This window comes from Lynx rufus, unplaced genomic scaffold (assembly GCF_022079265.1).
Source record: "Lynx rufus isolate CCGP_SWC_20201006 ecotype Redwood Valley unplaced genomic scaffold, mLynRuf1.p SCAF_2, whole genome shotgun sequence".
Taxonomy (NCBI): Eukaryota; Metazoa; Chordata; class Mammalia; order Carnivora; family Felidae; genus Lynx; species Lynx rufus.
Window position 1 is genome coordinate 32,116,747 of NW_025814834.1, and position 60,948 is coordinate 32,177,694.

The window sequence follows — 60,948 nt, forward strand, 5'->3', positions numbered from 1 at the left end:
TATTTAGTGTAAGAAAGTGGTCCGGTTTCATTCATTTTGCCTGTAGCTCTCCAGTTTTCCCAGTACCATTTGTTGGAGAGACTTTTTCCCAAAGGATGGTTCTTTCCTGCTTTGTCAAAAATTAGTTGACCATGTATGTGTGGGTCCATTTCTGGGTTTTCTGTTCTGTTCCATTGATCTATGTGGCTGTTTGGGGGCCAGTACCATACTGTCTTGATCACTACAGCTTTCTAATATTGCTTGAAGTCCAGAATTGTGATGTCTCCAGTTTTGTTTTTCTTTTTCAGGTTTGCTTTGGATATTCATGGTCTTTTGTGGTTCCATACAAATTTTAGGATTGTTTGTTCTAGCTCTGTGAAAAATACTGGTGGTATTTTAATGTGGATTGCATTAAATTTGTTGATTGCTTTGGATAGTATAGACATTTTAACACTATTGGTTCCTCCAATCCATGAGCATGGAATGCTTTTCCATTTCTTTTTGTCCTCTTTCTTAAGTGTTCTATAGTTTTCAGAGTACAGATCCTTTACCTCTTTGGTTAGGTTTATTCCAAGGTATTTAATTGGTTTTGGTGCAATTGCAAATGAGATCAATTCCTTGATTTCTTTTTCTGCTGCTTCATTATCGGTGCACAGAAATGCAACCAATTTCTGTATGTTGATTTTATATCCTGCAACTTTGCTGAATTCATGTATTAATTCTAGCAATTTTTTTTTGTATAGTCTTTCAGGTTTTCTATATAGAGTTATCATATCATCTGCAAATAGTGAAAGCTTGACTTCTTCATTGCCAATTTGGATGCCTGTTATTTCTTTTTGTTGTCTGATTGCTGAGGCTAAGACTTCCAGTACTATGTTAAATAGTAATTGTGAGAGTAGATATCCTTGTCTTGTTCCTGACCATAGGAGAAAGGCTCTCAGTTTTTCTCCATTGAGGATGACATTAGCTGTGGGTCTTTTTTATATGGCCTCTATGATGCTGAGGTATATTCCTTCTATCCCTACTTTGGAATTTTATTAAGAAAGGATGTTATACTTGTCAAATGCTTTTTCTACATCTATTGAAAGGAGCATGTGGTTCTTATCCTTTCTTCTATTAATGTGATGTATCACATTGATTGATTTGCTGAATTAAATCCTAGGAAAGAGTATTAATGAAACCCTCAGGATTCTAGTCCCAACTATAGTCTTCTGTCTTGATCCTCTGATCACATTTGTATCAATGGGCTATGTTCATCCATATCCCATTCTTGTACCAAATCTAATAGCAACACGTTTACAACATATTACCAATTTCTTTGCCTTCTAGAACTTCTATTTTAACATATACTTCCTAATTCAACCACTTGCTTCATTAACTATGACTCTATTGGTGTAGCTCATTATGCTCCTATACATTTTTACATACATCCATGCAAATGTTGAAAATACAGTAAAGCTCTGACAGGGAAATATACTCTGGAATATTATCTGCAAATGGTCGCCTACAAAAGATCTCTATAAAAATGTTTTCTGTATCTATAAATATTATATTTTTAGAGATCTCCTTACTTGAGTCAAGAGAAAAGTATGGCTTCTGGGCACATTGTTTCCCTGGGCACATTTCTCCCCTCCATTCTTTATAAGTCTTTTTTTTTTCCTTTTCAAGATTATTTCTTGATTCATACTGTGAAAAGATCTCCTACACTTGAATTCAATAACTGACCTTAAAGTGAGGTTTCCCATGAAGATCTTGTAATCTAACTGTATTGTGCTTCATATGGCTGTACAAACACATTCACACATGCACACACATGGAGGCACATGCATATGTATTAGAGATGAAACCCTTGATTTTGAGAACAGTATTGTGAAATTTTGAATTTCACATGCCATTAAGAATTCTTGTTAAAAACTTTTGGATGTGACTATTTAGAAATCCTTCTGGGAGTTAAAATTTTATTGCCCTTGTTTGATCCGCGATCCAGTTACCAAATACGGGGATAAAATATTCTGCACTTCAGTAGTGGTGTTTTTTGTGTCCTTTCCTCCCAATGATTAAAGTGTTTAGTTAAAAAAAATTTTTAACTGAAAAATCCAAATCATGATAAACATGGAGTCATTATGGAATCCATGTCAATAAACAAAATAAACTATTTTTTCCAGCGTCCATTGGAGATATTGAAGATGGGTGGATTCTGCACCCTTTGGTCTGAACTTAAAGAGTAGCGTAGGCTACTTGTCTCTCCTTAAACGACTTTGGTCTTCTTTTAGATCAATCTCCTGGAGCAAAATATTGGTCTAAAGAGAACAGGAAAGCTCTCCACATCCACACATCTGCTCCAGCAGGGAGTGCTGGTTGTCCAGAGAAAGACTAGGACCTTCACTGATGTTTATACAGTTGCACACTTCTCTTTCCTTTCGTCCCATCCAGTTACATATATTCAATCAAGTATATAGATTCATTTTCAAAATTTGTAATCGTGTGGTCAGTATGGGTTTGTCATTTAGAGGCAGAAGGCTAAGGTTCAACTCCTTTCTCTTGTACATGTGCTACCATAACAACTACTTAAACCCTCCATGCCTTACTTTCTTCATCTAGAAAAATGGAACAATATGTCTACCTCAGAGTGTTGCCATGAAGATCAATGGAGAAAGTATATGTGACAGCACTTTATAAGCTGAATTGTGCTATAGATCTTTAGTATTAGTATTGGTGTTTTAATTCTCAACTCCAAACCAGATAAGACAAATATTAGCAAACTTCTGTAGAGGCCAAAAGTAGAAACAAAGAGAATCCTAAACTAGCATCCCAAGATGTGATGCAGAACACTAGTTCCATGAGTTATTAATAGATATTGTATATTTAAAAATAACCAAAAGGATCACCATTAGTTGGGAAACATTTGTCGAAAAGGTAAATCAGTTTTTGGTGATCATTAGCATGACATACAGAGTTGTCAAATCACTATGTTATACACTTGAAACTAATGTAACATAGTGTGTCAACTATACTTCAATTTTTCAAAAAGGTAAATCCATTTTTTAATTACAAGGCTTCTCAAAACCTTTAATATGCTAACATATATGGTGACTTTCTGAAGGGAATATTATCTGTGGTGTTTCCCCAAATTTTTTGACCACCTTTCTGTTTCCTTTTTGCAAAATCCTATCTTTAATAAGCACAACTTTACCTTTTGCCCATTCTTTTCCATTTCCATACTCATATTTTTGTTACCTTATTCTTAGAACACACTCCCTAATTTTTTGCTATGTTGAATATCTGTTAATATGTGGAGAATAACAGATTTTCCAAAACAATGTTTTGTCGGAGCAAAGACTACATGAGTAAGCCCATTCTATGTAATATAGAATAGCAGATAGGAATGCAAGGGAATAAAGTATTAACAGGAATCCAAAACAACAAAAACATGAATTATACTGTAGTGATACTTACCCCTTCCTGACCTACATAGCAAGTTTTCATAAAGGTAAATAATCATCATAATTTATATTTAATTATTCTGTCTTGTGAAATAATACTATGATATGAAGTCTTAATTGTAGGTCCTTTTACTATAAATTTTCAAGACCCAACATGAAACTACATGGTAGTTTCAAGTTGTATAGTAGTTTAGATGCCTATACTCTATGATATGGGGTTTAAAGGCATGGTTTGCATGCTAATATAAAGACAGAATGCATAGTAAGTTTTTTCACCCAGCACATATTAGGCCTTAGCATAGCTCAAGTGGCACTCAATTCCTTACTGGGACATGATAAAGTTCCAGTATGCTCTCAAAGCACACATTTGCTATCCTATATGTGTGCATTCATATCTGACTGAAGCACACATCTTCCCCTTCTCTCAAATGTTTTCATGCCTGTATGAGTCAGATCATAAGTTCTTGGGCCAGACCCTACCCCTCTTTTTTCCTTTTGTATTATATGTAGTATTTGTAATCCTTCCCAAACACCCAGAGGCCACCCAGGTGTAACATATCTCTGACTGTGGTATTGTCTTTCAAAAGATTGCCCACACCTCCCCCAGTATGACCCCCACACTCCTACAGACCATCATGGCTCATTCTCTCCATTCCAGTGAGGGCAGCCAGGCACAAGCTCCACCTAATTTATAAATGACTACATTCTGCAAAGACCCATCTACAGTCAGAAAACAATCTTGGGTTTGATTTGAGTGTGAAAACCACTGTATTCACTTGTTTGTTAAAAGAGTTATGGAGATGTATTAATCACTTCAATTTCTGGACTATCCCCTTCCCCCCACCAAATTATGAAGAAGAGAAAAACAAGTGGGAAGGAAGCCTCATACAGTATTATTTCATACCCCTTTACTACCATGCTTTGACACAGAAGTTCACAGACTTGTAGAATCTCTGAATTAGAAGAGATCTTAAGGTCAGGATGGTTTAAGCACATAACCCATAGTGAAATTAACATGAGCACTAGTGAAAAGAGAGGAAGCTTTGAAGCTGGATGAAATAGTTGGCCTTGCCATTTCTTGTCACATGGCCTTAGACAAGTTACTTAATTGTCCTGGGTCTCCATTCCCTCAGCTGAAAAATGCCGAAAATAGACAGTGTTCGGGGCTATCTTGAAGATGGGAAGTTACATATTTAAGATGCTTAACATTGTGCCTAGCACTAAACAAATAATAGCTATGGTCTTATTCATTTACTTACTTATTTAATTCCTACATACTCGACAAATGATCATCCAGCTGTCTTAACTTCAGAGATGAGAAACTCCTTGCCCGCCGCATCAGCCCATTCCATCTTTGGAAAGTCTTCCAAGAATTACAAAGTGTGTCCTTATTGTTGTTGCCAACTGCCCAAGGAGGAAGAGACTGAGGCTGGATGGTAGCAAGAGCTATATTAATGACTGATAGAGGAGGCTGTGGATTCAGATAAATAGGAAAAGAAAATAAAAATTCAGCCTCAGGTCAGAATGCACTCATTAGCCCTCCTACATACACATGCATACCCTATCCCCAAGCCCCATAGTCTTGTTCAGAGAAGGTTGAAAGAATTTGACTATCTAGTTGCTAGCAAAAATGTGAAGAGGCTGGCAGTGCTAAGCACTTGGGAACCTGCAATATCCAAGCAATTCTTAGCATAGTTCGTTCTCTAGGTAAGTGACTTGCCTCCACAGATGAACCTCATAGAGGAAAGTTTCAGATTCACATCTAAGAACAATTGCAGTTTACCACAAGTCACGGACACCAATGAGTTGCAATAAGTTGAAAGAAACATGTAAAGCAAAGTGATTAAGAATGTGGCTCTGGAAATAAATTCTCTGAGTTTGAATCTTTGACAACACACTTAAATTCTCAAAGCCTTAGTTTCATTGCATCTAAAATGAACAAAATAATAATAAAGGCAATCACATAGAAAAGTTGTGAAGATTGGATAAAACCGTATATACAATGCATGTGCTACAGTGCTTGGTGCTTTTAAGCATTCTTTAGACATTGGCCATACATTATTATAGAAAATTCAACTATTAGCTTTTTTTTTTAATTTTTGTTTTTTAGAGAGAGGGAGAGAACGTGTGCAAGCAAGGGAAAAGGGAAGAGGCTCCACACTCAGTGCAGAATCCCAAAGTGGGGTGAGATCCCAGGACCCTGGGATCATGATATGAACCAAAATCAAGAATCAAGAGTTAGTATCTCAAATGAATGAGCCACCCAGGCACCCCAACTATTAGCTCCTTGAATGCCAGCATATGAAAGCTACACACATATATATAAGATATTTAGAAGGAATTTAGAAGTAATATAGACTACAGATATTCTGAATGCAGATGAAGGATTCCCAACAAATACTGACATTATCTTCTGACATCTTCATTTCCAAGCGTAAGAGAATATAGAATGTTAGGGCACCCGGGTGGCTCAATCAGTTGAGCCCCCGACTCTTGATTTTGGCTCAGGTCATGATGTCATGGTCATGGGATTGAGCCCTGAGTGGGGCTCCATGCTGAGCATGGAGCCTGCTTAAGATTCTCTCTCTCCCTCTTCCTCTGCCCCTCCCCTGCTCTCTCTCTCTCTCTCTCTCTGTCTCTCAAAAAAAAACACTACATTTTAAAAAAAGAGGATATACATTTTTAAAAAAGAGAATATAGAATATTAAAGTGATCGTATATAGCAAATTATTCACCAAGTCAAGTCTCCTAATTCCAAATGTTATACCCTTTCCACTTTGCCATGCTTTGTTTCACTACATTGTTGTTGATTTGGGATTTGGGATATGGCTATTTTAAAATTCTTTGCCCCTCCTCCCATCTTGAGTTAGAGTTTAATTCTCCTCCCTTTGAAAATGGGTTGCTCTAACTTCTAAGGCAAACTGTTTCTGCTGAATCTCTCAAGGGATCCTTGCCCTTGGCCCCCAGCTGCCATACTATTAGGAATATTAGCCATATAGAAAACTCCATGTAGGCCAACAGCCCTGGCTAACAGCACCCCTGGAATTCCTAGCCAGACACCATCAGCTGACAGACTACATGAGAAGCTTTCAAGATGGAAAGCCTTGGGAAGTTTTGGAAAGCCTGGAGGTTTTCAGGTTTTCAAGAAGCTCCAGAGACCAAAGTGAGGATCAGCAAGCTGAGCCAGTCGACTTTCAAACCATAAGATTTATTTTTATTATTATTATTATTATTATTATTATTTATTGTATTGTTGTTGTTGTTTTGTGCCATTAAGTTTGGGAGGGTTTGTTACATACCATTAAATAACAGAATGAAAACAGGAGTACCTTTGGGTGTTATTTGTAGGTATAGGCAACAATCTTCAGAGAACCAATTGATCCCGTGTAGGGAATTGCTCTGTCCACACATAAAAGGAATATAGTGCAAGCTCTGATGATTTGTATTTGCCTTTCTGAAATCAAGTCATCCTGTGCATTTTGCACTAAGAGAAGAATTGAAGAGCTTGCTTTGCAGAAAACAAATCCCACTCAGTCCATTTCTTTCTATTTAGTGCATAGTGCAGCAAAAAGATCAGGAATAGATGGTTGAAATGGCCTTTCCCCACACTCTAAAAATAATGGATGCTCAGGGCATGCTGTACAGATATGTATTGTAAAAGGCAACCAGAATCACTCTCCAGGCCAAGATTCAGGGCTCTAGCCAACCCTAGGTCCCCATCCCCAGCACTACCACCCCATTTCGGTAAGGATCTTTCATCATCCATGACTTTCTCTCTTATCCTTTCAGCTCTCATTTCTCTCTTTCTACTAGCTGCCCTCTTTCCTTAAGCAGCTTAAATTTTTGCCTTCTTACAACAACAAAACTTCCCTTTCCTCTTGCTCTCTAATCAACAAACATTTGAGAGACTGTCATGGACCAGTTACTACATAGTGTGCTGAACTTTGGAGATACCATCAAGGAGTTCCCAGACCAATAAAGGAGCTCAGATGTCAAGAAGCTTCTCTTCAGAAGGAAACTTCTTGCCAGAAATTCACTCTCTTGACCTCCCATTTTTCACTATCTGATAACAATTTTTCCTGCTAGAACTTCACTTCCAACCCCACTTTTTAACTGCAACTAGTCTTACCAAGGCCCCAGTTGCCAAATCCGAAGAGCTGATTTCATCACTTATCTTACCTAATGAACACTGCTGACCGTGCTGTCAGACTTCAAATTTTCTTCTCTTTTAGAGTAAATGTAATCATTTCTCTTCTTTACATTGAAATGTATGAAGTAACTATCTATAGCTCAAAAATAGGCAAATGATCAAGACCTTGAGGAAGAAAAGGATGATGGTAGAACTCAGGGAATTTTTTTTAGCAGTCTGAACTATTCTGTATATTATAATGATGAACACACATCACTATATATTTGTCAAAAACCCATGAAATGTACAACACCAAAAGTGAACCCTCATGTGGACTATGGATTGAGCACAGGAAGAAATTGAACTGTGATGCAGTTACAGTTAAAACAAAAGCCTGAGTCAATTCTACTAGAAGTTCTGGAAAAGGGATGGTTGGCCCTGCTGAGTTGTCCCAATGGTGGCACCTCCAAATTGACCCACCATTGAACAAAGTCTGTTCTAAGGGAGAAGGCATAACTCTGGGTAAAGCAGAGAGCAATTCCTAGAGAAGGTGTCATCTGAAGCAAGCACTCTAGCAGCTCAGAAATGAAGCGTTGATTCTGCAGGGGATCTGGACCGCACATCTTCGTATCCACCACATTTACAAGGGCAACTAAATGGGCATTACATGGTAGAATTGCAAAGTATGTAACATTTATAAAAATATTAATACCATTTACTCAAATCTTCAAAAGAAATTAATAAAACAATTTTATTTTTTATTTTATTTTATTTTATTTTATTTTATTTTATTTTATTTTATTTTTTGGAGGGAGGGAGTGCGCAGGCACGTGTGCATGTGTGTTTGTGCACACAGGCTAACAAGAGAGAGGCAGAGGAAGAGCGAGAGAATCCATGCTGACAGCATGGAGTCTGATGGGGGGCTTGATCCCATGACCCTGGGATCATGACCTGAGCTGAAATCAAGAGATGGATGCCCAACTGACTGCGCCACCCAGGAGACCCTAAAACAATTTTATTTTAATAAATTTTTCCAATTGTCAAAAGAAAGCCTATGAGAATGACACTAACATGGTTGGAAAGAAAAATGTAGATAAGCCAGAATTTTTGGCCCAAAATACAGAGGTCACATATGATTCATTGTTTGTATTTGGCACTATATGAGATATGGCTTCAAATATGCTGAGAGTGAACTTTCTTTGAAAAAATTCAAAGATTATACACAATATTTTATGGACCTGTCAAAAGACAGAAATCCTCATGGAACAGATAGCAAATTTGACCTTACAACTGCTTTTGAGTACATGATGGGAATGTCAACTAAATACTGTTAAAGCAATTAGACTTAGCTTAGACAAGACAGAGAATCCATTAGAAGAATGAAGTGAAATAACAGAAGATCCTCAAATAAAAAACAAATTGTGGTTTTGTTAGAAAATGAAGTTACTTCTGTACTTGTTCTGGCTACAGTTATTTGTTATGGACTATTCCTTGTTATTTATTATAAAAAATAAATAGATATAAACATGGATATTTTCTTTTTAAAATAAATTGAAAGCACTTTTTATTTTAGAGTAAATTATTTTTCCAAATGAAGAGAAACTACATGTGCAAAATACAACAAAAGTGGCATTTTAATATAATATAAAGAAATGGATATGAAGAAGATTCACCTATAAGTAATCCTATAATAAATTTCTCTACAGACTATATTCTGACCGTCTGAGATCAAGGCATCATCTCAATTGAGACAAAGAATTACAGTGAACACAGATAAGTTGTCCCATTCAACATTACAGTCAGTGATACACAAATTGTGTTTAAAGTCTTGATTATAACACATATGATTTTTGCTGAAATAAAAACAAGAAAAATAGAATTATGACATAAGTATATGACAAATTCTTAAAACTCTTTGCTACAGTGTAACAATACAGAAAGTACACAAATCATACATGTACAGCTCAGTGAGTTTTCAGAGCAAATAACCAGCACCTAGTTCAAAAAACAGAGCATGATATGTGTCTTAATTTTATTGCTCATTCAGACACCTCAACCCACTAATGGAAGACCAGCCATATGTGATAATAGCAGAATTCAGCTGTAGTCCATAGTTTGCTCTGTCTTCACACTTTTTTTTTATATTTTGTCATCATGAAATTCATCTCAGTCGGGGAATAGAGCATATTTATTGACACTTTGTTGCCTTAATTTATGATGTTTAGGTATTTAGTACTTTATCTTGAGCTCCACGAAGATTAGGGCTTGGCCTGCCCATGACTTCAACTTTAAAAGGCCCTCTGTTCAAGACCTCCTTGATGCTTGGCACTCTCCAGGTCTAGGTATAGAGATGACTTACCTATGCATAATTTCTCCCCTTGTCCCCCCAGTCTAAATTTGTTTTATGCTGTTATTCTAGCTCATAAGCCTTATTCTTTTCTTCATAGCGCCTACCTCAGACTGTATGCATATTTTTGTAAGTTTATGTGTTACTGTTTATCTTCCACCTTTTTGAAAGTTCCAGGAGGAGGAAATTTGTCTGCTGCCGTTATTTTATACCCAGCGTGTAGCTCATAGAAGACACTCAACAAATATGTGTTGAAGGAACAAATGAGAAAATGAATAAACTGTGGATGGATGCCTGACTCAAAAATCTATCTACTAGCCCAGGTCTGACTCTTGAGTGCCACAATTCTATGGCCAGCTGCCTCAGAACGCATCTCTTCCTGGATTCCCAGAAACATGTCCAACTCAACATATCCAAAGTGAAATTCATCATCTTCCTTCCCTGCTAAAAATCACTGTCTCCTCCTACATCCGTGTCTTAGATTGCAAGTACCACCTGCTGTAGCACCAGTCAGCATCCAGAGAGCAACTCTCTCCCTCCCTCCAAAAACTCCTAGTCAGCCACCATCTTAACCTTCCCAAGCACCTTCCGCTAACCCCTCCCTCCATCCCACATTCTTGTTCCACTTACTATAGCAGCTACCAAACCACCCTTCACACACTAGCAAAATTACCTTTCTAAAATGCAAATCTAATTAGGTCCCCTGTGCTTAAAACTCTTCCAGAAAGTTGGGAGGGTAGGAGTTAGTGTAAATGAGCTAGATCTTCATCTTTCACTGTGGAAAGTATTTAAGTACCGTTAAGTTTAATAAATCAAGAAATATGAATATACACATATTTAGGGTTATGAAAATAAATAGAAACTGTAAAAAAATGAAGACTAGTACTGTAGCAGAGGGAACAAGGATGAGGAAGACTTTTAGTGTTTATTGTGTGGCTTTCCATAAGGTAAGGTTATTAATCATAAATTATAATAATTTAAAATGAAGATTTAAAATATATATATATTTTATTAGCTTTCCAATGCCCTTGGGATAAACTCCAAATTTCTTGGCATGGGTCTGTCATAATATGAAGTCAGCCACACTGCTAGTCTCATCTCTTACATTCTCCAATATCAACCTGCTCTCCAGCCACTCTGAAATCATATGCTGAACTCCTCAAAGGCACCATGCTTGTGTTTTTGCACAAGCTGGTCTCTCTACCTGAAATGTAAATCTCTTCTCTGTGATCTGGTTAAGTCTCCCTTGTCCTTTAAGATTCAGCTGGTGTCACGTGTTCCACGAATACTTCCCTAAGTCTCCCCAACTCCTCCCATGCGTAGGTGGTGCCACACCCTTGAGCTCCAATAACTCCCTATGCCTTATTTATAATAGACCAAAAAAAACATGGGACTGGTACTGTGTCTCCCACAACCCGGAAGCTTCCTGAGGACAGGGGCTATATCTAACTTCGGTGCCAAGTTCAGTGCAGGCGCAGAATGAGTATTTCGCAGATATTGATGAGGAGCTTGCATCTTCATCACTAAAATGAAGGAGTTACAAGCAAAAAGCTACTTTCCTTAAAGAGGTCCTACATTAAAAGGCAATAGTACAGCTGAAAACAAAATGGACAAAGAATGTGAGTAGATAGTTCACAAAAAATGAGATATGAACGACTCTTAACCATATGAAAAGATACTGAATCTGATTCACAAAAAAGGAAATGCAAATTAACTCAGTGATGAGATACCATTTTAAGCTACCAAATTGGCAAAGATCAAACTGTGATAAAACTGTGTTATTGGTAATAAATAGGATAACAGGCTCTCTCGTACAAGGCTGATGGGAATATATATCAGTATGATCTCTATGCAAAGCAAATTGACAATATTTCTAAAAATTGAAAGTGCAAATACTCCCCCTCAAAGCAATTCTACTTCACACAAGTTTGAAAAGATATATATACAGTAACATTCATTCCAGTCCAGAGCCAGATCTGAAATTCCAGTCCACCATGATCTTTCACCTCTGAATTTGAATTGTATAACATTTAGTTGGAGCTTAGCATATACTGTTTATGTAAATCTCTTCTATTTACCCAACCAGATAGTAAATTTCTGAGATCAGGACTATGTGTTAAACCTCTCTGTCCTTCTCAGTGTCTATCACTATACTGAACATATGTGTGCTGTTTGCATTCTCTTCACATGACACAAGGCTTCCTCCAGGAAATCCCAAAGCTACTCTAGAAGTTAATGTGTCATCCCAAGGAAGATTGGTGTTACCTGAGTAGCCACTGCAGAAACTAAGAGATACTGAAGTAATCGGGGCTAAGCCTACTAAGCAAACCTACTTTGACCTTTTGGTAGGATTTCAGTAGAAGAAAAATGGGAGAGGTTTTTGTTTTGTTTTGTTTTTTAATTTTAAGCTGCTGGTCTAAATCAACAATGTAATTTTTTAATTATATTTTTAATAAAGTACATTTTGAATTTTTAAATTTAAGATATTTTTAAATATTTATTGTTTTACACCTACTATGACCTCTCTCTCTCTTATTGGTCCCCGGAGTTTAAGGAGCATTAAAAATAGTTTCAAACAGAGAGGGAGACAAAACATAAGAGACTCTTAGATAAAGAGAACAAACTGAGGGTTGATGGGGGGTGGGGAGGAGGAGAAAATGGGTGATGGGCATTGAAGAGGGCATTTGTTGGGATGAGCACTGGGTATTGTATATAAGTGATGAATCATAGGAATCTATTCGCGAAGCCAAGAGCACACTGTATACACTGTATGTTAGCTAACTTGACAATAAATTATATAGAAAGAAAGAAAGAAAGAAAGAAAGAAAGAAAGAAAAGAAAAGAAAAGAAAAGAAAAGAAAAGAAAAGAAAAGAAAAGAAAGAAAGTGTAGGGGGACCTGGGTGGCTCAGTCGGTTAAGCATCTGACTTCAGCTCAGGTCATGATCTTCTAGTCTGTGAGTTTGAGTCCCGTACTGGGCTCTGTGCTTACAGCTCGGAGCCTGGAGCCTGCTTTGGATTCTGTGTCTCCCTCTCTCTCTGCCCCTCCCTCGCTCATGCTCTGTCTCTCAAAAATGAATAAATATTAAAAAAATTAAAAAAGAGAACGTGTGAGAAACTTCAGTTTTTGGCATGTTTATATAACAGAAAACAATTATTGACAATAAAGGCATAAACAGGTAAAAAAGAGAAACAAACAAACAAACACAGGGATAAAAAGAGACTAGTCAGCTAGATTTTACTGGTGTGTAGTGTCCTACACTATAAGGAAGCAAACCAGTGTTCTTGTATTTCACATATATATTTAATTCAAACAAAAATAATATAAAAACAGGGAGGGGGACAAAATATAAGAGACTTTTAAATATGGAGAACATACAGGGTTACTGGAGGGGTTGTGGGAGGGGCGATGGGCTAAATGCGTAGGGGGCATTAAGGAATCTACTCCTGAAATCATTGTTGCACTATATGCTAACTAATTTGGGAGTAGATTAAAAAAGTAAAATAAAATAAAATAAAATAAAATAAAATAAAATAAAATAAAAATCTATGACTATAAGTTCCCCAGACTCCTTGTAGGAGGTGCTCCTTCTTATCAGTTAAGTCTTACTGATCTCTTGTGAGTTTCTTGTATCTTCAGCTATTCTGCAATCTACAACACCCCAATAGGCAGTGTGTTCAAGGCAGCAAGTTTCCCAAGTTTCCCATGTCAGCAGGTATGAATACTGTCGTAAGTATACATCTAGCATAACATTTAGTTATTCACAGTTACCAGAGACTAATTACTGAGCATGTCAACGAGACAAGATACTAGTGAGTCAAGTTCTGTGTATACCAAGTAATATAATCTGAGTGTTTATGAACATCAATAAGCATAAAGGAGTTACTAGTTAAATGCTTTAAGCTTCATGCAACAGAAAAGCCAACTCAAATGCCTTAAATGATAAAGTTATTTATTGTTTCACATGACAAGAAGTTGAAGGAAGAACAGCTTCAGTGTTGGTTCATTCTACAGCTCAACGATGTCATCAGAACACAGGTTCCTCCTCTCTTCCCGCTCTGTGTATCTCTGCGTGTTCTTTTTGGGTTAACTCTCCTCTCCTCTCAGTCCTAAAATGACTGTTCCAGATGCCACTTACAGACACAACACTCTGTAGCAGGAAAGAGACTGTTTATTTCCACCGACCTCTTTTAAAGAGCCAGGAAAAAATTTCCCAGAGACCTCTTAGAACACACTGCCTTGGCTCTAGTTCAGAATGTTGTCACATGTCCATGCTTAAAAGCAGTCACTAATGAGAAGATAGGACCACTATTCTGGCTTAAACCAATTATTACCCACTCCCTGGAACGCCCCAGAAGCACAATGGGGTAGATACATGAACACAATTAGAGTTCTGTTTGTTGCCAAGGAAGGGGAAATGGGTTTTGCTTCTGAATGTCTAAACAATGTCTGAAAATGTATATATTAATAGAATACATTTCGACAATCTATGAAATTCTAAATCTTTATCAGTAGTCCTCAATTTTCCCAAGTCTTTTCACAGTAGCTAGTTGATCTAATCTGTCAAAGGCCAAAACAGCTTGCAGATATTTATCAAATGACAGATGTCATTCATCCATCCATTTATTCATCCAATTAAGATGTGCTGAGTGGGGTACCTATGTGGTTCAGTCAGTTAAGCATCTGACTCTTGCTTTTGGCTCAGGTCATGATTTCATGGTTTGTGAGTTTAAGCCCCACATTGGGCTCTATGCTGATAGCGCTGAGCCTACTTGGGATTCTCTCTCTCTCTCTCTCTCTCTCTCTCTCCCCCGTCCCCCCCCCCCCCGCCCTACCCGGCCATCTGCTGCACAGGCATGCTCTCACTCGCTCTCGCTCTCTCTCTCTCTCTTTAAAATTAAATTAAATTAAATTAAATTAAATTAAATTAAATTAAATTAAATTAAAACAAAATGTTAACAACAACAAAAAAAGATGTGCTGAGCACGTATCATATTCAAGATAATAGTTCACCATGGAAGACTAAATAATGTAAAGTTTATGTCATCAAGAAGTTTATTATTTGGAAAATGATAAACTCTAAAAATGATGTAATAGTTTCTTGTGCTATAACATGAAGGTGCTTTTAAGATTAAATTCACACAAGAAATCCATAAGTTCCAAAAAGTTTTCAAGATTTCTGACCTAAAATGTATGAATAAAGTTCATGATTTTCTTAAGAGAAAGTAATGGAAACCTTTATGATCAATTACTGAATTTAAGAGTTATAGGAAATTATAGATTTATTCAAATAATCCTTACTGAAAAATATCAAACATAAAATATTTATAGCTATAAAATAGGAATGCGGTGATGGGCAAAAACCCAAAGCAATGAATTTATTTGGGGACGATTATTTTGGCAGAGTTATAATCGGGAATATGATTATACGATACCTATTATAGATATCAGACTTGAAGTTATTTAGTCCAAGCCACTCATGTACTGAGAACTACAAAATAAGAATACATTCTGCCATTAACAGAAAAGTTCCAAGGACAGCCCAGGAAAGAACTCCAAACCTGGTGTTCTCCAGGGCACAGGTTTTTTTCCTCTGAGATCTGAGCCAGGAAGTTTCTTCTCACATTACTCCTAAACCACCCTCCCCCCACCAAGAAGTATTTCAGAGAAAACCACCCAACGGAATTAAATTGTGCAGAAAAATAAATAAATAAATAAATAGTGCAGAAAAGAATAAAGAAGGGACCCAAGAGAGAAATTTTTATGGTATTAAGAACAATTCCACTTTTTTGGTTGATTGTTAACTCTTGCTCATCCTAGATAATTCCTGTTTTGAGAATGAGGACCTAATTTATTCTATAAGGAATGCAGTCACCAAGTAGCAGAAAGGCAAGCATTCTGTCAGGACCTCAGCAGTCCATATGTGTGGGCAGTAGAGAAAGGCACTCTCTGCAGGTGGACCTAGCTCTTGCAGGTGAGTAGCTTAAGGGGATCCAAAGGGATTTCAGCCCCCTCCACCCCCTTTGGCTAGGGGCCCTGTGCAGGGCACACAACACATAAATATACACAGTGGGCCTACATGACGGAAAAGAAAAATCTTGGAATTCCTGAGGCTGTTCATGTAGACCCAGAACTTGAATGCCATATACAAAGTCAGGATAAATTCATTCTGCCAGAATCTTTATTCATTACTGACATCCTAGACTATTGGCACAATGATCTTAATCATCTGACCTTTTAGAGGCAATTTCCTCATCTTGGCTGGACAGATCAGACTAAATGCTACATTTGGCTCTATTTTTAAATTGCCCAGATGGGTGTATGACTTGGGGTGCCCACATATGCTGGACTGCTTCCAGAGACTGTTCGTACCTTGGGTGTAACCAGCAGCTGTAGACAAGAGACATGAATGGAGATGAGAGAATGGTAAGGGCTAGGTCAGTGTCCTTCTTATGTAAGTAAAACTGATTTTACCACTTCCCTGTGAAAGTTTGGATTCCAGGGGGTGGTCACTCTTGGTCCCCTATAAAATGGCAGCCAAGTGCAGATTGAAATCATGGATGATGGGCAGAAAGTAGGGGGCCAATTCTGAGACAGCTGCTTCTGATCTCTGCTGCACCTACCCCATGTTGGATTGGATTGTGCTACGTGTGGAAGAGTTCACCGTGAAAGTGGTCCTGTTCATTACACTAAACAAAGCCATATTTTTTGGCCCTACCTGCTGTGATTCAAAATTTGCTTTGTTTCTTTGGAGATTAAAAGGATTTGATGCTTAGAAAAGAGGAGAAAAGGCAAACTGGACTTGAGAGAAGAGTAACCACAATTCCTAAGATTTTTAGGCTTTTAGCAATAATGTACAGGGGACTGCATCATCATTCAAACAGCTTCTCCTCATCTTTACTTTTAATTTCCCATTTCTTCTACCTAAAATGACTTTCCCTCAGACGAAGTTTCTTCTTCCTTCTTGCATGATCCATGTCCTTCTTTCAAAACAGATGCTTAACATTCACCACTTCCAAGAAGCCTTTTTACACATCCAAACTGATTGCTTCCAGCCCTAAAAATGCAGATGGTGACTGGAACTCAAAGACATAATTGTAACTAAAATTGTGGTGTGGGTCTAAGTCAGCAAACTGCAGCCTGCAGGCCAAATGCAGCCCACAGCCTGCTTTTGAACAGCCCATAAGCTAAGAATGGATTTTACATGTATATGTGGTTGGGAAAAAAAATCAAAAGAATACTCATATTGTGTAACATATGAAAGTTACATGATATTCAAGTATCAATGTCTACAAATAAAGGTTTATTGGAATGCAGACATGCTCATTTGTTTACATATTGTCTATGGCTGCTTTTGCACTACAGTGGCAGAGTTGAATAGCTGCAAGAGACCATGTGGTTGCAAAGCCTAAAATATTTACTATCTGGTCCTTTCCAGAAAAAGTTTATCAATACCTCATTCTAAGACACTAGAAATGTTAAATAAGAACATCTCAAAGAAATAGATTTCAGGCAAACCAACAGAACAGAGGTTATCAAACAGCCACATGAAGGTCTGAGCCCATAATTAAGACTAAATGGTTACCAAGAGGAGGAGCGTGTTTAAAGAAGAAGGAAAAGGGCTATATAAAGTCTACCTTTTACATTTCGTAAGTGTGGAGATAATAATGTCCGTGTTGCTCACTGCCACATACCCAGTATCTACCCCATTTCTTAGAGCCGAGCAGGTGCTCGTTGAATAGTTATTGAACGAATGAATAGGAAGGAAGGAGGAAGAAGCATAAAACAAGTGAAACAAGAGTTGCACAGGGTTGGGAGTGAAAAAGGGTCCCAACAGCAATCTCAAGTTTGTCTATCCTTGCATAATATGCCACAGGTTCTCAAAAGTTAGAAGCTAACATACCATTTAGAAGCTAACATATCAATTGTTAATCTGTGCCCAGGAGATGAAAAAATGACCAAATGACTATAGTAATGGCCATGATCCCCATTCAAGCCCACCTTTCCACCCCTTCCTCAATCACCAGACACTTATATATTTAGTCCAGAGACAAAATTGAGACTTGAAGATTAACGAGGGGAAGGAAATCAAAGATAAAGCTCATGAAATAAACATCACCACTTGTTGATCTTTGATTAACTGGCTCTTCTTTCCGAAACAGGGCCTCTTTTTCTTTCTCTCTCTCTTTGCTTGCAGGTGACACCCACACATATCCTTCAGTGTTGGCAGAGATGCTCACTCAGATAACAACTGGAGTTCATGCTGCACATTTTCATCTTCATGTGTCATCATCACCAAGTAAAACCACAACTATAGGAAAACAAAGCTGTTTGCTGCTCTTCTGTTTCAACTGACATTTCCACCCAGCTCTCACAACTTGTTCTTTGGAGCCAGAGGAGTGTTTAAATCTGTCATCAAGACAGCACTATCAAGAGGCAATGTAAGGAGAATCTAGTCCACCCCTACTCTAGGATAAATTCACCCTTCTGTGACTTTTCGTCCCCTTGAATTCCTGGCACTCCAACACCTTTCACAATTTAATCAGGCAAACAGGATACGTAGCTGGTCTTTGGAAAGCATACATTCTGGCCTTTTGAGTAGTCTCAATAATGAGGTCAGCTTAGAAAAGACAAAATATTCTTGGATCACCTGTATTTCATCCCGAGCATTTTTCAAGTATGGAGCCCAAGTGTCCACACACCCTGAAAAGAACAAAAGAAATACCGCAAAAGTGTACTACATTCTGCTCTGGACAGTGGTCTGGGTTTCTAAGTTGTGAGAGCCTGTGAATCTTCGAAGGGAAAGCATCCATTCATTTGGGATGCCATCAGAGACAGTGGAGAGATCCACCCATGCAGATTTGTTCCTTAAGAACCAAACTTCTGAGTACCACTGACGAAAAGTCAAGAGTGAGGCAGTGCCTCAACTTAGGAGACACAAATAAGTTACCAAACAAGGGTCTTGTAATGACTCTCAGACCATTCCAGTTGCTGCTGCTGGTGTGGTGGTTTGGCCTCCATTATGATGGATCTAGAAGTTTCTTTGATTTTTCCCACTCATCCATTATCTCTGTTACAGGCAAGATGAGAGAGGAGAAAGGATACTGCTTAAAAAAAATCCATATTTTTTATCAGACTAGAGAAAAAAAGGTAATTCAGGGCTGTGAGCAATTATATCATTCAATAGTTATGTAGTTAGAACATGGTGGGAGATCTGTTAGGTAAAGTTATTAAGTTTGCATTTGATTGCACTTTGAACTTGGGTTTCAAGGTGCTAGAACCTTTTTACATAACTAGGTTACACTATTTTTATTAGCCCAATAAAGGAGCACTTATTGAGCAGATACATTTAATGGCTGATTTTTACCAGTCTTGTCCCTTTCTGATTGAATTGGTTCGTCCAATTGAATTCATGAGTGATTAGCTAAGTTCAGGGTTTTTTGGAGTAGGAGGATGCATATAAACTCATCTTTTTCAAGTTTACCTTTATTAAATTTAATGAGCTCCACTTCAACAAAGAAGAGTCACTTTGGAGAAGAACTCATGGTACACCTATCTAACGTCAGGCCACCTTCAAAGAAGAGTTTGCAATTAAATAAATAGGAGCCGCTATGTAAATTATCAGACAAGCTCTGTGTCTCTTTTTCAAGGGCCTTCCCCTACCTGCAAGATGATAGCCGTGTGTGTGTGTGCGTGTGTGTGTGTGTGTGTCTGGCGATTAACATATCTGATTTGAATTTTCAATTTACTAAAAGTGCCACTATTTTGTTTGTTGTTGGTCTTTTATTTTTAAACTGTTACAAGCCATTAGAGTGTTCAGTTATGAGCATGACAGATAAAGAAGCTGAAATTATCTATCCCCAGCATTCTCATCTGTGAGCTCTTTTTGAATCATAGCCAGGCAAGGCATTTATAGAATTTGCTGGGGTCAAAAAAAAAAAAAAAAAAAGAGAAATGAGTAGCAGTTCATAGTGAGATGGGATTTTAACTACCAAGGCAACAGTGTTAGAAGTCTCAGTCTAAAGTCATGTTTAAAACATGGTCGATACTCTGTTAAGAGCAAATTTGGGAACTACAATGGAAAAGCAACTTACTCTTGTCTGTGGCTTATTTAGCATGACCTTTTAAGATGATTCTAACAGTATTGGTTTTCATCACTGCACAAAGATTTCTAAAATGTGAATGAACTTCTATCTATCAGGTTTTCTTTCATCAAGTTTGGCTGTGTATTATATATGTTTTACCTCCTGTTTCACTGATAAAATGGATTTTTGAACTTATTAATAGAAAAGTAGAAAACAGAGCTGACTCTCTCCTTCTCAGAGTATGATTAGTACATTTAAGCTGACCATTACTACATAAGGTGTATGCAGTTCATTCATTTAATCAATAAATATACATTTCATTCCAGGTACTTTTCTAGGCACTGGGGATATGGCAATAAACAAAGCAGACAAAGTTCCATCCCTCATGAATCTTACATTCTACTTTGGGGAAACAAACAATAAACAAATAAATAAGTTTTTAAAAATCTTGCATAAGAGATGGTGAAATGCTATGGTAACAAGGCAAGCAAGGAAAGTATATAGGGTTGGTGGGGCAAGTGGGGGTATTAACTAGGGCAGAAAGTAACATTTGAGCAGAGGCCTGAAGGAAATGAGGGAGCAAGCCAGATAGATACCCAGAAGAGAACATTCCAGACAAAGGAAAGAGTATGTGTAAAAGCCCCGAGATGGAAACATGCCTGTGATGTTTGAGGAGAAATATGTTGGAAAGTATGCATATACCTCCAGGAGAGATTTCCTGAGCTTCAAATGTGCTTAGCGTGAGAAGTCACTCAGCCCAGGACTTGAGAAAATCCTTGCCACTGTCCTTGACTTGGGTCAGTTACAGGTCTACAGCAGTGATGACCCTAGTTCTGGGTCCATCACTGCCACCATCTCTAACCTCCAGAATGTATTTGAATTTAACACTTTGGGGTCAGTCCCCAGGTGGGCTGTGGCTCTTATCCAGCAGAGCAAAAAGCTGAAATGAGGGATCTAACATCCATTTAACCATCAACATCTCCATTAAATTAGCCATGATAACTAGTGGATCCGTTAGTTAACCCAAGGGACTGATGGGGTCAAGACTAAAGTTTGATGTCTCTCGTAGAACATTCACATCACACAAAATGCACAGCCTGACATCTCAAAGATCTAAACCATTGGTATGATGAGAAATTGTGACTAAAGCCAAGTAAACAAACCAGGAGTGTACCTTGCTTGAAATAAAACTACTATCTGAAAGTTTGGGTTTTTTTTAAAAAGCTAAACTGGAGATTTACTTTAAAAGATTTATCCCACACCATTTTTAAATAGCAAGTTTTCTCCAGATTCATGGCCAAAACTGAAGCATACCTGCTTTGAAAGACAAATACTAAAGCATAAATTTAAAAACAGGTACGTGACAGTTCAGTAATTTTACCACTGAGTACACAGAACATAATGTACACTTGGTCTCTTTAAACTGGCATGCTTAGTCCAACATAAGTGAGTTCACAATCAAAAATTATAGAAATACTGTTAACTATGAGACTCTTACAATAATAGCAGCAAATGGCATTATTTTCTTCATAATTACCTTATGTGAAACTGTAAAAGCATTGCTCCAACCACTGTTTTTAAACCATTTCTTGGCTCATACTAATAATGAAAATGGACTTCCCTGTTAACATTTCTACTTTGGCTCTGTTCAGAGTGAGTAAGAGAAATCTAAAGTGTGATTCATCTTTAGTAGACCTATTTTTCCCATCAGAAAATAAAACCATTTTTTTTACCAAAGATCAAATCTTTCCATTTTTGAAATTTATGTTTTGACATTGCCCTTTCTAAAAATTCTCTAGCTCTATCATTTTCAAATCCAATCCAGTCACTTGGATTAAAGAACTCTGTGTGCCAAGAGGCTGGCAATGCAGCACACGTGCCACTAAAAATTCAGTTTTTGTCACCCAAGTACTAGCGAGTTTGACCTTCTTTGGGTTAATTATATTCATGGAATGGAAGCCCATTTCAAAGTCAACTGAAGTACAATATTTTCTGTCTGGAATCATAGGATTCCTATCCCTCCCCACATCACACACACAAAAAAAAAAAAAATTAAAGAAGACTTCTTTCTATACATAAAAGTGGGGGGCAGAATGCTGTACATTTCATTACAAGCTAAAATATTCCAAAACAGGAAAATGGCAGAAGTTAAGAGATTCTCAAATTTTATAGCACCTTATCCCTGGGTAGTGGGTTTAAATTTGTGTTACAATATTCTTCCCCTTCTCGGGGCATTTCCCAGTTTAATCTTTATACATAATTTATATGGCAATAATAATAATAGCTAACATTATTTGTCAGGTATGGTACTAAGCATCAGGGACAAGCATGAAAAAAGGACAAATTTGGGTCATGCCCTGATGGAGATTATAGTCTAGGGACAGAGCAGTACATCACTGGTCCAGTACATTATGATCATTACCTCCATTTTATAGTTGAAAAGCCAGAGTCTTAGAAAGTCAGCAACTTGCCTGAGGCCAACTAGTAATGGGACTTGGACAAGATCTATTTCATCTGCTTCTACAACCTAGACTCCTCTAACGTCTGAATAAATCGAGGCACTGAACAAATTGTAAAGGCAGCAGTAAAGCTCTTCTTCAAGGTCCCCAGGCATACTCCATTTGACCCAAACCGGAGGCAGAAAAATATCTGTGCTCATTACAAGGTCAGGCTTTACAGGGTCAGGCTTTGTTGAGTATCTTGAGAACTTTGATGTGGACTCAAAAGACATACTCCAAAATACTTTTCCATGTCATTGGACCTCCAGGGTAAACACACAGCTGAACCCACAGAGTTCTGGAGCGCTGAGCCCTAAAGCACATAAAGTCTCTGTAAAGGAGTTCTTGCCACATTTCCTTTTGCCTGTTGTCTTCTGGAAATCTTCCACCAGATGCCAGCCACTCCCTGAGCACACTGGCAAGAGTCGCATCATTCCCTTCTATTCTCCTCCTTTAGAAGAAGCATCTTGGGACTCATCCTCCATATACCCTAATGAGTACTAACACCCCTTTTTCACAGTATCATTGCTGCTCTGGATACGCTTTCAGCATCCCACTTTAGATTTCTGCACAGATAACAAAGAGACCAACCCAGCAAATCTGAAATATATGGAACAGAAAAGCCCCCTCTATGATGTGACTGGAATGATCTGCTAAAGAAATAACACTTCATAGTATTCAAATAATTTTGACATCGGGTGGTTTCATTTCCTGACACATTCTTCTGTGGTTTGGGGGGACTGCTTTATTCTTTTCAAATCATATTGTCAATACTACATTGAATTCCCATTGCAGGGAGTAAGAAGAGCAAGACTGCTTCAAATTGCTTTGAAGGTATTCCACTGGTCCAAAGGACTAAATATGACCAGAATTCAAAAAAACAAAAAAACAAAAAACACAATGTCTATATCTTTCTTAACCAAAAGTATTAAATAGGAACTAGTGGCTCATTTCATGAATGAGAGACAGTGTTTTAATGATTTTAAAAATATGAAGTCTCCCCCCTCCCCCACCCTTACCTACCCCCACCCTAAACCCCTCTTTAACCAAAAGGAATGGTTTTGTAACCTTTCTTCTCCATCTAAAAAGTCCTTCCATATGACACTCCGCTTGGCCACAGTGTTCAGGTGAGTGAGATGAAAAAGAAGTGAAATGGAAAACAGATTTCAAGGCTAACAGAATCCACTGGCTTTTTGTTCTCTACTGTAACCTCTTGATCAAGTCAATAAATACATGGTAAGTTGAAATTTGGGTCATGGCACTACAAGATAGAGCCTGCCACAGCAATATTCTTTAACTTCATTTCAGAGCCTCAAAATGTTATTTGGTCTAGTCATTCAAGAAACATTGGCATCGTTGGCCTAATAGGAGCCCCTAATGGGAGCTGGTGGCCGGCTGAAGACGAGGCAGTTTTTTCCTATCCAGAGCAGTTGTGTTGAGCAGGTGAAGCGCTGCCAGCCGGCTTGCATCTGGATAGGCGTCCATGTCAGGAACGGTATGCCGCAAAGTCGCGTGCTGGGGCGTAGGGTTGGTAGTGCCTTCGGGTGGGCCCTGGCCTCCGGGGGGTCATGTTCATATAGTCACTCTGAAGGATCCTACTCCTCTTGGTCTTCATCTGCAGAAAAGAGAAACATCACTGTGAAGGGGGCGGGGGCACAGAAAGAGACGTCATGGGAGGAGCTCTAAGACTTGGGAGCAACTATTCAGAACATAGACTGTCAAATGAAGCTGAATACACCTGACTTCACTGAGCGCTTTGGACCTGGATAGTGACTAATCAAACCTAATTACTTTGGACTCTTCCAAATTGCGAAATCGGAATCAAAGAACGCATTTTAGATAAATGTACCCATGTTACTCTTACTACAATCATTTGATCTGAATTCCAAAAGCATATCTAATTAACGTATCCTTTGTTGATACGTAAATACTCTTTAAGGCCCTTCCTCCTATGAAAAGGTTGAGCTTCTCCACTGCAATCTTCTTACGTTAGTCATTTGGTTAACAAGCTGTTTTTCCTTAAGTAATCCAAGAGAACCTTAGATTCTGAAATGATCATAAAATTCATAGCAGTGGAGTCCAAATTAGTGGAGAGTTATGGTTCTAGACAACTACTTACATTCCTATTCTTTTATATGCACGTACATTTCTGTAAAGACAATAGTGTCCTTCATCTCTGTTCCTCAGACTCTGCTCCTTCTTCCCCTTTCTATCAGGGGTAAGGGAAGAAAGTAGGGGCAATCCTAAACCCAGAGCAAGAGCATACTTGCCATAAATCTTAGCAAAGTTTTGATTGGGCATTAGGAGCATCTTTTCTGAACCAACATGATGGTAAAATTTACATATTTGATAAAAGTCCCATAAAAATTCTAGAAATAGAAAGCTACCCAGATTTCTGAATGCAGAATTCTCTATTATGAAAAAAAAAATGTCTATTTCTTGCCACCTAGGCCTGGTGCATAAGTAGATATATTGCATGTGAATGGAATGAACACTTGAATAAATATGTAAGCAAGTGACTTCTGCCCTGGCCTATTTCCATGCACTCCTCCATGAACCATTCATACCTTCGTTGTCAAATGGGCAGGAGCAAGTGTTGAAGGTTGGAAAAATACTGACTCCCACATTACCAAATACAGCTAACATGTTTTCAGTTGTCATCATTTGAATTCTCAGCCACATTCTACACTAATGATTATTCTCTCCTTTTTGAAACACTCTTCCATTTGCCTTCTGTGAGATGGTACCATCCTGGTTTTCATCCTACCTGTCTGGCTACTCCTTGCCTGCCTCCCTTGCAAGCTCATCCTTCTTTAAGTAGTCATTCAATGTGAGTTCCCCATAGACTTCTACTCACTCCTTCCTCTCTCTCTCTAGGCAATCTCATCCCCATTTGCAACTATTCACCCAAATTTATATCTCTGACCTAGACCTCAAAGGCACTTAAAACTCAACATGTCCAAAAGGAAACTCAAGAGCCTCCCGGTCCTCTCTCATTGTTCTGATCTCAGCGGGTGATATTACCATATATACGGTTGCCCAAACCAGACGACCTAAGCCTCATTCTTGACACAACCAGCTCCCTATCCCCTGTTCCAGGGGACATTTGACAATGTCTGAAGATATTTTGGGTTGTCACATCTAGGAAGAATGCTATGGCACCTAGTGGGTAGAGGCCAGAGATGCTGCTGAATACCCTCTGATGCACAGGGCAGCCCCCTACAACAAAGAATTATCCAGCCCAAAATGTCAATAGTGCCAAGACTGATAAATCATGATCGAAGGAGTCTGATCATGAAAATGAATGGAGTGAAAGGGAAGTAATGGATACAAAATTCTACAAATTTAGAATGAATATTATTGGATTGCTTGTCCCTTCCCTTTTGCTCATACCCAGAGATGACTGATGATTTGAGCCTGGGAGCCTGGAAGGATGCTGCTCCATCCATAGATATAAGACAAGACAGTAGGAGAAGTAGATTTGTAAGAGAAGGTTACAAATTCAGCTTTGGTGATTTGGGATTTGAATGATGGATGAATGATCCGGCTGAAACTAAGAAGACCATAACATTAAACAGACATAATTGGGAGATTCATTCAAGAGAAGTAGCCATGGAAACCAAGTGGGTGAGGGAAGTTGCTCTTCAAACATCTTGGCTCTACATCCTTTCTATAAATGAAAGACTAGAGTTCTCTTGGGCACAAGGTTATGACACGGCAGGAGTAAGGGCAAGGAAACGTCTGCCCCCAAATAAATGTGGAAGGCTGCTAATGATACCCTGGCAAGAATTTTAGCTCTCACTGCAGCTCTGAGGACTTCCCTTGACAGACTCCCAATGGCAGCCTTTGCCTTCAGACACCCAAATAAAACTATAGCTGGCCCCAATAATGAAGATGTCTTGAGTCTGAGGCTCTCCAGGTTGCACAAAGACTATGAAAGATCTGCTCAATTGGCTCCCATGCTTACCCTCATGCTGTTATCATATAGTGGACTTAGTCCACTTAGCCATAAACATAAAAGTGGGATGGAAATGACACGTGCATGGCTGGGAACACCATACAGAACCCGTAGTGTCCAGCTGCATCTAGCACATGCCTATATGTGTGGGGAGTATTTGCCTTATGTGTCTGTGTGACTGGGTCATCTATTCTGCCCCTTCACCAATCCGCTGTGTCTGCTAAAGATGTGTGACTTCACAATCTATCTTCCCTTGCCCTTCCTCCACTCCCACTCTTACCTCCTTATTTCCTCAAAACAACAGCAAGACAAAAGACAGTTCGCTTAAAGACACAGTCTTCAAGAACACACTGAATTTAAAGGCAGATACTACCTATCCACATACTACCTACGTTCCCTACATTGTGATTGATAGTGGAGAAGACCATGTTTTTTAAAAGGCTCCTTTAAGAAAGAGAATAGGTTTTACCATTCAGCTGAGCGAATGGTGGATTGAGTGACAGTAACAGGTGCTGTTCTGCAGCAGCCTGGCAGAGGATAGCTCTTTATCTATTCAAATGTCAGCAACAGGTCAAGAACAGAGATAGAATGTGCAGCTGCTCCCAGAAACCCACTCAACCTACAACTGCCTACGGTAGCACATCACAAGCACTCAGGAAGTTCCGGGAAAACAGCAGCTACACCAAGGCACAATGTAGACCAGTCAAAAATAGGATCCCAGAATAGGACCCAGGAAATGGCTGAACTCTAGGGATCCCTAATGCCCTGTCTAGCTTAGCAAGTTGGTGGTTGCTTAGATAGTAACAGCAGCAAGAAAGATGAGCCAAAGGTAAAAATGCTGTATTATTCTACAAAATATACATATATATTTATTTCACACCCTTTTGGTCAGAGAGTATAAAGATCTAGGTTGAGATGCAAATAACGAGTTCTTATTGGACAACCTGACTACAAGAGACCACAGGATATAAGATTATGCCAACAACTGGCTCTTCCTAATTCACGGGGAACCTATGAACTAGAATAAGACTAAAATAAGTTTTATCAAGACAAAGCAAGTAGTGCTACTAAAGAAAAGCCCATAGCATCTATGATGTTTCCAATTTGAAAGTAAACTGTTTAAATTCACTGAAAAGGAGAAGCAGGCTTTGTTCCTCTGGGCAGTCCCAGTCACTGAGCCTGGAATTAGTGCCTGATAATAGTAACTGATATTCTAATGCGTATTTACAATAAGTTTTAAATGATGAGCAGCACCCTTCTGACCACTGAAAGTTAAAGTAATTCTCAAAACTACCTCCTGGGAAGCTGGTAAATTACATTGACCTAAGTCAGCATGTTATAGGGGAGCACCTGTCTTGGAGATGTACCCAAAAAGCCGCTGCACCTATATTTTAGATTAAGACATTGAAATTCCTAAGGGATAAAAATAAGGACTAAGGTTCTACATTCTAAATCATTGGCAAGTACCACAGAGGTTCAAAAGTGGGAAGGTACCTTGTATGAAAACACCAAGATCCAGAAAGATGAGGGACTCAACTGACATCAGAGGAAGAATTTAGGCAATTTTCTCTACATAAAAAGCTCTCAGGGTTGGGCAACTTAGAGAAGGCAAGACAGGTAAATATCAACTTGATATCTAGTATAAAGGATTTCCAGGAAAAAGTAGCCACTTTGTTCCCTACCCTGCAGAAGGTACAGATTAGGCAACAGGCAGCTTAGCAAATGTCCATCTGCCCTTAGAATCTCTCACAATGCATGTGGGGAATGGGAAGGATGGAGAGGCAAACTTTGGTAATAGGCCAACGAAGTTTAAAAGGATCTCGGGCTGCATCTATCATTGACATGACCATGAACCCGGGGATGCCCTCCTCACCTCCACCTACCACCACCACCCCAGCACTATAACAATGCTATAGTAAATAGGATGATTCCACTTGTCATGGTTTTCACTGATCCATGTGTAGATTAGTTAAGTGTGTGGAATATGCCTTAAAGACCTTTATGGGGGTTATCAATTCAACAATCTGACAAGCACTCATTAAGCATTAAATATGCTTAATACCAGATGGATGGTGAATATCAAGAGAAATAGTCCTTTGTCCTTGAGGAGTAACATTTCTTATTGAAGACATGACTCATACATGCGTCTGACTTATAGAAAAAAATTCAAAGACAACATGGAATCAAAGCAGGAGATACTCTGTCCCACACCATGTACATGAGAATGGGAGGTTTCTGAGTAAGGGGAAAGACCCTTTGGTAAGGGAGTCCCAATTTAACAGTAGATACAGTCATCAAAATATGTTCAAAACTTCAATTTTGAAGAAGGTAAAGAAAAATATGCCAAGTTTGTTACTTGAACATTTGCACAAGTTGGTAAACTCTAATTCAGTGCTGAGAGCTCAGAAAAGTCTAACTCCCATTATAGTTTCATAATGACAGCAACCATACTTGGCCTCACAAAATTCAACTGCTTCAGAGGAGATAAAAATATGACTCAGATAAACAGACCTAGTTTCTTTGCTAGGTTTGAATGCAGAATGCATAATTTCAGTAGCCAAATTTCTCACAATTTTTGACCCTGAACCAAAATTGTTCATTGGTTTCATTGCCTAGATTCCCAAGTTGCTTAGATTCTTATACATATATGTATATTAAAGCTATTTTACGTGTCATAATGATATTGCAAAATGGGGAGAAGAAAAGTACCTGGCCCTAAGACTCCCAACCATCACCCGCAATGTACCCATTTAGCTTCTTATTCTGCCTGGCCACCTAATTAATGCCTTCTAAAAACTAGAATTCACATTAGGTTTTCATCTCCAATACAGTTGAAAGCTAAAAGAGAGCCTACTCAAACCTAGCAGGGAAATAATAGCAATAATAGTAACAATCACATGCTAAACAGAAAATAAACCACACAGGCACAGTTCTTGAACATGTTCAGATTACATGTGTAGTGGAAAAGGTACACAAAAGCAGTGTTGCTTCTCTTACCCAGCAAGCACCAAGAGCCACTGTTGCTAGCAAGCTATAGAAACCTAGGATTCCACCAACCACCACCAGTGCCCAAAATGGCTTGGAAGATTCAGGAGACAGCTGAGCTGGACAAAGATGTTTCTCTGAAAAATAGAATAGAGTGGGTTAAATGACATGGGAATGGCACTTGAGTACATTTCCTTCCTTCTGAACATTATGGAAGAATGGGAGATGAATCAAAACATGCAAAATATCACTAGCTTAGAATGTGCAGACTTCCTCTTTGGGAAGTCACTGATCATGACCTAGTTTTCAAGACTGCCATTGAAAACCATTACTTTAGAGTGGTGCACTGGTAGAGTTGCGTGTTACCTTTCACGTGGATAATGGTCCCATTGCTCTTCTCATTGTCTATGTAAGGAGGTGGATACATGACTTCAATTTTGCAGAAGTAAATATCCGTTTGGTTAACAAACAAATTTCGGAGGTAGAATGTCACTGTTTCATTGCCCAATTTCCCATCGCAGTCGAATCCTGGACTTGAGTAGAACTGAGGCTGATGGGAGTAATTTCCATTCACAACGCAGACTTCCACAGCACTATCTACTCCCTTATAAAGGGATGCCCGGAACTCCTTTGAGAAGAGGTTGTGAGTGTACTTGCAGCTAAGGTTGACCTCATTGTTGTACACCACAAGCCTGGGCAACTGCTTCACCAAAATCTTGTTTTCTGAAGGAGGAAAAATCATTTGCTTAGAACAAGGTCATGAGGACTTTTTTATCCCCCTGAAATCAAGATATATTAATGAACAAAATAAACAGATCTCCAGCAAAGGCTTTCTCTTGGCAGAAGAAGATGCAGGAACTCTTCGGAAGACAATACACTGAGAGTTTAAAAGTTTACATTTTTATATTATTTCCATCCTTCTTAGAATGGGACAATGGAGAATGTTTTCACTTGGAGGGCAGAAGGTGGCCTCCTTTTGGCATTGAGCACCACACCTATGCGTTTGGAATTTTTGAATCTTGACTAAGATTCCAAAGATGTTAATCGTGTTTAATTTTGTTATTTTCCTGATTGAGTGGGATACTTAGAAATGGCTTGTAACACCTGACATAGATACACAAATAGATTTGTCTTTAAGTTGTGATGCAGGTTTTTGTGAAGGAATTAAAATGTTTTGAGTCATTTGACTTTATTGGGATGAAGAGTAAGAAGGATGAAGTAGGATAAAGAGTAAGAGAAAACATAACCCAAGGAGTTTAACTTACCTTCCATAGCATATTCTGAGAGAAGCCTTCTCAAGAACTTCACATATTTGTTCCCTTAAATCACAGAAGATAGAAGAGATATACAAGAGTTCCCCCTCTTCGCCATTTTTCTACCTTTATGCTATTCCAGTAAATGATCAAAGAATCTGGAGACCATCTAGTTCAATCTTTTCACTTTTAAAGCAAAGAACCTGAAGCTAGGGGTTATAACCTACATGTAGAAGAGACCATATCCATCCCATCTTACTTCCCACTATATCCCCATTGCCTGGAACACAACTATATATAAATATATATATATATATATATATATATATATATATATATATAATGACTGTTTAAGGCCTAGAAATAATAGATGATTTGTCTAATCACTAAACACATGATGAGCAAAGCTAAGACTAAAAAACCCAAGCAAACTACAATAACCTGAGAAATAGACCACTTAAGCATTAAGAATCAACTTTGCAAAGTTCTCTAAATTTTCCATTATTCTAAAACAATGAATTGCTTTGTGTCTCTGACTCAAACTTTAATAAGAACCAAACATTTTCGCCATTATTTTGGGGTATGCTAATAATTGTCTACCTTTTCATTTCTACCTATTTTCATTTTCTTTAAAAAAAAATGTTAGGGGTGCCTGGGTGGCTCAGTTGGTTAAGCGTCCGACTTTGGCTCAGGTCATGATCTCATGGTCCATGAGTTCAAGGCTGACATCAGGGTCTGTGCTGATAGCCCAGAACCTGAAGCCTGCTTTGGATTCTGTGTTTCCCTCTCTCTCTCTCTGCCCCTCTGCTGTTCATGCTCGTTCTCTCTCTCAAAAATAAACAAACATTAAAAAATATTTTTTAAGGTTATTTGAAGCAACATCCCACACACCCATACTGAAGAGCCAAATAGAATAAAAATCTATTAAAATAAAACCTACAATTTAGCCTGGATTTGAATTCAAGTGCTCAGGTGTTTTGTTTTTGCTTTGAGAAGAAGGAAGATGCATAGAACTAAATCACTAAAAGCTTTTGATCACCTATATTGTTCTAAACACTATTTGTACACCAAGAACTTAAAAAACAAAAACAAAAACCTATCCAGGTCCCATTTCCAGAAATTCTGATGAAATTTGTCTATGCTGGATGGGATAAGGGATTTGTATCATCTATTTTCATTTTTTAAAACAACTTATTGGGATACAAGTCATGTACCATAAAGCCACTCTTTTTTTTTATAAAAAAAGTATACAATTATACTTATAAAGTATATTATAATTATACTTTATAATAAAGTATATAATGTATACAATTCAGTGGTTGTGTTTCATTTTGTTTTCTTTGTTTATAGTTGACACACAACGTTACATTAGTTTCAGTTGTGCAACATAGCGATTCAACGAGCTTATACTTTATGCTATGCTCACTACAAGTGTAGCTATTATCTTGTCACCATACAACCATATTATAATATCATTGACTGTATTCCCTGTGCTGTACCATTTATTCCCATGACTTACTCATTCCACAGTTGGAAGCCATATCTCCCAGTCCCTTTCACCCATTTTGCCCACCACCCTCACCTCCTTTCCCTTTGGCAATGGTTTTTTTACTATACTCATAAATTATGAATGGATTGCCACAATCTGATTCCAGAATATTGTATTTTTCTTACCCCAAAAAAGAAATCCCATGCTCATTAGCAATGACTCTCCATTCTTCCTTCCCTCTAGCCCCTGGCAATCACTAAACTGTTTTCGATCACCATGGATGTGCTTATTCTGAGCATTTCACATATATGGGATCATACAATATGTGGCCTTTTTTGTCTGGTTTCTTTCATTTAGCATAATCCTTTCAAGGTTCATCTATGTTGTAAAATGTATCAGAACTTTATTCCTTTTCATGGCCAAATAATATCCTGCTGTATGGATATACCAAATTTTTTTCTATTCATCATTTGCTTTCACTTCTTCGTTATTATGAATAATGCTGCTATGAATGTTCGTGTGCACATTTTTGTGTGGACACGTTTTCAGTTCTCTTGGGTGTATACCAGGAGGGGAATTGCTAGGTCATATGGTTTAACTCTGTTTAACTTTATGAGGAACTGACAAAATATTTTCCAAAGCAACTGCAGTATTTTACATATCTACCAGCAGTGTATGAGGGCTCTGATTTCTCCACATTCTTGCCAACATTTGTTATTGTTCATCTTTTTTATTATAGCCATTCTAGTGGATATGAAACCGTATCTTATTGTGGTTTGATATGCATTTCTCAAATGACTATGATGTTGAGCATTTTTATGTGCTTATTAGCATTTGTATATCCTTTTTAGAGAAATGTTTATTCAGATTATTTGCCTACTTAACTGGGTTGCTTTTTTATTGTTGAATCATCAGAGTTCTTTACATATTTTTGATGCAAGTTCCTTATCAGATATGTGATTTGCAAACATTTTTCCCATTCTATGGATCATCTTTAGTATTGCCATAAAAATTCCCCCCTTTGATTCTAATATTTAGTTAGGGTTGAAAATCACTATCGTGTAACAGATTTCTTAAGCTGACAGCATATTAGAATCACCTGAAATTTTAAAAACCCTTGATTCCCAGGCCTGTTCAATCAGAATCTCTGTGTACAGGATCCAAACATCAGTACTTTCAGTTTCTCAGGAGATTCTAATTTTCAGTGGTTACAGAACCTTACAGTTGAAAACTCATTTCTTATCCTCAATTCATAGGCCTCCACGGGCTTTTCCAACCTCATTTCCTCAAACCCAAGCCTCCATTAGCCAGACTATTTAAGTCAACATCTCAGCAACGTACTGTGTGAGCATTGCTCTCTCCATACTTTGTTAACTAATTTCATGGCCTAGAATATCTCCCTTCTCAGGTCTCAAAACGATTACTATCTGTATCATTTGGTCAGGTTCTACATTTTGAGCACCTCCTGTTTCATATGCTTCAAGCTTTTGACTTGTGTGTATTTCCTCTAGACTTCTAGTTTCCATGTCTTCTTTGAGCAAGGACAACCTTTTATGTTTCTTTGCATGGTACCATGTGAATAATAGGATCTCATTAAATAGTCAATAAGTGAAAGATGGTAATCTGACTGTATCATTGTTATCAGCAGCTAGGTCTGATTACCAGCTCACTAAATCCTTATTCAAAATGTGTGTCTCAACAACTGAGCTTCATTTATGATTCATTCAAACACTCCCTAAAAGCACTGAAAAGCACATGTAAGGAATCAAAAAGTTCAACCTGTTATGATAGGGAAATGCAACTTGTGTTTTGTTTTGTTTTATTTTGTTTGGTTTTAGACTTTGCTTACCTAGAAAGAATCATTGAGCCATTTCTGACTAGAAGAACCAAACCCAGCAAGAAATGCCAGCATCTGCCCTCCTTTTCAAGGAGTACAGGTTAGCTATTGGTATTTCCGCTTACTGAGCCCTCCAGGGGTTGTTTCTCTTACTAATTATTTGGATTCTGTTTTAAGAGACAGTCAAATTCTTCCTGCTCTGCCTTCAAGAGCTGCTATAAGGAAAAAGATGACAACAGGACTTCTTTGCCAAGGTAATAAAAGGGAGAATAAGCAGATAAACCAAGAAAATCTAGAGAGAAACCCTGGAAGGTTAGCCACTTTGGCTTCCTTCTCCCAGCACCCACAGTAAGGTAGAGAGAGGAAGGGAGACGGAAGAAGGAAGAGAAGCTCTAGCATTTATACTCCAGTAGTTTGCTTAATATTCTTGTGTAACTCAGAATATGACACCTTCCCAAGATGCACACAGAAGAGAAAATTTCATTTCCCAAAGATGAACAGGGCGCAGTTTCTATCCTTGGGCAGCTTACAGCCTGATGGGAAAGAAAGATACGTAAACAAATGGCTACTTTTAAAATACTGGCACAGTGATCTGCACAGTGTTTCTGGGTGTGACTGGAGAACCAGCTCAGGATTTCTGAAAGTGAGTGCTGACCTAAGTGTTGACGTATGCACACACTTATTCAACAAACTTATTAAGTAAAAGCCTAGCTAAGATGAGCCTTTGTGTCAGGGGTGGGGTGAAGTAGGAGACTGTGTGGTAGGATATGGGGCATGAAGTAGTGGACTGCAGGGAATATAAGACAAAGAGAGAAAAAGAAGAGTCTAGGCAGAGGAGATAAGGAGGTGAGAAAGAGTATGGCAGAGGTAGAGAATTATAGCTACCTCAATTTTGCTGGACCATGACTTGTAAAAGACAAGATTGGCAAACAAGCAGAGTTCATAGCTTGGGCTCTCTCTTGCAGGTGAAGAGGACCTATTGAAGCATCGTAAGCAGAAAGGTGATTTCATTTTATAAAAAATATGGAGGGGCGCCTGGGTGGCTCAGTTGGTTAAGCAGCCGACTTCGGCTCAGGTCACGATCTCGTGGTCCGTGAGTTCGAGCCCTGCGTCGGGCTCTGTGCTGACCACTCAGAGCCTGGAGCCTGTTTCGGATTCTGTGTCTCCCTCTCTCTCTGACCCTCCCCCCATTCATGCTCTGTCTCTCTCTGTCTCAAAAATAAATAAAAAAAAAATATGGAAGGTAAATTTGAAGGGCACAAGTAAGAAAACATGGAGACCATTGGGATACAATCATAGTAGTCTAGGCAAGAGGTGATAAGGGCCTGAACTACAATTACAAAGAAGTGGATGAACTCAAGAAATATTTACAGGTTAAAATTGGCAGAACTCAACCTTTTCTATGAGACGTTGACTTTGTATAACTATGTCCACGCCCAGTCTAGGTGGCCGTGTCCACACCTTGATGCCCGGATGAGCCGGGCTTTGCCTGTGTCATAGTGGAGGGGTCATTTAGGGTTGGGCTTGCCCCACTCCCTTTTTCTGGGTTCTTTTCTAATAAAGATGGAACAGTTAAAAAAAATTGGCAGAACTCAGCATTGGCTTAGATGTGGTGAGTGAGGGAGAAGGAGGAGTTAAAAATGATTGTCCTCAGGCCCACAGACCAACCAAGTAAGTAATACTGTTTTGCCTACATCTCTTCTTCACTCATTATGCTCAGAAACTGAGGTAAAGTTTATACATCTGGGCTATGAAAAGACGTTCTTCCAGCCTAAGAGATCACTGCAAAGAAAATGTGAGTTACCTCCAAGGTTCCTGGGAACACAGTTGACTGCCTGGAACTTTGTTCGGTGTTTTCTGTTTTCACAAAGGAGAAGTGGTAGTCTTCCTCTCCTGAAACTGATTTTCCTTCACAAAGCATAATATAGTGATAATATTTTCCTTCTGTTTATCGTGGAGCCTCCAAAGTCAAACCTCAGCATGTTTAAGACTGCTGGGATATCTCCTGAACATATTCTACCTCAGCACTACAAATTGAGAAATTTCTCAGGGAAAAGCAACCCAAGATCCCAGTGTCTTGGCTGGCTGTTACATATTCGGTATTCTCTCGGTTGATGGCACATCCAACAACTGCAAGAGAGAAGGAATAATCCTTTTGTGTGTGACTCCCTGTACTAATACTGTGTCAGGAAAAAGCTTGAAAAATATTGATTACGTGGCCATTTGATGAAAGAGACATCCAATGTATTTGTCAATGTTTACTTTTCTCTGTCTTCCATGTCAACACACAATTTTAAAATTAGGTGCTATGCTTCAAGTGGTTTGCCAAATATGTGTGAGCATGTGGCTATGGTTTCTAGCTTAGGGTTCAACCCAAGTTAAGGACTGGCTGATAGAACTTCTTGTTTTCAACATTTATATCCTGATAGCCCTTGGTTCCACCTTGGTTCAGGTCAATCATTCAGAGAAGCCTAAGTGTGAAACCATCTCATAGGACTTCAAAATCTACATCTGCTTTAAAGAGACACTAAATGAAGGAAATTCACTTTTGGTGGTAGAAAAAGATAACCAATTCCTCTAAGTGATATTGAATATATGTGATCATTACAACTTACAGTAGACACCTTAATTCTGATTCCTCTTATTTTTTCTTAAAATGGAGCACTGTAAAAATGCACACCCCTTACTCTAGGGGAGTGGGGCAATAACATGGATAAGTCATAGCAACCAATAACGGAAACAACAAATGACATTGGACTTTGATACGTATTTTGGTTCTCTGAGTTTCAGGGAATCCACACAGTACTTCAAATAATTTAAGAACACATTGTAAAATTTAAGAACATACCTAGACTCACAAAAAAACTAGAGAAATATCTAGCTTCCCCATACTAACATTTATTTGATTCCTTTTTGCTCTTTAGTTCATGCTAGGAGTGAAAAGCATGCTTGTCAGGTTAATTTGGTCTTAGCAGACCAAGCCTTTCCCTGTGGATATTTGGTTTCCTTCTTGCGAGTGCTTAGGCAAGGTCCACCTAGGTCAAACCTACTACATTAAAAGAAAAATACTGTAAATTCAACAATTGTATTTGCTTCTGGTTTCAAAAGATTCGCTTGACTGACATTTCTCTAACTGAATTGACAAGTTGTTTTGATGATGAATTTAGTGCTTTGCTTTCAAAGCCTTTCCTAGCAGCTAAATCAGCTAAAGGTGTGGGGACAGGAAGCTATAACCTCAAACCTCTCTCCCTCACAACTCCTCCTTAACAACAGGCAACATGAAGAATAAGATTGGAGGCGAAAATGTACTTATCTGTTCCTTATAAGCAAGGCAGTGAGAACTAAAAGATTTCCCATAGATAATCTGTGGATCTTGTGATACAGTTGACTTTTGGAAAATTGGAAGTTACATGTGCTTCCATGAGAACTGGTTACAAAAAAACAAAACAAAAGCAAAAACAAAAACCTTTCCCTTTTTCCCTATTGTAAATGGGTCAATTACTACATTAATAGCTGTCAACTCTCTGCACAGGTGAACCGGATAACCATCTCTAAGGTGTGGTTCCAAGCACCAGAGAAGGAACCCTGACCCTGGAAGGACGCTTCTCACCAGCTCAGTTAATGCTTGGATTTCAAAAGAAGATGAATCCTAAAATGCCATGTAGGGAACATATTGACTTCAATTAGTAATTGTGGCCTACAGTCATAGGACTACAAAATGCTTTTTCCTATTTTATCTCATATGAACTCCATATAAACCTCTGAAGTAAACATATAGGACAGCCATTTTTATGCCCATTTTATAGATAGGGAAACTGAGGTTAAAGAGGCCAAATAAGTTGCCCAAGTTTTAGGACAAGTGACCTTAAGGACGTGGCTCATGCTTCATGACTTGTAATGTATTGTTCTTTTCCCTCTGGGTTGCGTTGTGTAAAACTTTCAACACAATTTCGGTGAGTGATCCTAGATCATCTGAAAGCAGGACTGGATAGTTGGATGGTACTAGAAGTGAGAATTAGGGAGGAAAACACAATTGAGTAGGGGAATAAATGGAGTGAGATCAAGATAAAAACCAAATTAAATTCAATTTTCTCCACCATTTTGCTGGAGTACCATCATGCAAAAAGTGCTCAGCTGGAAGGAATGTTGGAAATAATCCAAGTCAACCCTTTATTTTATAGAAGAGATAACTGAAAATGAAAAAAGTAAGTGACTTTTTAAACAAGGTCACACAAATAGTGGAACAGCTAAGATTATTTATTTATGTTTCTAGAAATAATGCTTTAAATCATGAATGAATAGAAAACCAACTTTGTGCATTCAGCAGATTCACGTGATTTCTGGTGATTCATGGTCATATTTAGAAAAAGTGTGTTTGGTTTTTTGGGTTTTTTTTTAAGGTTTATTCTTTTTTCAGAGACAGAAAGAGACAAAGCATGAGTGGAGAAGGGACAAAAAGAAAGGGAAACACAGAATCCAAAGCAGGCTCCAGGCTTACCTGTCAACACAGAGACCTATTGGAAGCTCAAACTCACAGACTGTGAGATCATGACCTGAGCTGAAGCCAGGCACTTAACCGACTGAGCCACCCAGGCACCCCTAGAAAAAGTGTGTTTTCAAACTTTCTTTACCTGTAATGCACTTGCACAAAACACTTTGAACATGAATATTAGTTGAAACATAGTCACTTTTCAGTTCAAACCTTACTGGGCAAATTCTTCAGGACACCTGTGAATTACATATATGTATCATGTTTAATTTATGATATGCCATCTTTCCTTTTCCTTATAGCACCACAGAGAAACAGAATAGCACCTAGGGCTAGTGAACTAGAGAGTAGAGTAGACAGCACTCAAGACTGGTATTTGCATTGAGACGTTAAGGAAGCAGTAAGTAGAAATATAATACATCTTTAATTGGCAATGTGATTTTCTTTCAGAACCTCTCAAGAACTTTATTGGGTTCCATCTCTGCACATCACAATCAGAGGGTTTTTTTTTTTTTTTTTTGCAGCTTAAAAATCAGATCGTAAGATCCTAATCACGTCGTTTCCTTTTTTAAAATTCTGACTGAACAGAATTTAACGTGTCAGGCAGGAACCCAAGAAAATGAAAGCTTTCTATTTTCAACTATCTTGCTCTGTGGTGTTTGCGAACGCAGTATGAAGGTGACGCTGATTTCCTTGGGGTACGGCACCTCCCTCCTGACCACAGAGCCGGTGAAGTTACTGTAACTTTCCTCTGAGTATATTTCCTCTTCAGGCCTAGGATACTCTTTAACACGTGGCCATCTGACCACTTGCTCCATTTTAGGCTCCATTAAGGGCAGGCTTGCTCACAGGCCAATCCAGTGTTTGCTCAGGGAACTGTAAGACACACTGTGCTTTCTGGGAGGAAAGTGGCTCTTTCCTCTGTCTGTGACTCTGATAACTCTAGCTGGTGGCTTTGCCTCATACAAATGTGAGAAAGAGGACTACAAAACACTTATCAGAATTTTGCCATCTTCTTTGAGCTAAAAACAAAGCTAGGAATGACCTAGCATACCTTGAATGGCTCCAGACTCTCTGAAATTCATGTTAAAATGAAAAAAAAATACACATTACATTTTCAAAATCACGTTGTGGTTGTTCCATCTAGTTTTCTAATGACTGTTGTCTTAAAAATTTCCCCATTTTCACAAGGAATAAAGATTTAAGGAAAGCTCCTCCAAAAAAAGAGCTTTGAAAAAGCATGTTGTATTTTCAAAGCCAGCCATATGTATGTATGTGTGTATATATATATATAGAGAGAGAGAGAGAGAGCGCCTCATTCAGGATCCCTGCGGAAAACAAATGGCACGATCAAAATTGGGCAATAGGAGGAAGGCTTATTTATAAAAGGACTGTTGTCAAAAGTGTGGAACCACAAGGCAAATGCTAGAAACTGGCTCACGGCAGCAATTATGACCACCATTAGGTCTAAAAGGGCATGGGCAGGGTAAGCCTACCAGAACCAGAAGGAAAGAGAATCATGAAGAGGAGGCCACCATGACAGATGCAATGACTTTTTTCAGAGAAACCGGCCACGGGACCAGCCCTGCCCAAGACTGTGTGTGTACAACCATCAGTTCTGTCAAGCATATTTACTCGTATCAAAAGGATGATTTGTATACAAAATCCAGATTCCTTAGTTCAAACAAGTACAATGATTATAGGTAGCAATAAAAATAGAAATAGAAACCTAATTAATAAATTTACTCAACAAGCTGCTGTTAACCAGCACCAATCTAAGCTCCATGTTTCACCCTCATCTTTTTTATACACAGGCTGGACACTCTAGCATAGAGGACATTTGTTCTTGTCCTTTTGAAAAACTATTGTGCTCCATGCAATTGTCGGAAAGTAACTCAGAGGTCAAGTAGTTCAGTAGCAAAAAGTCCCATCTGAGCACCTAGTCATTAATTCTGAAGAGAGAAAAATTATCAAAACGATCAATGAGTACTTTCTGAAAAGAAATTTCAATGTGTCAGAAAATTGTTCTTTGGTATTCTGACTTCTGCCATGACAAAGTCATGCATTTATTCAGTAAATAAGTAATAGAACAAAATGTCCTAGGTTCCTGGGAGATGTAAAAGACTCAGCCTCTTTCTTCTAGGTGAAATCCTAAGGCAAATGCACAATTAGCTATACTCCAAAGCGCGTGCGGTGCAGGAGCCCTGTCATGGACACTCGCATGAAAAAGGCCTTATTTCCAGATGAGATGATTCTGGAGGCTTCTGTGCAGACAGACTGACCTTTAGCCGGGCCATGAAGTCTGGGGCAAATTTAGACAGACTAAGATCAAGGGAATGACTTTTAGCATAAAGGTTCATTGGTGACCAGCAGAACATTCCTTTTACATAAAGGGGAAATAGGTAAAGATGGCTGATAGCAATCATAGAGAGGTTTCAATGCCAAGAAAAGGCATCTGGATTTTACTAGAAAGGCAACGGGAGGTATTGAAGACAGCTGAGTTGAGAACGGTGTGGTAAGTGCTGCCGTGAGGGGCGCACTAGCTGGAGGAGGGTGGAGGGGAGGCAGAGACCAATCAGGAGGCTGTTGCAGTAGCTCTGATGTGAGCTCATGGGGCCAGAGCTGCGGAGGGGGCTGGATGGAAAGGACGGACGTGGAGTTGGCGCTTGGTTGTGCTCACTGATGGTGAACAAGAATCAGAAAGGACACAGAGTTTGGGGGGAGGGGGAAGGTGGCAGTGGAGGCATTGTTAACAAAATTTGGTAAGTGAAGAGCGGAAATTTGTTTGGAAAAAAAAGCCATAGGGTTCAGTTTCAGATACACTGGATTTGAGAGGTGGGTAAGGCATCCTGAAGGAAAGGTCCAGGAATTAGATGTGCCGGACCAGAGCTCAAGAAAGTCGGAGATAAACACATACATCAGGATGTCCTCTGTATGAAGATAACAGTTAATGTTAAGGCTGCCGAAAGCCATTGTCTGCACTGTCGTAGCCATCCCTATCATTCATCCCCATCATCCATCCCTATTCGGACGCTGCCCAGGAGTGCAGAGTGTGAGCGCTCCAGGACTGAAGCTTCCTAAGCACAAAGTGACGGAAATGAGTGTGATGTGACCCAGCCCTACAATTCAGAAGTCCTCAATTGTCCTCTCAGCTCCAAATGCTAGAAGGAAAATCTAAGAGGCCAACCAGAAAGAGCACCTTAACTTATACAAAAGCTGCCAGACCACTCCCAAATATCCAGTTTTATTACCCTAGTAGTAATTACCTACTACTACTACTATAGTAGTTACCTGTAGTCCAAATGGTAGGTAACCAGTACTTCACAGCTTTCTACATAAACAGTATGATGATAATTCAATCTTACATCTCCAAAGAGCCTCCTCGAGGCCACCTTGGCACATACACAATCTTCTAGACAAATGTCATGACCTGGAAGTTTGAAAGTAATTACTGTGTTGAACCTTAACATTATACAGGAAGGTGGAAGAGAGGGAGCAAAGACCAAGTCCTGCCATAATTTCTAAGCATCTTAGTACTTAATGTCCTGGCTTGCAGTCTCTCCAAGCAATTTCAGAGATGTCTGCTCTGCAATTCTTTGTATTTTCTCTCTCAGATCATAAGAGCATCCACAAAGGGGCAGGTGGCTGAGTTGCCTCATGAGGGCAGATAAAAGCCAGCATTTCTTATTCCATGTAAGAAGCATTTTTAAACCAGAAATAGACCTGAGATGTCTTCAGATCCAACCTCCTCACATATCAGACAAGGAAATGAGGGCCTAGAAAAGTTTTGTCACAATTCAACAGACTAAAACTCCTAATCACATCCCCTTTCCTTGAGAAATCAGTGACTTTAGCTTTTAAGTTTGGGGAAAATAAGGGGGGAGGGGGGTTGTAGAATAACAGACATGTCCTCCACAAAGTCAAGGGCAAGCAGCTACATCCTTGTTCTGAAAAACACATGGAGATTCTGAGATTAACTTCCCTGACTGGAAATTGGAGCCCTGCCCATGATGTTGGGCAAGGTTGTTCTGAACCTTGTGACCCTCTTATCTCAGGCATGAGCTGAGGCCAAGTCTAGCCATATTGTTCATTTTTGAAGGCTCAAGCAAATTTAAAATACAAATGGGCTAAGCCTTCAAAGTCAAGGTATGTATTATCCAGTAGCTCTTGTTGATACAGGTTTAACACCAAGGTCTGTTCTGAAAGAATTATACACACACACACACACACACACACATTTAATAAAAGTTTTTAATGTCAGGTATGCCAGCATGGAATCATTCATCTACCCTAGCTCCATACTAACATACATATCTCTGCCCCTATAAATCTCTTCTTTTCTTCCTCATTCCTCTTAGACATTTATCCTCCTTTCTCTAATACTCCCATCCTCTGTGCCCCAAATCTCCCTCCCCATCTGGAGAAAACTGCTTCCATTCTCCTTTATTTTTCTCCCTCTTCCTCTTGTATTTCCCAATGGTCTTCTTTCCCCTCCACCCCTTCAACACTGCACATTCACTTATTCACTCCCTCCCTCAAGAACAGCATTTGGCTTCTTTCACATGTCAAACGTAATGAAGTCATTCAGTTTGCAAACATTTATTACATACCTACCATATATGAAAAAATGGTAGACATTATAGGTGATATAAGCTCCCAATTGTCTCTAATCTAGCAATTTCCTCTTTCCACTATCTCTATTTTGTTCCCCTCCACTTCTTCTTGACCTTTTGAAGTGTTACCTTGCTTCCCCACCATTCTAAGCTCCAAAATTCCAACTGGCCTCCTTTGAGCCAAAACCAATACCTCCCCAAGTCACTATTCACTTCTCCCCTTATACAATTAATGCTATTAAGCACTATCTCTTTTTGAAATTCTTTCCTCCTTTGGCTTTAGTGGTGTTCTATCGAGACTTATTCTTTTCTTATTTCTCCAAACACATTCTATGTCTCCTTCACTGGCTCATCATCTTTGTTAGCCAACTCCTAACCAGAGCTGTTTTCCAGGTAAGATTCAACTCTGCTTTTCTATAGTTATATTCTCTCCTTTCTAGTGGCCATCCATTCTCATGACATCAGCTTTACTCCAAAGATGAGGATTCCTAGATGTTTTCTTCTTACCCAACTCCCATAGCTTCAGGTTTGTACTGGACACTTTTCTGCCATCTCAGGCCCTTACTTCAAACTCAGTGTGTCTAAAACTAAACACTATTTGGCTCCCAAACTCAGCTGCACAGCAACACCTTCATCTCAGGTGGTGATACCACCATTCCCCTGTTAAGCCAAAAACCTTGGCATCACTCTTAATCCCTCCCTCTCTTTCAGGCACTAAATCCTGGAGTTTCTACTTTTCAATCCTTTCGCAGAATAGTTGTTTCTTTCTGTTCCCACCTTTGCTACCCAAATTCTAATCTACCCCTTCTCCTGGCAAAGTGCAGAGTGTTACAACATGACCTCCTTACCATTAATCTCTAGGCATTCTAGACCATCCTGCTTCCAAAAACTTTCCAGCTGCTTCACAAGGCCTTGAAAATGAAGTCTGAACTTGGGTTATCAGTATTCAATCCTTGGTTTGACCTGATTCTACCCTAACTTTCCAAGCCTCCACACATTCAGACTGGTCCTTTGTTCCAAGAACACGGAACAGTATGCCTTGTTTAATTTCTTTATTTGTATTGCTTCTCCCTCCTGAAGTAACATGGAATTGGTAAGAATATGAAGCCTGGAGCAAGAGTGTCTGGATTTACTCATTTATTAGCTGTGTGAGCACAGGCAAGTCACTCTATTTGCTCCATGCTTCAGTGTCCCCATCTTATAGATAAGATAATCATAGTAACTGTTTCAAAGAATTTCAGGGAAGAATAAGTGATTTAATATAGGGAAAACCGGGTAGAGCAGTGTCTGGCACATTATAAGTGCTAAATAAGTATTAGCTAGCAAATTTATTAATAACATCATCCATTCAAATCCTATTTTTTAATATCCACTTCAATTCCCACCTCTCCATAAATGCTTATATTCTGCATTAATCTTACTAGCATATTTATGTTATGCTTCTTCATTTTAGTAGTAACTCATTCATTTCCTTCTTCAGGTATTTGTTGAACACCTATAATGCTTCCAGCACTGTGCTGAAATAAGTTATAACTTCAGCGTGTTAAGTTATCAGGATGAATAAGACATGATTCTTCCTGCAAAGAGCTCACAGTCTAGGGGAAAAAAACAGATAAAAAGATGTATAAATGCATAATAACAGTTTTGGGAAACCTGAGAAGGAAAGAAGTCCCTCACTTTGCCTTTTAGGGTCTCAGAGAAGGCTTCTTCAGGTGAGAGGTGTAAGGGACACTTCAGATTACAAGAATAATACATGCAAAATCATTAAGGCACCAAACAGCATGAGGAAGTTGCCCCGAGTTAGCTATCTGTTTCCAGCTGCCATATCCTGTCATGTATAGTCTTCTCAACTGGATCATAAAGTCAGAGAGAACTTGGTTAATTACACAAGCAGCTCTTGTGTGCTAAGTAAGTCTTTATAATGCTTTTCCTCTTTTTATATTCCTTCAGACTCCAACAGAGATTAAAAAAATAACAGAGGTTTACTAAATATTTGTTAGATTGAGTTACGTTCCCATTGGGACTCTTCTTACAAGTCTATAACACAGGCTGGATGCCCAAGGAGAACTTCCTCAAAGGAGGTGAATCTTGCACTGTATTCTAAAGTGAAAGATGAGTAGGATTTGGATGGATGGAAAGAGAGAGAGAGAGTTCCAGGAGGGATGCAGCATCAGAAAGGGCATAAACACAGAGTTCAGGTAGGTGCGACTATGAAGAAAGCTGCAATATTGGGTTTTAGGATCCTATATTAGGGAATGAAAGAAAATAGATTGGATAAGTGAGATGGATCCAGTCTAAGATCATCCAAAAATGCCAGGACACGTTGCAAAGTCACCTTTCTATGAGCATCGTCTAGGAACCATCAACACAACTTGCTTTTCTATAGCTGGAGAGATGTCTAAGTTCTTGCCCATCTCTAAGTATCTGTGGTTGAATCCACCACTTGCATGGAGAATTCTGTTTGTAACTGTTTGGCATAAAATAAATTACTGTGAACAGAAAATTATTCTCAATGATACTAAATTGAAAGAAAAAAATTCTAGAAAGATTTCACAATTCTCATTTGTACTTCATTGAAACTCAAACTGGATTTTTATATCAGTCACAGAACCTAGAATAGCACGTAGAAGATATTAATAAATACCTATAGAATGAGTACATGAATGAAGACCTGTGTTGCTAAAGCACAAGAAAAAGCAGGCACTTTACAGAACAGAAACCTAGTAACAGCCTGGTTTTAGTCCTCCCAGGAGCTCCAACGTGAAAGGAAACAGTCTTCTTATACGTGCCCATTCTCTCCCAGTTTCTATGGGACAGAGTCTGTGGATCAGAAACAGAACCCTCCTGGACCCGACGTTCCTAAAGCTGGTCTTAAATTATGTACCCTCTTTTTTAGTAGTGTTCAATATCAAAGAAAGTCATCACATCACATGAAAGCTGCAGATCTAGCGACAGTGATATTCTGCCACTTCAGCATCTGACAAGTGTTCTTAATTAAACAATGAAGACTACAACCTCTACCATCTCAGCAAGTAAAAACAACAAAAAAGAAAAAAGAAAAGAAAAGAAAAGACCCACCCACCTCAGTTCCTAACAAGGGAATCTATGTCACTGTTAAAATGCAAGATATGTCAATTATTCAGATTCTTGTGTGAATGAGTGGGTGAATAGGAGTTCCTGCTATAATCAATACATTACATGGTGAATCATGAGCCACAAAGTTGACTTAGATACTGCAGAAAAGGGGTCCTGATTAGATCAGAGGTCAGAGTGAATTATGAGTGGGTGACATTTATGACACCATCAGGAACCATTAACCCAGTTACCTTGACAGCTGAAGTCCCACAGATAATGAAGATGATGACAAATGAACAAGATGACGGTAATGGCGATGCACAGATAAAGTTGCAGCTCATAGTTAAGAAATTCTCCACCACAGTGCAGGTTTCCATCCAGCAATGAAAATATAAACACACGTAACATGTATGGTGACACACAGACTAAATCAAGATGCCTATGATGTGAGTATTGAAACACTAGGCCAAAGAAGTCTAAACTCTCTTTTTCACATCCTCTAACAAGTGACCAAGGAGCCCTTGACTCCATCCAGTGTTCCTCTTTTCTAATGTTCAGAATCATCAAAATGAGAGTGGCAAGCAAGAAGTTTGACCTCTACTTTGCAATCACTTCTCCCTGGGGCCTGGGTTGCCTTCTCTCCGGCTTCACGGACCAATTCTTATGCAACGATTCTCAGACTGAAAGCTCTGGGTACCTTTTTTTTTTTTTATGACAACACCATGTTAAGACCAAAAAAGTCAAGAAATGACCATAAAAGAGACATAGATTCCTTAACACGTCTTCAAAAACCAGAGACCCCTTCAGTTAGTCACAAAACCACCCAGATGTCATTTTTTCCAAGAGTTCAGCTAAACCATCTACTAAGGAGAAAAGTACCAGCCTCTATGAAGTTACATAAGTAACAAATTTCTTGAAGAAAAAGGCAAGCAAAACTTTAACCAAGATGAAAGGGAAAAATGAAAGATTTTATCCTTTTAAGTGACCTACTATAAAATAACTGCTTCGAAAGATTGCCTGCCCTCCAATTTGTAGATGAGAAAGTTTGCAATCGTGTATCCTTATCAATGCCCGTACTAGTTAGTAAAGAGCTATTGTTTTAGAGATGATAAACCACAATGGAATTGTCTTCTAGGATATTAGTGGCATAAAAATTTTCATTTTGTAAACGTCAGCACACTGCATACAGGAACTACTTGGAGGAAAATAACCACATGTTGTAAAAGCTGAATGGTAATCGTGTGGCATTTCTCCACTCAGGAAAATAAAATGAAGACATTAAAAGGGAAGACAGTCTAAGTCTAAAGAAGAGGCAGCAAGATCCCCACCTCCCATCCATAAAAAGGGTTTTAATGTGAGAGCTTCAGAGTTACAATCACAGATTGATTTCTCTTTCTAATCAGTCTGTGAAAATGACTCATTCTATTCCTTGGTATTGATATATTGATATTGGTTTTATGGTCCTTGCTATAAAAGTCCTGTCTGGATGGTTGTCTTTAAAAAAATAAAAAGTAATAATCCTAATCATATGTGTGGGAGTAGAGTAAAATAAATTCTTAAGCAATGTCTGTACATTTGAAATGTCCATCAAATTTACTTGAGATGACAAAACACCCGGTAGATTCTTTAATAGTCAGAAAAACGGGCTACAGTATAGTGGATGTCATGAGATACAGCAATCTGCTGATTATATAGCATTTTCAATGCTCATCTCTCTATCTTATCTTTCCTAAGCCCAGCCTCACAGCAACACTTTCCTGTGAGAGGTCAATTACTTCTTGTTGTGGACAACGACCTCAGAGGGGTCATTTGCTGAACTAAAAATGAAGTCTTTAATTACCTTGCTTCACTGATGATTTTTTTTTAAATCATCTTCCTCCTGCCTTCTATGCCTCTCTCATAAAAAGAAGTGCCAAGGGAAATGCAAAAGCATTGGAGAAATCCACTGTGTTCAAACTGGACATTTGGACAGTTTATTTGTGGAGGTTTGGGGAAACATGAAAAGAAATCCTCACATACAAAAATAAGTGGTGTTTTCCTGATTTTTATCTTCATGCTGGATGATTAGCCTTAGTGGAAAATAACCAATACTGGCTGAAAAATCTATGATCAATGCCATCTACGATATGCACTTTCCTTCTACCATCAATCACAACTTGATTCCCTTTCAAGGACTGCAATTCTAAGTTGGACTCTATTTGAAAGTCCAACAAAATCCTCTCAATTTGTAGATCTCAACTGCACAGTTGCCCAAATCTGGTAGGAAACATGGAACTTTCTTAAAGGATTTGTCTAAGTTAAGGTTTCCTCATGCTTCCTAAATTATATTTTTTTTAAGTTAGCTATAAAGATCTTTCTACAGTGTCATTAAAATCATGAAGAATCAGGTTAGGTTTAACCTTCATAGAATAAACATTTTAAGCTATGCTGTGAGCCAGTGAGTTCAAATTTTTTAAATAGTGGAAAAGAACAGTTCTTCACACACACACATACACACACACACACACACACACACACACATGCTTCAACACAGACATACCAGTAATCTCTCTCAATCCTAGGGAGGACAGTTACAGTGTGACAAGAGAATTATTTTATCTATAATTTCTTTATGGAAGGCAAATACAAAGAGGCAAAAAGCATATGGCAGGTTTTGCATCATTGATTAGAATGGATCATGCATCTTTTTATGTTGTAGTTATTTTTTCTCATAAGTTTTCTTACTGGAAGAAGCATTTCAAAGCATTTCTACCCCTACTTCATTAGACGGCCACTCAGTATCAAATCTTAAAAGTTATTATGGGGGTGAGTTGGCATTTGAAATGCAGATATATCTCCAAGTAGAAAACAGAGGTCCCACATGTGTATATCCTTAATGACAGTTTTAGCTACTCCTCTTTCAATAAATGTTCTAAAGGAAAAATATAAAGCTTTGCATCTTACAAAAAATATCTTCAAAAGAGATTCAGTGAGTTGATGACAGATGGTTGTCCACAAAGCACATCAGGAGAGTATTTTGTGTACAAATACTTGAATAGTTTCGGTGAGAATGAGGCTTGTATTTCCTTTCCGTCTATCCTTGACTATGTAACAAATTGAGAAATTTTAAATATCTTTAAAAATAAATTTTAAAGATCCCTTAAAAATAGTTTAAAGACCTTTTTCTAAAAGAAATTTTTTAAATTCTTTTAAAATATATTTGGTAGTTTTAAATGCTTGGCACCAGATACTGGGGCATAACCTAGCTCATCACCAGCTTATGTCTTTCGTTGTATCGGCACATTTTATAAATACACACAGTTTGTAAATGTGCTCACTGGCACAAAAGGCAATGGAATAGATGGGTGTATATGTAACTATTTCACTTGTGCAGGTTGGGAAATTATACCCTTTGGAGTTCATGCACATGATGTTAAGAACAACATCAAATAATGCAGTCTCCACACCACCAAAATAAATGAGAAAGAACATTGAAGATACTGGCTAGTCAACATACCTTAAAGGAAAAATAATTATCCTATTTAGATGTGCTCACTAATCAGTACAAATCCTGAGCCAAGCGGGACATTTTTCAAATTCTGAGAACGATTCGAATACCCGTCCCCAGCCCACCAAAGCAACAAGCTCTTTCTGTTCGGAATTGTGATTTTCAAAGATAATGTAACCCTGGATATATCTGGAGCTATGAAATCGTAAACCACATCACATCAGGCAGAATAGTATAATCGTCAAGAGCTGAAGAGTCAGATTAAGGTGGTTCAGACCCTGAACCAACAACTCATATCTGTATATACTCGGACAAATTAACATCCCTACCCCTTGATCTCTTCATCTGAAAAGGAGTTCCATTATAATAGCACTAAGTGTATCATCTTCATCATCATCATTGGGAATTTAAAGGATTTTAATCTAAGGTAACAGATTTCAGCCAATTGTAAAAGAAACTAATTCTCCATTAGCATTTGGATTTTGGATTGTGCCACCTTCTGCAATGACGCCAGAATTCATTCTGACACACTGAATTCAATTTGAGTAGACATAGGAACTACGACTAACATTCATCTTGCAAGCCAAGCACTGACTGTGCTAAGCATTTCACACAGATTTTTTTCATTTTATCCCCACAGTGACCTTGAGATGAAGTTACTAGTATCCCCATTTTATAGACATGAAAACTGAGACTCATACAGTTTACATACTAGCCTAAGCTCAGCTAGTAAGAAATGGATCTGTGATATGAACCCTAGTGGTCTAAATCCAGAGCTTTCAGAACCAACCCTCCTTTAGTAATTGTCTTAATTTTTTTTCAAAGCATAATTTTTAGAGCTCCCTGAAACATTGTCAACTACTAGCTAAATAAATCTTACTTAATTCCAAACAATGTTTCTTAAAATATTATACTGTAGACTGAGAATCAATGAGTTCCTAAATAACAGGTTGCCATATTAGAGCAAAACTACATTTCAAATAGTTGAAAAACTACATTTCATAAGTTGTCTGAAATTTAAGATGAGCCAAGCCAATCGAAAACTTCAAAAGAAAAACTGAGAGGAGGAAAGAAATCAAAATTCTTTACCTGTTACTTGAATTGAGGGGAAGAAGTTGAGAGCCAGAAGCAGCCTGAGGATCATTGTGCTAACGGTGGGCCAGGGCTCCAGCCCCTCCTCCCCGAGGAGCCCAAAGTGTGAGGGCAGCTGAAGATGCACCTGCCAGAGTCTGAGTGTCTCCGTCATCCACAGCCACCACCAACTCAGGGCACATGATCAAGGGACTTAAACCACAAGGCATCATGACTGCAACATTTCACACAGGATATTACATTGTTTTGATGACTTTAGACTTTTCCTCTTCTTTTAAAGACAAGCTTTTCTTGTCATTGAAAAAGAATGTCAGTTACTCTATGATGGGCTGATGAGAATTATTTTCTGTACACAGGTATCAGAGCTTGTGGAATAGGTGCTTGAAACCCACCAAGAATTGAAGGGAAGACAAACAAAGTATTCTCAAAAGAGGAAGAGAACCAACCGCAACAGAGAGATTTTTTTATAGCATGAGGAGAGATTGTGTCCAAAAGACAACAACAAGAATTACAGGGTTTGGGAAACATCCCTATCGGTGTTGGGAGGAGTTATAAATATTAGGAATTGAACTTTTGTGTTAGACATAGGTAGCTCTGTGGAGCATTCAACACACAAGCCTTAGTTTATACCAAGCCTCCCCCAACCCCCTTCCAGGAACTTTGAGGAACACACCCCACACGCAGGTGCCAGCCCAGTGAATATCTAGATAGGGTTCCCTGAGCAGCGAGAAAGTCAAAAAGTTTCACATATGACACTAGTGTAACCAAAAGCCCCTTTGTATCTCCCTAGGTTCCTCAAGGAACCATTCAAGGTTAAGTAAGAGGCATGAACACAGGCTCTCTAGAAGGCTCCCCAAGACGAGTCACCATGCTTCCACAACCCTCTGCTGTTGGCCAGGCCTTCTGCATATACGGCCAGCCCACTGGTGGAGCCAACACTGCTCTCCTCATCTGGCCATCCAGGCCAAGATCTTGCACTCACTGGCTTTCTCAAGACCTTTCTCGTAATTTTTCTCCTCCTTTCCTGATAATCTAAGCTTTATATGACTACCCTAATTTGGGGTGTTATGTATTTTTTTAAGATAACCTGTCCTGCTTTTTATTCTGACTGTGAAAGGACATATTTAATATATAAAATTTATTAAAAGATTCATTTTACCTTTTTAATTATTAAAAATAATTATTAAAACAAAACTCATCCATAATCTTACCACCCTGATATAAACACTGTTAATATTCTGGTCCACTGCCTTCCATAGGTTTTTCTATTAAGAGTTTCATGTATTTAATATTATGTTTTACTTATATTTTCAACAGATATATACTATTATCTGTTATACCATAATCATTTTCCCATGACATGTAAGTATTCTTTATAAACATCATTTTTAATTGATATATAATATCCCGTCCTATAATTATATCATAAATTATTTAAAAATCCCTTAACGTTCGGGATGCCTGGGTGGCTCCATCGGTTAAGTGTCCAACTTCTGCTCAGGTCATGATCTCACCGTTCGTGGGTTCAAGCCCTGCATCGGGCTCTGTGCTGACAGCTCAGGGCCTGGAGCCTGCTTCAGATTCTGTGTCTCCTTCTTTCTCTGCCCCTCCCCTGCTCAGGCTCTGTCTCTCTCAGTCTCTCAAAAATAAATGAACATTAAAAAAAATCCCTTAATGTTCTTACCAACTTTTTGCTATTTTGAAATGCTACTGTGAACATCTTTGATGATCTAGCTACAAGTGGAAAAAGTCTTCATGTCTCTTCCTCCTCATCTGGTAAATGACAGATCAAAAGTATTTTGTCTCCGGACAGACCCTCTTTGTCCTCATTTCAATTTTCTCACAAACAGATCTTGGTGACCCTTTTGTACTGACATATTTCTCTGCACTTTTGAGCAATTTGGCAGTGGTTCACTTACACTTCTGAACTAAAAGTAAATGATGAAGTCGTGTCCCCAGTCCTGGAGAAAATTCACCTCTAGAATTTGACCCAGTATTCCTGGCTCTGACCCTCTAGATCTTACCTAGGGCCTGATATCTTTCCAGGAGCAGTGATAGAAGGCAAGGTACCCTTCTCTAAAGGGTAACCCCTATTCTGGAGCCACCAGACTACACAGATCTAGAATTGGAGGCTCTGAAACTCATTACCAGGGTTAAAAATATGTATAGTAGAAACGAAGACCACCCAAACTTTCCAATGACTGATAAAGGCTAAGATGTGAGTTAATAACTATCTTCAAGTATACCAAGGATGACGGTATAGCATCTAGTTAATATTGTATCTACGGTAGTGTTTAATAGAATCAAATTAAGTGGAAAGAAATAGTGCAGTTATCTGGTCTAATGCCTTTATTTTGAAAAGGAGACTAAAGCCCAGAGAGGATAGATGACTTAATCAAGTAATTAAATGTACTCGATTTTATTACTTGACCAACTTTATTTGGTTTTCATTCTTTAGAATAAAAAGAAACACAAACTTTGACTTCTTTTTTTAAAAATGTATCACACAAAAAAAGTAACTCATTTTATTAGAATCCTTTTACATTTCCTCCTGAAATTCAAAAGCATTCACATATACTAAGAAGTAGAAATGATAGAGGTCAAATAAGGGACCCCATTTCAGTACATGGGTACAGTACTGAGACTCTAGTGCATTTCCAATAATAGTAGCAAGCGCTAATGTACCAAGCAGCTTACATGCCTGATCTCATTCAGTACTCACACAAACTATAAGGAAGAGGCTATTATTATCCCCATTACACAGATGAGAAGACTGACCCTGAGAGAGGGTTAGGAAGTGCAGGAAGCAGTGCAGCCAGGATTCGAACCTAGATCTTTCAAACTTGAACCGCTATTCCTTAACCACAGCACTTTACTGACTCCCTGCTTTCAACCCTCCCCAGTGTTGTAAATTCCTTCAGGACCAAAGAATAGGGAATGTGTGTCACGTTTCCATTGCAAGGCATATTTAAGAAGATGTCTTATTAGAGCCTGTGTCACTGGAGTATGGAGAGGAAAGGAGCTAGTGGGCCAAGACAGCACTGGGGATATATAAATCCAACTGTGTTTCATAAAACAGCACATGTACTTTTCTGGAGAAACTCCAGATTCCTTAAATCCGCACATGCTCTTGAAATGCAAGGACATATGCAACATGATGAAACAAATGACCTTACTCAATCAACAAGTATACTGAAGTCCCAACTACATGGCTTGTAGAAAAAAATATAATACAAGTGTCCAAATTCTATAGGCTATTTGAAACCTAATAGGAACTAAGGCTAGGGGTAAGAGCCTGGGGGGAAGAAAAGAATCTCAGAGCATGTAAGATTGTGATGTAATATATATTTTGGTCTTTGTCCTTGGCTCCTGGCAATAGCTCCTAAAACTCTTGTGATTTCCTAATCAATGAAGTTGCTAGGAGCATCTTCTGTTTTAATATTTGGGTCGTTGACCCTAGTTTCTGACACACAGCTCCTAAATCCTGTGGAATTTCCTGGGTGATAGGAGCATCTTATATTCTAAGGAGGCAACTTTTGGTAGGTTCCTGGATAGTTTTAGGATGGGGGCAGTTCACCAGAAAGATCAAGCTATGATTAGAAGCTTAGCCCCTATCCTCTGGGGAGGGAAGAACAGTTAGAGATTGAGTTAATGATTGGTTATACATATATGATGAAGCCTTTGTAAATATCCCTGAAATTCAGGGTTCAAGGAGCTTCGGAGCTGGTAAACATATCACAAGCAAGGAGGGTGATGCACCCTAAATCCACAGAGACAGAATCTCCAGAACTTAGAATCCACGCCTCACCTTATATCTCTCTTCATCTGGCTATTCATTTGCATCCTCTGTCATATCCTTTATTACATAATAAACTGGTAAGTAAGTGTTTTCCTGAGTTCTGTGAGCTGTTCTAGCAAATTATTGACCTAAGTAAGGAGTCGTAGAAACCCAGTTTATAGGCAAGCCAGACAGAAGTACAAATGAACAACTTGAGACTTGGAACTGGCATCTGAAGCGAAGGAAGTCTCCTGGGACTGAGTCCTTAATTTGTAGGATCTGACACTAACTAAACAGTGTCAGAACTGAATTGAACTGTAGGACATCCAGCTGGTATTGGAGAAATGGTAGGAATAGGAAGAAAATCACACATTGAATTCCAATGGCTAAGATTTGAAGTCCTGTGAGTTTAGGGGTCAAATACCTCAGTTGGGCCACTTTGTAGCTACATGATCCTAGAAATTCACAGTCTGAATTCCTCATGTGTAAAATGGAGATGAAAATACCTCACTCAATAAGCTGTTTATATCTCACATAATGTGTAACTCTTCCCACCATCAGGATAGAAATCAGATTTCATGAATCTCCATTTCACCACATTTATAATAGGCTGAATAGATGTTTGTTGGATCAACCAAAATGGATCATTGAATGTATGTTCGGTATATTTATATGGATTGATTTTACTTCATAGCGTGAGCGCCACCAGAACTCTTATTTTAGAAATTAGCATAGGGGCGCCTGGGTGGTTCAGTCGTTAAGCCTCCGACTCCAGCTCAGGTCACGATTTGGTCACGATTAGGTCATAATCTCAGGGTTCATGAGCCCAAGCCCCACATCAGGCTCTATGCTCTCAGCGTAGGGCCAGTGCTTCAGATACTTTGTCTCCCCTTCCCTCTCTCTCTCTCTCTCTCTCAAAAATAAAAAAAAAAAACATTAAAAAAATAATAATGTTTAAAAAAAGAAATTAGCATAGTATTCCTCCTTGATGCACAATGCTTTAATAGTAACATACACCAGTATAAACTACAAAGTATTACTGAAGAATATAAAGAATTATAGTTGTCAACCCAAACGACGATGAGAAGCCCTGTGGTTCTCTCTAACTCGTATAGAGCAAGCCTACCAGGATATTATCTTCTTTGATCTAAATTCCAGCAAGAAACTTGCCTTTCATTTTAGTTTCTAATTCTCCCCAAAACTCTGACTTACAGAGGTTCAAATGCTCACATGGTGATTGTGGGAAAATAATGAAGCCTGAGATTTTCTCTCTGATCTGTGTACTATCACCTCAGCTGTTGGTACGAAAAACTTAAAAAAAAAAAATAGACAACAATGACATTAAGAAAGTCATGCATGTTAGCACAAGCCAGCAGGACCAAATCTTGAAAAACATTACGCCTAAAAAAAGGAAAAACAAAAAAATAACTGCCGTATTTGTTGACTAATCCCACTGAGTAAACAGCTATTACAAAAAGATCTTTTTGCAAGAACCATCTAGGGGGTTTTATCAAGGATTACATGAAAAATATGGTAAAAAATAGCCAAAAACAACTACCTAAAAACCTTTTGAGCACTTAGAGAGGCAGGTCTACCACTCCAAGTGGTAAAAGCTGGATCTAACAGGGGTGCCTGGGTGACTCAGTTGAGCATCCGACTTCAGTTCAGGTCATGATCTCATGGTCCGTGAGTTGAAGCCCTGCATCGGGCTCTGTGCTGACAGCTCAGAGCCTGGAGCCTGCTTCGGATTCCTTGTTTCCCTCTCTCTGCCCCTCACCAGCTTTCTCTCTCTCTCCCTCTCTCTCTCTCTCTTTCTCTCTCTCTCTCTCTTTCAAAAATAAACATTTAAAAAAATAAAAAAAGCTGGAGCTAACATTTCCTGGAGACTTCCTGCTAGTAGCTAAGCATTACACATACATTATCTCATCTAATCTCCACAACAACCCTAGTAGGTGGGTACTATTAATATCTCCATTTTATAGATAAGGAAGCAGAAACTTAGAGAATTTAAGTAATTTACCCACAATCACACAGTAAGTAGCAAACCAGGGATAAGCTCCATTTGGTCTGGATCCATACATCACGGTAGAAGCAGACATAACCCTGGTCAACAGCAGCTTGAATATGTATGTAACTGCTAGTGCAGTGTTTAGGAGCAAGGATTTTAGAGAGAAATGTATCTTTTTATAGGCACATCTGACCTTTAGCACCAACTTCATAAAGAAGCAAAGAAACAGACAAAAAGACTCTTAAACAGGAACAAACTGGTAATTGCCCAAAGGGAGGTGAATGGAGATGAATGAATAGATAAAGGAGATTAAGACGTACAAACTTCCAGTTATAAAATAAATAAGTCACAGAGATGAAAAGCACAGCATAAAGAATATAGTCAATAGTACAATAATGATGTTATATGGTGACAATGGTGACTACACTTATCTTGGTAGCAACTAATACATAAAATTGTTGAATCAGTATATTGTACACCTGAAACTAATATAACATTGTATGTTAATTATACCTAAAAAAAAAAAAGATTCAGTGACAATTCTCTGTGACTTGCAAAGTCTTTCTTCAATCAGGAGTGTGTGGTTCTCATTACTTTTCTGCTGACCCAGTCGAGAGGAAGAAATAATATGTGTAGAGTTTTGACATCGTCAGTAAAGGAATCCATCCTGACGAGACCAGGAATCTGTGTCCCATCAGCAAAGATACATGGTGAGCTTAGGCAATGCTAATCTCAGCTTTAGGAAAAGGTGTTTTCATGAAAACAGGTTCATTCATTTGGTAATCTGGGGGAAAAAGAAGAGTGGCAAGTACAGAAAATATCGATCACCATCATGAAAGTTTGAGAAAGATTACCAACAACCAGATTCTGGCTAACCCATTACGACCATGTAAATTTACAGGTTTTAGGACCTAAAGGTATTATTAGGAGGGAAGTCTACTGTGCTTTTCTCAAATCCTATTATTCAGAAAATCTAACAGCCTCATGGAGCCACATTCTTTCAGTCTTATAGAAGACCAGCTGTCTGCCTTATTTCTGGCATTACACAAAGGTACCAAGGGCCTTGAGTCAGGCTGAATTTTTAAGTTTTTGAAGCCACTGGGATATTTGGATATTTCCTGGTAACAGGAATGTTAATTAAATATGACTGGGGTTGGGACACCAAAGTAAGGAATGTATTTCATTCCACATCTTGTATTAAACCTGTTTTGACCCTCTTCTATTCCCTACTGTGCAATCAGTGGAATGGTAAGGAGGAAACCTCTGACCTCTTCAGGAAGTGCACTCTTGTCCTGGCCTTGGGAAAACTGTCATGCCTGGTTTTCCTCATTTTAGAAAAAATTTAAGGGCCTTCATCTCCCTAACATGTTTTTAGCCCAGAACCTCCAGGAAATAGAGCTATTCACTTCAACATTATTTTCAGTGGTCTCTCATATTACTGGGCCCCAAGGGAACCTTCCCACCCTCCCTGCTACAGTATCTCCCCTCCCCCTACCCCTTCCCACTGGTTCCCACACTCACAGAATAGGGAAGGTCAATCTGAATACATCTGTCCACATCTCCGGAATGCCACAGAGGAGTAGCAGCTGTTGACCTCTGTTCCAAATACATGATCCTGTTTGTCCCAAAAGTAGCTTGGATGAACTCCAGAGAATATATACAATCTCTACTTCCTATGGAGAGTGTAGGGCCAGGAGAGTATATTCCCTACACATGCTTTGGTGTAAAAACAACCTGCTTTCAAGTACTGGATCCTATTATACTAATAATATTAAAATTAAAAGAACAATTGTAGCAAATGTTTATTAAGTATTTCCTATGTGCCAGATATAGAAATAAGCTAAAAGAACTCCAAGTTTTTAAGTTCTATTTTTTCCTTTAAGTTTTAGAAAAAGCAGGATTTTCCCTTCTAAGTCACTATACCCCCACATCTTATACACTCACACACATTTACTAACCTTCCATATGTACTGATGATAAAAATGAAGATTTTATGTTTTCTCCTAGAAATTATGGAAGGGAAAAAAGGAAACATGAGAAGAAAAGACTATAACAAGAAGCCCAACAGTAAGGGATCAAGAATGTTATATGGTGACAGATGGTGACTACACTTCTCTTGGTAGCACTGAGAAATATATAGAATTGTTGAGAGCAAGGCTATGGTCTGAGGCAAGGTCCAGACAAATGTAGTATTTATAAATCCATCCAAGTCACCTGGGTGGCTTGGTCAGTTAAGCGTCCGACTTCAACTTGGGTCATGATCTCACGGTTCAGGAATTCAAGCCCCATATGGGGCTCTGCACTCAGTGCAGAGCCTGCTTGGGATTCTCTCTCCCTGCCCCTCCCCAACTCACACTTTCTCTCTCTCAAAATAAATAAATAAATAAACTTAAAAAAAAAAAGGAAGAATCCATCCAGAAACATCCATTTACACCATAGTGTGTAAGTCTTTCATACACGGTCTTGAGGAAAATTTCAGACTAAACTGGTTTGTTTAGTTTCTGTTATATGATAGGTGATTAGATATAGATATAGATGATATAGATACATAGATATATTAGGCTGCTCAGATTTGAAGTGACTAAAAGCTAACTCATCATTCTCTTCATTGAGGGGCCAGAATCAATATTGGAAACACAGGGAAATGTCATCCATGTCAAGAACCTAAACGATTCTGATTTCTCATGCTGCTGTTCATTGTGTGAAGTTTATCCAGCTTTGCTATGCCAAATAGGACTTTTGTAGAGAAATGGGAACTATTTAGTGGGCTTCAAAACAGAACAAACAACACTAGGAAGTCTGCAGTGACCTTGAAAAGGCACGTGTTCACCCAATAAACCCATGTTTGGTGCCCACAATAGAGAAGGCCTTGTTCTACGTGCTGAGAGTCCAGGCGAGACTCAAGTCTGGAAGAAACACTGAAGAAGAAGCCCCTAACTTGCTTAGAGAAACTTCTCTAGGCAGGGATGCTACAGTTTGGAGGATAAGCAAAATTGGCCCAATCAGCAATGGGGAAGAATGGGAACTTTCTTCTAGGAAAAACCCTGAAAGTTCATGGCTTGTTTAAGGAACCATAAGAAGCTCAGTGTGGCTGGAGCAGAAAGAACACTGTGGAAAGGCAAGGGAGGTGACAGGCATTCAGGGCAGTCATGCCATGGTAAGAAGTTTGCTCTTTGCACTGAGAACAATATGGGTCAGCATGCAGGTCTGGGCTGCTGACACAGGTTTAGGAACATAAGCATGCTAGATCCAGGCTGTGAGATAGGTTTAATTTCTTACATCAGTTCCAACTGATTGATATCAGCTGCCTGAATCACGATGGTGACCAGGATTTCAGTAGGAGCATGGGAAGGGCCAGGGGAAGGATAGGAATGGCTCTCTGTGGCTCCCTGACTGGGATTATAGTAAAGCCATGAACACAGATCAGATTGCAGGCTACTCTTCCCCCATCTGTCCCTTAAATCTTGGCATTTTTACATTGTTGGGGTTGGAGGAGGTTAACAAATTATTCCCTTCTACTTGCTAATACGGTTTTAAATCAAGTAAGACTGAAAAAGACAAAGGAGTCAGGCTTTGGTGAAGATGCAAATATCACTGGTAAGAGTACTACCAGAGAATGTGGCTAAGATGGGCAGCCACAACAGGCTCCCCAGAATTAGGCAGACTTACCCCCCCCCCCACCCCGCCAAGTTAGGTCATTGCTAGAAAACCAGAGGCCCCACCTACAGGAGCAGAGTCCTTACCACTAAGCTACCACTGGGGCCAGAGCAGAACACTGTTCTCTGCAGGCAGATGGGTCCCAATCATGTGGACAGGAGGCAGCAGGAGCCAGAGGGAGATGTGAGGTCAGGAGGAGGGTCTGTTTAAGGTAGAAGATACAGAGAGGTAAGCATGTTTTCATGATCCAGCAAGGAAGATACTGCAGAAAGACTGAAGAGGTAAGATGGGATAATTTGTAGGGCGAAAAGGAAAGAGGTGATAGGAAATAGGCCTAGATCATAATCTAATACCTAGCATTAATTAAAAAGGAGGGCACTTCTTTGGGATTGGCACATTCATCTAGGGAAACGGAAGTGAAAGCAGTTCCAGATTAATGACCATTGACCAGGCACCTTTCAATTCACACACATTATCTCATAGAAGCCATGGGGAGGAGCCCTGGCTACTGGTTCATTTTACAGATGAGAAGACTACTAGTAGCAGAAAAGAACCGAACCGCTCTGTTGCTGCTCTGAGACCGATCCTGGGAGAGTTGAATTCTCTGATTCCTTGCTGTTCTCAATTAAACCATCATCTCATTAAACCGTCCCTTTAGAAAGAGCTTCCACTAGACCACGAATCAACAGAAGAGGCACGTTCAGAAACCATCATTCAGTTTGTGGGGTGGAGGGCGGAGGCTGGGAG

At 38.8% G+C, this 60,948-nt stretch overlaps 1 protein-coding gene across 3 annotated transcripts; it reads right to left on the bottom strand.

Moving 5' to 3' along the window:
- Nucleotides 1–15,898: 15,898 nt before the first annotated feature.
- CD28 (CD28 molecule) lies at nt 15,899–50,908 on the bottom strand. Of its 3 annotated transcripts, XR_006962716.1 has the most exons (5): nt 50,756–50,908; nt 29,790–30,146; nt 29,436–29,560; nt 22,405–24,095; nt 15,899–18,967 (listed from the first exon to the last, which is right to left on the bottom strand). XR_006962716.1 is itself a non-coding variant. In XM_047083487.1 (4 exons), exons 1-4 carry the CDS (start codon nt 50,808–50,810, stop codon nt 23,967–23,969), a joined length of 666 nt encoding a protein of 221 aa, XP_046939443.1. In that variant the 5' UTR covers nt 50,811–50,908; the 3' UTR covers nt 15,899–23,966. The 3 variants fall into 3 exon arrangements, 2 of the variants coding, with proteins under 2 accessions (XP_046939443.1, XP_046939444.1); XM_047083487.1 differs by having other exon boundaries at nt 15,899–24,095; XM_047083488.1 differs by lacking the exons at nt 15,899–18,967; nt 29,790–30,146; nt 50,756–50,908 and adding exons at nt 34,408–34,419; nt 38,034–38,424 and having other exon boundaries at nt 23,509–24,095; nt 29,436–29,558.
- Nucleotides 50,909–60,948: the final 10,040 nt, after the last annotated feature.

What these genes read in the sequence shown, in the direction of transcription:
- CD28 (XM_047083487.1), bottom strand. Translation starts at nt 50,810, where the DNA reads ATGATCCTCAGGCTGCTTCTGGCTCTCAACTTCTTCCCCTCAATTCAA. An exon ending in GACCATTATCCACGTGAAAG is followed by an intron (nt 29,561 to 29,789) that starts GTAACACGCAAC and finishes TCTATTTTTCAG; the next exon opens with AGAAACATCTTTGTCCAGCT. An exon ending in TGGCTCTTGGTGCTTGCTGG is followed by an intron (nt 24,096 to 29,435) that starts GTAAGAGAAGCA and finishes TCTTTTCTGCAG; the next exon opens with ATGAAGACCAAGAGGAGTAG.